General features: G+C 37.9%; 2 protein-coding genes across 2 annotated transcripts; both read right to left on the reverse strand.

Annotated features, from left to right (window-relative positions):
* Positions 1 to 28,780: 28,780 nt before the first annotated feature.
* Positions 28,781 to 30,552, reverse strand: LOC149156045 (protein DMR6-LIKE OXYGENASE 1-like). The gene is made up of 4 exons (XM_089444616.1): positions 30,430 to 30,552; positions 30,030 to 30,188; positions 29,614 to 29,856; positions 28,781 to 29,089 (listed from the first exon to the last, which is right to left on the reverse strand). Exons 1-4 carry the CDS (start codon positions 30,550 to 30,552, stop codon positions 28,781 to 28,783), a joined length of 834 nt encoding a protein of 277 aa, XP_089300742.1.
* An 889-nt stretch (positions 30,553 to 31,441) lies between these two features.
* LOC149156046 (uncharacterized) lies at positions 31,442 to 33,212 on the reverse strand. Its single transcript, XM_089444617.1, has 7 exons — positions 33,105 to 33,212; positions 32,939 to 33,006; positions 32,555 to 32,624; positions 32,384 to 32,472; positions 32,083 to 32,172; positions 31,794 to 31,973; positions 31,442 to 31,520 (listed from the first exon to the last, which is right to left on the reverse strand). The coding sequence occupies exons 1-7, from the start codon at positions 33,210 to 33,212 to the stop codon at positions 31,442 to 31,444; spliced, it is 684 nt and encodes a 227-aa protein (XP_089300743.1).
* Between the last annotated feature and the right edge of the window lie 38,877 nt (positions 33,213 to 72,089).

Genomic DNA, 72,089 nt, shown 5'->3' on the forward strand with positions numbered 1-72,089 from the left:
GTTGCCTATGCCAAAACGCTTTGGCAGGGAAGGATAGAGTTCAAAGAATTTTGTAAAGGGTTGTTATCTATTACATAGTCTATTTTTAGGCATGGACAAAGAAATTTGATTGGTGTGGAGATGTTTTTTCTTATAGCACTAGGGATAGTAAAAATGGCCTATTATAACCTCTTCCCATCATGGACCTTTCATTTTGTTGCTTGAAATTTTATGCTCTCTATGGACATGGTATTTGCTCTTTACTACTCACTTTGAGATGTCTCTCTGGAGGCACCCCTTTGTCAAGGATTTATGGAACCCTTCCCCTTCTACTAATATGGACATAAATAATTTTTCACTTCCCTTAGAATAGGAAGTTAAGATCTAGACGTTTCCATGTTGTAACTGCAACTCGTACACAACCAGCTAGTCTTTAGGATCACTTCTACTATGTATATCTTAATCAAACATAAGTTGAATCTCCAAGTGGCTGAAGATGAGATAAACAACCTTTGATTGAAAATTAGAGAACTACAACATGTTATTGAAGATGGTACCCAATCTGATATATATGTAATTTATTTTGTAAATGCTTATGGTTTTCTCATGGAAGGCCTAATTCCAACTACTCCTAACATGTAACACATTGACTCTTGTGTGTCTTAATTAATTTTAATGACTACATGGAAGCCTGATTTTCTTTGTTGTTAGGGGTATTTTGTTGTGTTTATACTACTTGGATCTATAGTTTAGTTTCATTTTTGTTTTTTATTTCTTTTGGTTTTACAATGGTTTCATTACTATTCATATTTTGAATAGTTGAATTCTAGTAAGCCTTCAATAAAAATTTTGTAATGCTGATGTAACATTGCATTAAAAGGAACATATTTTATCAATACAATGTTTTTAGTTATGGTTAAAAAAAATGAAGATAATTTCTTTTATATGTTTTTAACTATCAAAATTATCCATGACAATTTAAAATTTCCCATCAAAATTTATTCCAATATAATTGGAATAACAATTAGTATTAAGCACAAAAGTATTAAGTAGAAAAGCATTAAACTTAACTTGAATTTCGAAATTAATTTAGGGATCTTAAATCAAAATAAACGGAAAAGTGTTGATTGCCCTTTGATGCTATCGGTTATAAATATTCAGGTCTTATTTCTTGACCAATGATGTAATATTTGACAATAGTGTGAGGGTTAATTATGATTTACATTAATTGTCGGGTAATGTACAATACTCTCTATGCATGAAAACCCACATGATAAACCTCCTAATGCACCCAATTACCCAATTGTTGTTTGTGTATTTTTGTGCACATGGTAAATTTCACAAGCCACTAAATCATCCATTTAAGTCTGTAATGTATTTGTCAAGACTTCACTTACTTCTTCTCATTGTCCTTGAAAGGTGAAACTTCTTCTCACTACCACTACATCATTTTTCATTGCATTATATTTGGCCATGTACTATTTATTCTTGCATCATCTTTGTATGCTTCTTACTCAAGACTTGTCTTCAGTGCTTTTTCTTTTCCAATGTCTACAAGGATATTTCCACAATGACACCTATGGTTGTATCTCCTTCATTACTCCTTAATCTAAACCTAAAATAGAGCTATCAAAATTGCAACTCACAAATCAGTTTAGGTCCCATGAATGTTTTTTCAACATAAACGAGTAGCTATCCTACCTTTAGTAAGTTTTTCGATTAATACCATAGTACAATTATTATTATTTTTATTTTTCAATGCAAAGCACTATAAAATATTTTTTCAATCTAAGTTTTTCTTTGTCTGAATAATCTCACTTTATCTCACATTAATTTATAATGAATAACTTTTCTACTTAATTCCTTTACGTTCAATCCAATATGAATATAAATATTAAATGGCTTTGAACTTGGTCGATCTTATAATCTTTATTCATGTATGTAATTTAAGAAGAAAATTCTTTGAAGTGCTCTACTTCATACCTTATTTGTTAATTGGTGCTAAGCAACATTCGTTGATCAATTATATTCTATCCTTTTTGACCCCTTACTACAACCAAATTTATTTCTTTTAGAGCACTTAGTCAATTTTTCACATATGTGGGTTACATAAGACATTTTTACATAGTTGTTGCCTACATTATTCAATACCCAACACATCTACCATATATATTCATTTTCATCTATTCTAGTTGTAGACTCCCTTTTTCCCAAAGTCATCCTGCACCTGCATCTTGTATTCTTCAATTTGCACCTGAATTTATGTAACCTAGAATTCACATCCCCTCTCTATACTTAGCCACTTTTGTTTCTATGTAGGTCATGGGAAATATTTTCTTATTTATGTCCCTTCATAACGAAGAATACATGAATCTATTGAATATGGATCCAAACTTATTCATTTCATACTTAATCATTCCACTTAAATCGACATCCGAGAGGCCTTTCTTGACATTATCCGATAATATTATCCTACATTTAAAATTTGTTATATTCATGCCACCTTTTCTCAAGACATAATAAATTTTTAGGGCAGTGCATACTTCACATGACCAAAGATCTCTATTATATTAAATGAGGCGTGTATTCTACTAATATATTGTTATATATCCGAACTAAATTAGTATCTATTATTAATGAACCACCTTTCCTTGCATTTATTCAAATAAAATAAGTTAATAAGACAATTAAAAATACCAAAGTTTCTAACAAGCTCGATCTCTGTTAATTTATTCAGTGAACATTGCTATAAGTACCAAACAAAGATGTCAAACATAATAAGGGAGGTGTTTTCTAAATATACTATTAATATACTTGGGAGATAATATCACAATTTCCAGTGGTACATGGATTCCTGATGATATTCATAGATTTATCCAGAAGAGAAGAGTACTAATAAGGCCTAGACTTCATCCATTCTACACATTGGTTGTATTCCTTAAGTATTTTATTTTTTAGAGTTGGTTCCCTTGTGTGTTGATAAATTCAATAGTAAGAAGATACATATAGGACTCACAAGACCTCACAAGAACCCTATTTTTATAACTCTCTATTCATGAAGATGCTTCTACTTCCTAGAGATAACTAGGTTTTTAAGATAGCATAGGTTGTTGCCTTCCTCACAAACCAAAATGGACAAAAGGTTCTGCTCGAGAAATTATTAAAATGACCTACCAAGGTGTTGATTGATGGCAGAAAAATTAAGGTATGTACACTGGATAGTTTGTATAGGGAGTTTTCTTAGTTATTTGCAAGAATTCTTGGTCAAGAATCCACTTATTTTTTCTAGATATTTTATTTATATTCTACATTATCTTTTATAAGAGGGAGCTATTTTCTACTAGGCTCATACAATTTCTAACAAAATTTGGTACTAGCTTCGAAATTTCACTCAAAAAAAGTAGTTTTATATGTCTTCGTACTTAATTATGCTTTTTTGTTTTGCAATGTTTTCAGTGGCTGGCTAAGGTTATGGATTTCAAATTTCAATTTTGAGCCAACATGGTTCTATTACCCATCACTATGGAAGCATAAAACTCAGTTTCACTTTTATCCCATACATAGTTATTTCCCTGTAGAATGTAAAAAAATGTTGGTTAGTCTTGAGCTAGAAAATTATCCTTTTAATCTCAGGCTCTCTTGGAAAGAAAGCGAATTTTCAAACACTATAATAATTTTAGTTTTTACCTATTTTGATTTGAAGGGAATCCTTTGATGCTTGTAGTCTATGTTTGTGACAAGTTTCTCCAGGAAGAAGTGTAGTGATAGTACAAGTACTAGGTGCATTCCTTTAGTGAAAAAAAGAAGGAAATAATTTATAAATCTTCCCATTAGAATTGTTACTATTAATGCCAATAGTTTTCCATTGAAGAGAGTGAGACTATGTAAAAGACAGGGTTGTGGACATAGATAGTTCATAGGTGTGAGTAGACTTGGCTCAATGGGGGTTACTCAAGTAATTTAACTACCACCTAATTCAGTCACAGGAGGAGCTTCTACGATTTTCAATGAGCTCGTGGTAGGTCCATCATGGAGTGTTTGACATATAAGTGATTGACCTCCCTAGATTGGCTAGATTTGATATATATATATATATATATATATATATATATATATATATATATATATATATATATATATATATATATATATATATCTATATATATCTTTTTACTAGAATGAAGCTACAGGGACATGCGGTACCTATTGATCCACCACAATTAGTCATGATATTGAAGGAGTGAGTTGGTTAGTGGTGTACGACCCATCTTGTGGAGGGTGTGGTTGTTCAAATTTCAACAATCCAGGCTGTGGGGCTTCATGTCACCACTATCATCATTGCAAGGATATTTAAAATGACGACCGCACATAGAATTATGGGCCATTAGATAGGAGCATTAAACTAGGTGCATAGGGGAACCTTTTGTGATTGGTATCACCTATCACATGGGAGCCTATTTTCTTAGATGACTCAAACAATGGGGGGTTAGCTACGTGATTTTACTTTTGGGATGAGTTTCTTCTTTAAGCGACTTCTTCTATTTTGGCCTTGTATCAAAGAAAATTTGACACCTCCCCTTTTTCCCCTAATCATGATGTGGGGGAGAAGTAATGATCCCGTGGGATGTGGGGGGAAAGGTATGGCACTGCTAGGACAATACTATTTTTTCATGATGGATATTAATTTCACATATTTGTTTGGAGTTCCCCTATAAGGGATGGGATTTCCACGATGACCTAGATATGGGTCTTCCCTTAGGTATGAGTTTCAATATTTTATATTTGCATTATTTTTTTTTAAGATTATTTTTATATGATGATGATGATGGCAAGTTTTGTTGTGTTAGTAAACATGGGATCTCATGGTTGGGAGATATCGATAGCGTGAGATGATCCTTGCATCATAGAGCATGCATGAGAACTAGTGTGGATTGGGTGAGTATGCCATGATCAGGGGAGCTAGAGGGGCTCCAGACACGTCAAAAAAATTGTCATTTTAACCTAAGCGTTGATGCCCCCGCAAGGTTGGGGAGGCTTAGGAAAATATATATGAGGAGAAATGCATTTTGTGGGAGTGAGTGGTGGCCCCTGAGGTGAGGAACATGGATGTGCGCCAAAGGATGGTGATTTTTTCGAAGGGTGTCATCGATGATGGATGGGGCATGCTTGATGAGGGTATTATAGATGTTATTGTTATGCTGCATCATAACTGGTGGAAAGCTTTACGAATGTCAGTAGTGGTAGTGTTGACAATATGGCTAATTTTGGTCCTTGGACACGAGGGGACACGAGATCCCCCTATTGGTAGTAGTGGGAGGCAAGGTGGTTCTCTAACAATACCTCTTCTACAGTTGTTGTATATGTACCAGGGGAAGAACTCATTATTAGGATGCTCCCCATCATTTTTGTTATTATTTTTAATGGTTGATAACACCCTAATGTATTGAAATTCTCTCTCTCTCTCTCTCTCTCTCTCTCTCTCTATATATATATATATATATATATATATATATATATATATATATTTATATATATATAGATAGATGATCATGATCATTTTATTCTCATGATGTGTCACATTGTGACTTGTATGCTTATGATCCTATGTCATATTGTGATGGATATATTTATTATACCATGTATTTTTGACATGCTTCATGAAGATGCTTTCATGGTTAGTGTGATGCTTGTCAATCTAGTCTATATTTCTTTTTGGTATCGATGATGTGAATTTCTTGGTATGCTTGAAAGGGTAACATGTTCAAAACCTCATACTAACATGGCTCTTGCCAATGTATCTAGTACCTAGTTGATGAATGATAATGGGCACTGATGTGTGTGGGTGGTTTTTTCGAGTTCTTTGTAATCAACCCAAATACTGTACTTTCCATTCTTTATAGGAACAATGAAAATAGGGGAGACTCATTGACTCTTAGAAATGGGGTAAATGAAATTAGTTGAAAGTAAGTTTTGCAACTCTTTTTTGAATATGTCCCACAAAGAAAAATTCATTTCTTGTTGTAGTCTTCAGATGGGCTTGGAGACCTCCTTGATATGGATGTGGTGAGTGAACACATGCGGATGGATCCATTTCATGTTAGTATAGTCCCATGCGAAAGTATTTCTATGCTTTTCCAAAACCTTTATTATTTGTTCTTTCTAGTTTTCTTTTATTTTGAGCATGGAAACACTTGAAAATGAAATCAAAGGGATTTGTTGATGCTAACAAAATAATTGGTGATGCATTGGAAAAACCTTGAATTTCTATTTGATTACTATGAATTGACTATGGAATGTCTACAATAATGTTATATGTCTAGGAGATCTAGTGTAACAACATGGATACCATTATTGAGATTGGGAGATGTTGAGTTACCTGTCTTCCCCATTTTTCTTGAATGATGATTACATCATAAAGAGAAAGAACAAAAGGAATTTATTAGCCACCAACTCCCCTCCCATCCACAGTTTCTTTGAAATTGTAGAGTATGAAAATTTTCAGGACACAAAAAGACGAGGTTGTCATTTTGAATCATTTGTGTTTCTCCATTTCCATCAAGCATCCATAACATTGAAGAAGACACCCTGGAATCAAAGGTATTACTTCATTTCTAATGAGCGTTCATATCCCTACAAAGGTACCTACATGTACAACCTATTGAGGAAGCATTTCTCAAGCATTTAACTTCCTTTGTAGCTATAAATAATTGCTTTTATTTATTGTTTATAGGTCAAAAGGTGGATGCAGGATCATATTCATACCTTAATAGTATAGGTGGGATGATTCTTGTGTTGAGACTTAATTAGTTTCCTATGTATTGTTAATTCTCCTTTAATATCAATTTTGAGAATTTCATAAGCTTTAGGTTAGAATAAATACCATAGCTAGACCCAAAATAATTACATGTATGAAGATCAACTAACTATCTAGGTTAGATGAGATTAGATTCCACTCAGTGCTACTCACTTTCCCTATGGTGTTCCCCATGTGGTACTAGTCACAACATCCCTTGAAAGTGTGATCAAGACTTGGAATGGATGTACCTTAGTCCTAAACTTCATATGTGGATCCATGATTTCAACCCATGCCATAGTTTTTATGAAGGAGTGTGCCAAACATGAAGAGAATTTCCCGGGAAAAGATTGTTGAGGGATTCTATCAAAATAAAATGTTTTATTTGGAAAAACAAACAAAAACAAAAATTTAAGGATGAAAAAGTATGGTGCTTGAAAGAAACATAACTAAGTTAGAAAAAAAGGGGAGTAAATTTATTTATGTATAGGATAGTTGCTTATGATGTACTTAGGAAGATTACCTTTGTAGGATTTCGCCATTGACTGGAAGGGACTCTGCTACCCCCTCTAGTTGTTGCAATCTATATGTTCGAATGCCAATTTTTTTTGTGATACTATGTGGGTCGAGCTAGCATTGCTAAAATTTGTTGTTTCTACCATTTTATTCATGTACCTTATCCCATTTTAGTACAAGTTCGCCTATTTCAAAATTTTTCTCACTCGCAAACTTGTTATCAAACCATTTTTTAATAGTTTGTTGGTGTGTGGAGAACTCTTTTTTGGATTTATCTCTTTTCCTTTTTTGTTTGAGGAGACTTTTGATTTTTCTTTGCATAATTGGCAATGTTGACGTAGAGAATCCTAAAAGTAGTAAAGTGCAAAAAAGATGTTTGGTAGAAATATGGCTTCTTTTCTATAAAATATAAAGGGATGCTACTAAAAAGGATTTTGGGGTCACATGATCTACCCATAGGGTGTTCGGTAAGGAATTTTACTAGTTTCTTTATTGATAAACTATTGTTTATTTCAGGATGTAGATCATTTTTTATTACTAGATTTGGCTATTTTGTTTCCATGATGGTAGCAGTTAACATAATGTGTCAATATAATACCTTTGTCCAAAGTGAACTTGGTTAACTTTAAAGAGGAAAAATAAGTAGCATTATCAAAGAAAAAAGAGGTTGGCACTCCAAACATAGTGATGAGTTGTTGTTAGAGAAACTGGATGATGATCTAGTCATTGATTAGTGAAAAAAATTCACTCCATTGAATGAACTAGTATGTGGTATTTAGGATATATCGATGTTGTTTGAAACACTGAAAATAAACTTATTTGATTATATCCAACCCCATTATTAAAAAAGCTCTCCAATTATCATAAATTATCATAATTTATAGGGAAACTACATGTTTTCTTTCACATTAGACACATGTTTAACATACTTGACACTTGATGGCATAATAATATGAATCTTTGAACAATGTTGACTAGTATCAAGGACTTAGCCTCTTGAAGAAATGCAAGAGAACTCCATCATGATGCTTCGTAAAAAGCACTACATTGACAAGCTAAGACAATGAAGCCTTAATCCTTATGGCTCTTCTTTTCTTTGCACTGAGATGATCATTAATGATACTTCCTAGTACCATGACTATGAACCTTTTAGACAGGGTGTGTATGGGGTTTTACAATAATGCATGAATGATACTTCCTAGTACCATGACTATGAACCTTTTAGAGAACCTTTTTGTGAGGGTGTGTATGGGGTTTTACAAGAATGCATTGAGCTCATTGTTATTTTATTTCATGAAAACAAGACGGATTACATCCTTGTCATGCAGAAGTTAGGATATAATTATTTTAACTAAAAATATTGGGAGATAAATCAATACCTTGGAACTTCTATCTAAAAGAAATATTTTGTTAGAGAAAAATTCTTCGGTGAAAATCACATGGAATACCATTTGTCGATGCGTTTCGAACCAACTAGTGTGGTTCATCGTCAGGACAAGTTGAAGAAACAGATCTAGCTCATCATGTTAAATAGTCTGAGCGGAGCCTCCAACAGCTACCTTGCCTAACGACAAAAAAACCATGTGCTTTTTAATGAAAATAATGGATGGAAAGTCAAAGATATATCGATAGCTATAATTCTCGTGTAACAACAAGTACTAATAACATGAAATTTGATGAGAAATGGGTGTCAAGCGTGAACAATGGAGACACATATACATTAAAAAATTACTTAGCATGTTTCAAAATAGGTTGATTCAAATGTAGAGATGGTTTTCTTCACATTAATCACCATCTTGCTTCGATATTATGAAAGGAAAATATGCAAGATATTATGAAGGTTAAATATGGGAAGAGGGAAGCAAGATGACCTTAATGCCGCACACATAATATATTCAAAATTTATGTAAACCAGCCTGCTCAAGTATAAACCAGTGTCAGTTTCATTTGATATTAATGTCTATTTACTCTCTCTCACATTTTACAAAGGTCATCACTTTTGCATGAGACATGGTGTGAATGAATTGTGTGGATTGTCTTCAACATTTTTAGCAAAGAATTATATAATTCGGGTCGAAGTGACGAACATGAATGACCTTGCGTATAAGCAATACGTAGATCGGATAGCTGATATATTACATGAAAAATTGAACAACAATAACAAAGAAGTTACCCCGCCTAATATGTTATATAAATTTCCTATTTATTCATAATTATTTTAGCATAATTATTTAAGACAGATCTTGTAGTGTGATCTAATCATCGCGTAGCACTGGAAGGATGCCACGATGTATCTATTAAATATGTCTATATATCTCAGTAGGATCGAGTTGCATGTGATGCACCTGCATTCACTTCATTTTATTCCGCTGCGTCTCTGTCGTCCTCCTGCAATACAATAAACAAAAGTTTTGCATTAGATATACCATGTTGGAACTACTACACACCTACATGCAGACTCTTAGTTAGAGCATGGGACTGCATGCAAGATTCATTTTGCATGTTGGAACTACTACAAACCTACATGCGGACTCTTAGTTAGAGCATGAGATTGCATGCAAGATTCCTTTTGCATGATTTACTCCTTGATTTGCTCCTTCTTTAACTACACAACTGACTAGTTATCTCCGGAACATGTTGTAGGCGTTGAGTCTTCTCATTGATCACCACTATAGTGCATTACCTTGGGATCTTCACCCAGTGATGCTATATCATGAGCATTGTAACATATTTTCGAATGTATCATTCTTTTCTTCTTTCAATTTTCTTTTAGTGTTTTTGCTCTACAAAGCTGTGTGTTCAACCTTTACTAGCTAGATTCATCTGTGCAGGTTTTCTAACACATTTACATGGTATCAGAGCCCACATGTTGCTAGATAAAAGGCGCACCAATACTTTATTTTGCAAGTATTACAGCTTGGAGATCGAAGATTGATAGAAAAATGGAGTTTCCCAAAGCATCGATCCTAACACCGTACAACTATCATGAATGGAAGGACCAAATGGCTCGATAACTACGTCATAAAGGGTTGTACAGGATTACCATGGCTACAGAAGTGGAACCCACTTCAGCCATAGAGAAATCCAAGTACCTCAACCGTATCGATGAGGCCCACGGATCCATATGCATGTGCATCTCTCCAGAGTTGCAGTTTCATCTATCTGCCTGCAATACTCCCAATGAGATTTGGAAAAAGGTTGAAGATCTCTATGGGAAACAGGATGAGATGAAAGGACATCTGCTCGAAGTGGAGCTGCTATCATTAGATCCATGGAACTATGACAGAATTCAAGACTTCTTCACCAAATATAATGATCTATTGCTGCAACTCAAGGGTTGTGGAATTGACAAGTCCAAGGAGGAGAGTCGCCAAGTTCTCTCTATTATGTCAAAGCTCGGACCAGAATAGTCCGTCTTTGTGTCTACATTCCATTCAGTAAGGCTTGCAATAGGTAAATCCTACACTATGCCTTCTCTCAAAGAATTTATGGAGTCCCTTATTTTTGAGCAAGATAAACTCATTGGCATGGGGAAAATCAAACCTCCAAAAGCACATGCACTTGCTGTGCATGATGGCAACCACAATAAAAATCACAGATCTGATTCAAATAAGAAAAATCAGCAGCAAAAAGACAAAGGAAAAACACATTCCGATCCAAAGAAGGAAGGGTACACCAAGTCCTTCAATGACTCCTCGGCTCGAGAAATGAGAAACGGAAGAAAGGAAACAGATGCGCCTACTGTCAAAGAGGATTCCATCTAGAATCCTCTTGCATGAAGAAACAAATTGACCAAATGGCAGAAATCCTTCAGAAGCACAACCTTGGGGACCACATCCCTTAGGGCGCCAAGAAGAAAACTGAGGATCCGCCACACGGGAAAGGTAACAATTTTCATGCTTTAGTTGCAATTATTTCTTCTCCTAATGCAGGGATTATAGATTCTGGTGCATCACATCATATGGCTGCTGCAAAGGAAGTCTATTCCTCTTTGGATGCATGCAAAGGACCTTCCATCCTCATGGGAGATGACTCACCTATTGAGGTCATCAGAAAAGGTAGAGTGAAACTTTTACACGGAAGCTTTGAAGATGTGCTTCATGTTCCAAAACATTCGGTAAATCTGCTTTCAGTTTATCAAATCACTCATTCCAACACCAAAAAGAGAGTGGAATTCACTCCAGATGTAGTGAACATATATGATCTACATAGCAACGCCAAATTGCAAATGGTGAGGTAAACAATGGAGCCAGACTGTATACATTTTCTAAATTTATTGAATCTGAATCCTCCTTATTGCTTACACATGCTGATGATAGTAGTAGGCTTTGGCACGAGAGGTTTGGTCACTTAAATTACAGGTATATGCAACAGATAAGCAAGAATGAGATGGTCGAAGGCTTGCCAAATATCAGTTTCTCCAAAGGAGTTTGTGAAGGGTGTGTTCTTGGCAAACATCCCAAAGAAAAGTTTGACACCGGAAAGACTCACAGAGCATCCTCTCCTCTAGATCTAATCCATAGTGATCTCATGGGGCCTTTTCCTCATCCTTCCATCAACAAAGCAAGGTATGTGCTTACATTTATTGATGATTTCTCACGGTATACTTGGGTGTATCTTCTCAGGAACAAATCTGAAGTTTTTGAGCACTTTGAAGATTTCAAAGCACTAGTTGAGACACAGTCAAAGAGAAAGATCAAAGCCCTCCGTACAGACAATGGGGGGAATATGTTAACACAGCACTTCGGAACCTTTGCCTTCAGTCCGGCATACAGTTCCAGTACACAGTTCCATACACTCCGCAGCAGAACGAAGTTGCTGAGAGAAAGAACCGATCTCTCAAAGAGATGGCTTCCTGCATGTTGCATGCCAAGTCACTGCCTCATAAGCTCTGGGCCGAAGCACTTAATTGTGCTAACTACATCCAGAACAAATCTCCTCATAGGTATGTCAAGGATCAGACCCCCTTTGAGGCTTGGAGCGGCACTAAACCAGAGGTCACTCACCTCTGTGTTTTCGGCTCTCGAGCATGGGCCCAGATCCCCTCTGGAAAGAGTAAAGCTCTTGATCCACAGAGCATTGAGTGCATCTTTGTTGGATACCCTGATGGTGTGAAGGGATATCGACTCCTGATTCCCTCTACGGACAAGCTCATCATTGAGCGAAGTGTCAAATTTGAGGAAAGTCTCATGCATGCACCTCAAGCGCCGCATGCAGACACTTTTTATCTACCTCATGTTCGAGATGATGACTCAATGCCCTCAGATGCAGATACAGATCATGCAGATGCCGAGGAAGAGCATGCAGATGCAAAGACAGAGTCTTCAGATACAAATCTAGTGCATGCAAATGATGATCCACATCCAAGCCCAGATCGGGCTTCCAGCAGTGAATCATATTCCCCTGTCATAAATCAGAGAACAAGGAGCTTACGTGAGATATATTGTTGGAAATAATACTGAGAGGGGGGGTGAATCAGTATTATCTAGCAATTTAACAAATCTTCCTTATTTGATCTTTTGAATTATTCTTGCATATCAGTACCATAAAATAATGAGCATGAACAAAGAAAATAGACAGTCACACCAAAGAACACAAGATGTAAGGTGGAAACCCAATGTGGGAGAAAACCACCTGCTGCAATATGTCTCTATCTTCTTTCAATTTAGAAATTCTTTTACAATGATTTTGTACTGGTGCAGTCCTTTACCAGTACGCAGGCTGCAACCTGCAGAGAGCTACAACTCTCTCTCGTTTTCCAGTCTCTCCTGGAAGGGAGCTACAACCCCCTACTTCTTTTCATGAAGAATCAAATGATCAACAAGTATACAACAGTTACAGTCCACTAACCCAGAACACCTTATGAACAGAAAAATATAGTCAATAGATCATCTTAGGACAGGGATGCAATTTTTCTTTCTGTGGCCTGCGACTGGACGCAGTTTACCGTCTGCTGCTCTGCGTGCCGACGCACTGTTCCTTTAAACTGCTCTGCGTACCGGCGCACCCAACAATACTATCGCGCCACGTCTTTTGCTTCAGAGACGCATCCAATAATACTATCGCGCCGCGTCTTTCGCTTCAGAGACGCACCTGAGCCCTTACTGTACTGCGTCTCGGCGCACTTGCCCTTCACTGAACCTGCGTCCCTTCAGATATAAAAGATATGAAGACTTCATAACTAGCCCAAACAGTCAGATCTACAGATCTGATCATGCGCCATAGAGATCACAGTCCATTAGAAGATTCGCCCTCATAGATCTGGACTAGATCTCACCAAGAGATATTCAACCAAAGACGATGATAAATCCAAATGAACTCCTTTGCTTTATATAGGCAAGCTCCTCCACAAAATATGGAACAATACCACGAGCCGACACCATAGAAACACAAAACCGTCGGCTAGATACCACACAAGAAACCCCCACGTGCTTTTCTTTTGTCTTGAAATGTGTGCACTGGGTGGACGCACCCCCTGAACGGCCGGCCGGCGTCCCTGGACGCGGTTTCTGCATGGTATACCTGCGGGGACGCACTGTATTAACCAATTGCCTGCATCTTTCTTAATTTTATCAAACTGAGAGCCTTACCACTGGAGTTGCCATCAAGTACAACATCTGTAACATACAGTCATACCAGAAAACATAATGCCAACAATCTCCCCCTTTGGACTTGATGGCAACCTCACAAACTTCAGCTTCATTCTCCCCCTTTGACATCAAGAGCAAAGGGTATGCTCCCCCTAAGCACATGCTCCCCCTGAATATGAACCAGATCTGCAGCAACGTACCACCATGAAAGAGATAGAGACATATTGCAGCAATTTCCAAGATCTCCTTCTCCATAATGCCAACAATGCATTATGTGCTCCCCCTGAGCCTATACCACCAATAAGAAGATGTTCAACAATAAGATGATGCATCAACAACCCCCAGCTTTTGCCTGAGGTATTCAAAAGTGTCCCTGGGCAACGGTTTGGTGAAAATATCAGCAACTTGTTCCTTAGAAGGAACATACTCCAACTTGACCTTCTGTTCAAGTACTTGTTCCCGGAGAAAATGGTACTTGATTGGTATGTGCTTGGTTTTTGAATGCATAACCGGATTCTTTGAGATGCTGATTGCACTTGTGTTGTCACATAAGATAGGGATTGGAGGTGTACAAGTGATTTGATAATCCTGCAAAGTCTGCATCATCCAAAGGAGTTGGGTGCAACAAGATGCAGCAGCAACATATTCTGCTTCAGCTGTAGACAAGGCAATTGAACTCTGTTTCTTGCTGAACCAAGATACCAGTCTGGAACCCATAAAGAACGCACCACCACTTGTGCTTTTCCTGTCATCCACGCTTCCGGCCCAATCTGCATCTGTATAAGCATGAAGAGTGAGATCTGTATCTCTAGGATACCATAAGCCATAATTTTGAGTCCCTTGAAGATATTTGAAAATTCTCTTCACTGCCTGAAGATGAGTTTCCTTCGGATTTGCTTGAAATCTTCCAACTATTCCAACTGCATGCATGATGTCCGGTCGGGTACCTGTCAAATATAGTAAACTTCCAATCATAGATCTGTAGGTTGGTTGATGTACTGCTGCAGATTCATCATTTGCACTGAGACTACATCCTGTGACCATGGGTGTACATACTGGTTTTGCATCTTCCATGCCATATTTCTTCAAAATCTGCTTGAGATACTTGGTTTGAGATAAAAGGATTCCTCCTTCCTTTTGTTGGATTTGCAAACCAAGGAAGTATGTCTGTTCTCCTAGTAAGGACATTTCAAATTCTTTCTGCATGACTGAGGCAAAGCTTTGACTCATAGCTTCTTCATTGCTGCCAAAAATAATGTCATCTACATACACAACAAGTATTAGCAATTTGTCATTTTCAACTTTTATATACAGATTGCTATCTGCTGAACCTTTTGAAAAACCTTGTTGATGAAGATATTTGTCCAACCGGTAGTACCAAGCCCTTGGGGCTTGTTTGAGACCATAGAGAGCCTTTTTCAATCGGCATACAAGATTTGGATCATTTCCAAGAATGAACCCATCTGGCTGTTCAATGTACACTTCTTCTTCCAAGTCTCCATTCAGAAAGGCTGATTTTATGTCCATTTGAAATACTTTGAAGTTCTGAAAACTTGAGAGAGCAAGGAACATTCAGATGGCCTCAAGTCTTGCAACAGGAGCAAAAGTTTCTTCAAAGTCTATTCCTTCTTGTTGCGCATACCCTTTACAAACAAGTCTGGCTTTGTTTCTAATTACTTCTCCATTTTCATTCAATTTATTTTTGAAGACCCATTTTGTTCCGATAACATTCTTATCCTTTGGTCTAGGAACCAGCTCCCAAGTGTTGTTTTTTCGATTTGCTCAAGTTCTTCATCCATTGCTTTCACCCAACATTCATCTTTGCATGCCTCTTTCACATTTTGTGGTTCAATAGAGGAGAGTAATGCCAAATAGCTTGAAGCTTCTGCAACTGTTCTTCTAGTTTGTATACCTGCTTCTTTCTGTCCCATGATCTGAGATTCTGGATGGTTCTTCTGAACATATCTGGATGGAGTCTTTTCTTCTATTCTTGTTTGTTCTTCTGCGTCTTCATGAGGTTCCTCTTGAGATTCTTCTTGAGGTTCTTCTTCTTCATCATTCTGTTTTTGAGGGTAGCTTTCATCTTCTTCGATGTCTTCACGATGTATTTGCCTAGGAATGTATCCCTTCTCATCAACCACTACATCAATGCTGTCAACAATTCTGCCAAGTCTTTTATTGTAGCATTTGTATGCTTTGCTATGTGGAGAATAGCCAAGAAGAATGCCTTCATCTGCTCTAGGATCAAGTTTGCCAAGCTGCTCTTCAGTATTCTTGATATAGCATTTGCTTCCAAAGATTTTGAAGTGCTTTACCGAAGTAGTTTTACCACTCCAGAGCTCATGAGGAGTTTGAGTGCTGTTCACCCGGACATTTGTCTTATTGAGAATAATAACCGCAGCATGTGCAGCTTCACCCCAGAAAGTTGCGGGAGTTCCTGATTCATCAAGCATAGCACGAGCCATTTGTTGGATTGTTCTGTTCATTCTTTCAACAACTCCATTTTGCTGAGGAGTTCTAGCCGTAGAGAATTCTCTCCTTATCCCATGTTCATCATAGAAATCGAAAAATTCATTTGAAGTAAATTCCCCTCCTCTGTCGGATCTGAGGCACTTAATTTTGAGACCCGATTCATTTTCAACCAAGGCTTTGAAGGATTTGAATTTTTCGAATGCTTCATGTTTGTGCTTCATAAGTCCTAACCAAACAAACTTGTAGAAATCGTCAATAAATAATATCAAGTATTCCTCTCCTCTAGGTGTTCTTTTCCTGAATGGTCCACATACATCTGTATGTACTAGCTCAAGAGGCATGCTAGTTGATCCTTCTTTCTCTGGAAAGTTAGTCCTGGTTTGTTTTCCAAACTGACATGATCTGCATATGGTGTTGTCAGGAATTTTGATATCTGGAAGATCGCGAACTGCCTGATATTTGCATGCTTTCCTTATTTGTGAGAAGCTTAGATGTCCCAACCTTCGATGCCATAACCAGTGCTCTTCATACTTGCTTAGATAGCATTGTTGTTGTCCTTCTTCAAATATGTATAGATTATTTGGAGTTCTTTTCCCTTTGAGAACTGTTTTACCTGTATCAAGATCACGAACAAGACATCCATTTGATCTGAATATAACATCGGTTCTTTGATCACACATCTGGCTGACACTTAGTAGATTATGCTTCAATCCATCAACAAACAAAACATTTCCAGCCTTAGCATCTTCTTTTAAAGGAGCAATACCTTTTCCTTTTATAGTTGCAGGAGTATCATTTCCAAAAGAGACTTTCTTTCCCTTTTCTAAAATAGAATAAGACTCAAGTTTTTCTTTATCACCTGTCATATGCTTCGAACATCCACTGTCAATGTACCATAGATTTTCCTGTCCTTCTGCATAAAATGCTATCCCACATCTTTCTGTTTGAGGTTCCTTTATTCTCCATGTTTTGGTTCCTGAGGCTTGTTCCTTTTTCCGCTCTTGTTCTTTTCTTTCCTGAAACTTGCTTCTGCATTCAAAGTCTTCATGACCAAAATTATTGCAAATAGAACATTCAACTTCATTTTCAAGAGCCGAAAAGCTGTTATAGGTCTTTTTTGTAATCCCTGTCATACTTCTTTGTTTTTGAGCTTCCCTAGTCATGATTGTTTTATACGCAACACATTGAGTTGCTTTGTGACCAAAGTTATGGCAAGAAAAGCATTGTCCATTGAAGAAGCTTCTGCGGTTATTGAATCTACTAGCCAACTGATTGTAATTTCTATTTTCATCTATTCTTGAACCAAACTGGGAAGATTTTACCTGTGGCTGGTTGTGGCTTTTGTTCACCCTTAAGCTGGATTGCCCCTGATAGTTTCTGTTTGAAGTTTGTCCCTGCTTTACCTGATGATCTTCATTGTGCTTTTGCTCATTTCTTCTTGCTGCATCAAGATAACTTTTTGAAGTGGATGCTTGAGAAGTTTCTCCATTATAGCCCAGACCTGTCTTATTTAGTGGAGACCGCTGCACACTGATAATCTCATCCAAAGTTTTAGATCCTTTGACAAACTTGAGATTAATAGCTTTTGTTTTCTCAATTTCTTTTCTAAGACCAACAATTTCACCTTCTAATTTTTCAAGATGTTTTTCCTTTTCATCAATTTGAAATTGTAGAGTATCAATGATCATGTTCTTTTCTTCTATACATCTCTTGAGTCTAGTAATTTCATCATAAAGGTTATCCACATCTACAGCATCCTCATAATCATCATCTTCAAATGCCATTAACAACCTATATTTATTACCTTGTTCATCTTCATCACTGTTTGATAAGCCATCACTATCTTCATGGGTGTAGTAGCTTTTCTTATTTGCACTTTGTTTCTTGTTCCATCTAGCTGGTTCCTTTCCTTTATCCTTATAAGGACATTTTGCAGCATAATGACCTACTCTTCCACAAGCAAAGCATTTGAAAGGTAGCTTACCTCTGAACCTTCCAGAACCCCTTTGAAGATTTCTGACAAAATTTGATTCTTCTTCCTCTTCTTCTGGAACAAGGCTTGCTTCATAGTGATCTTCTTTGCCTGATGCCTTAAAAGCAGCCTCCCTTCTGTCTGATGGACCTCGCTTTCTCATTTCATAAGCAGTTAGAATTCCATGTAGCTGAGACATAGTGAGAACACGGAGATTTTCTTTTTCTTCTATTGCAGATACTTTAGATTCAAACTTGGGGGATAATGATCTTAGAATCTTTTGAACTACTATAGACTCTTTTATTTCTTCACCCAAATTTTTCATACAATTAACAATCTCATCTACCCGAAGAAAATAATTAGCCACACTTTCATCATTATACATCTTGAGAGTCTCATATTGAATCCTGAGAGTTTGAAGTTTAGCTTGTTTTACCTGTTCATCTCCTTCATAGCTTGTGAGCATTTTGTCCCATATTTCTTTTGCTGATTTGAAGTGCATCACCTTCATGAATTCTGTTTGGGATATACTTCCTAATAGAGTACTGACTGCTTTTGCATTTGTTTCATACTTCTTTTTCTCAGCTGGATCTGTAGGAGTAGCTGAAGGAAAAGCATAGCCTGTTTCTACAATGTCCCAAACTTCTGTACCAAGAGATTGAAGATATGCAGTAACTCTTACCTTCCAATAATTGAAGTTTGTCCCATCAAAAACCGGTGGCCTGATTGATGCTTCTCTCTCGTAGTTGCTCATGATGAACGATCTACCTTCAAGCGATCAAGCTTTTCTGAAGGACCTGCTCTGATACCAATTGTTGGAAATAATACTGAGAGGGGGGGTGAATCAGTATTATCTAGCAATTTAACAAATCATCCTTATTTGATCTTTTGAATTATTCTTGCATATCAGTACCATAAAATAATGAGCATGAACAAAGAAAATAGACAGTCACACCAAAGAACACAAGATGTAAGGTGGAAACCCAATGTGGGAGAAAACCACCTGCTGCAATATGTCTCTATCTTCTTTCAATTTAGAAATTCTTTTACAATGATTTTGTACTGGTGCAGTCCTTTACCAGTACGCAGGCTGCAACCTGCAGAGAGCTACAACTCTCTCTCGTTTTCCAGTCTCTCCTGGAAGGGAGCTACAACCCCCTATTTCTTTTCATGAAGAATCAAATGATCAACAAGTATACAACAGTTACAGTCCACTAACCTAGAACACCTTATGAACATAAAAATACAGTCAACAGATCATCTTAGGACAGGGACGCAATTTTTCTTTCTGTGGCCTGCGACTGGACGCAGTTTACCGTCTGCTGCTCTGCGTGCCGACGCACTGTTCCTTTAAACTGCTCTGCGTACCGGCGCACCCAACAATACTATCGCGCCGCGTCTTTTGCTTCAGAGACACATCCAATAATACTATCGCGCCGCGTCTTTCGCTTCAGAGATGCACCTGAGCCCTTACTGTACTGCGTCTCGACGCACTTGCCCTTCACTGAACCTGCGTCCCTTCAGATATAAAAGATATGAAGACTTCAGAACTAGCCCAAACAGTCAGATCTACAGATCTGATCATGCGCCATAGAGATCACAGTCCATTAGAAGATTCGCCCTCATAGATCTGGACTAGATCTCACCAAGAGATATTCAACCAAAGACGATGATAAATCCAAATGAACTCCTTTGCTTTATATAGGCAAGCTCCTCCACAAAACATGGAACAATACCACGAGCCGACACCATAGAAACACAAAATCGTCGACTAGATACCACACAAGAAACCCCCACGTGCTTTTCTTTTGTCTTGAAATGTGTGCACTGGATGGACGCACCCCCTGAGCGGCCGGCCGGCGTCCCTGGACGCGGTTTCTGCATGGTATACCTGCGGGGATGCACTGTATTAACCGATTGCCTGCGTCCTTCTTAATTTTATCAAACTGAGAGCCTTACCACTGGAGTTGCCATCAAGTACAACATCTGTAACATACAGTCATACCAGAAAACATAATGCCAACAATGCACAAGACCAACCAGCTGCTAGAAATAGTCTTGTGGGGGATAATTCTGATCTGCAGAGGACTAGCTCAGAGTTTATTGAGCCTCCTCTTGTCCTCACTGCCACTAAACCATCACCCTCCTAGCATTGTCATTTGGTTCAGTCTTCTGATCCACAGTCTTATGCTGAGGCTGCTGGGCATCCATCTTGGGAGTCCGCCATGGAGGAGGAGTATAACTCCCTCCTCGAGAACCAAACTTGGGATCTGGTCCCCCTTCCTTCAGGAAGGAAACTTGTCCAATGCAGATGGGTCTACAGGACCAAGAGTGCTGCAGATGGGAAAATCACCAGACGGAAAGCAAGGCTAGTAGCCAAAGGCTTACAACAAGTGCATGGCATTGATTATGACGAGACCTTTGCTCCAGTAGCAAAGACGGATTCCATACGCCTTACACTTGCCATTACGGCTGCCCAGCGGTGGGAAGTACATCAGATGGATGTGAAGAATGCCTTTCTTCACGGAGACCTATCTGAGGAGATCTACATGGAGCATCCACATGGTTTCATTCAAGATTCATCTTTGGTCTGCAGACTGAAGAAATCTCTCTATGGCCTTAAGCAGGCCCCGAGAGCTTGGTACGCGAAGATGGATTCTTTTCTCTTATCACAAAACTTTGAAAGATGTAAGTCTGATCCGAATGTTTACATGCTTAGGACACATGATTCTCTTCTTATCTTAGTTTTGTATGTAGATGATCTCCTAATCACTGGCAGCTCGGCTTCAGCCATTGCTACAGTCAAGAGGGCCTTGCATGATAGGTTCTTGATGACGGACATGGGTCCATTACACTTCTTTCTTGGTCTTGAGATCAGCCAGAATGCCACAGGCATCAAACTCTCTCAAGCTAAGTATGCACGGGATCTCCTCGAGAGATTTCGCATGACTGACTGCAACCCAGCACCGACTCCTTTTCTGTCTGGGGTTCGCCTTGAGGATGGAGGTGACACTCCATTAGATGAAAACACTCTCTACCGACAGCTAGTGGGGAGCTTATTTTACCTCACCCACTCCAGACCAGATCTCTCATATGCAGTAGGGGCAGTTTCCAGATACATGTAGGAGCCGCATGAGCTACACTGGAATGCTGCCAAGCACATCCTCCAATATGTGCAGGGCACCATCACCTTCGGGATTCACTATGCAGCAGGCACTACATTGAATCTCCTTGGCTTCACAGATTCTGACTGGGCGGGAGACAGCATTGATCGCAAGTCCACCTCTGGATATTCACTCAGTCTAGGATCTGGCCCTATCTGTTGGTCGAGCAAGAAGCAAGCTGCATACCGACAAATAGGGCCAGATCCTAGACTGAGTGTTGTGGCCCTCTGAGATGTTGACTACTCCTCGGTACTCAGCCTCAACATCACCATTCAGGCTCTGTGGCTACAACACTTCCTCACGGAGTTGGGCGTCCAGTTCGACCAGCCCATTGTCATCTGGTGTGACAACCAGAGCACTCTCAAATTTTGCAGGGATCCAGTATAGCGGCAGCGGACGAAGCACATAGAGATCCATATGCACTACATCAGAGACTTAGTACATGATCGGGTCATTGATTTGCAGTTCTGTCCTTTAGCAGAATAGACTGCAAACATCTTCACCAAGACATTCACTGAGTAGAAGTTTCGCTCTTTGCGCGATTGTCTTGGAGTGAAGGACACGATTGCTTAGCAAATGTATTTTTCTTCCTCTTTTCTTTTGATTACATTGTATTTTGAGGGGGGGGTTTTCCCACGAGGTTTTCCCTCTTTCCTCAATTTTAGTACAAGTTGCACTATATTTTGGTTGACCTTTGGCCTTAGTTTCCAAGGCCCATTTTCTATTTTTCCCCATAGTGGTGTTCAGGGGGGGTGTTGGAACTACTACACACCTACATCTAGACTCTTAGTTAGAGCATGGGACTGCATGCAAGATTCCTTTTGCATGTTGGAACTACTACACACCTACATGCGGACTCTTAGTTAGAGCATGGGATTGCATGCAAGATTCATTTTGCATGATTTACTCCTTGATTTGCTCCTTCTTTAACTCCGCAACTGACTAGTTATCTCCGGAACTTGTTGTAGGCATTGAGTCTTCTCATTGATCACCACTATAGTGCATTACCTTGGGATCTTCACCTAGTGTGCTATATCATGAGCATTGTAACATATTTTCAAATGTATCATTCTTTTCTTCTTTCGATTTTCTTTTAGTGTTTTTGCTCTGCAAAGCTGTGTGTTCAACCTTTACTAGCTAGATTCATCTGTGGAGGTTTTCTAACACATTTACATACCATGCAATAAAATTTGCAGAATTCCTGACAGAGATATGATTGTTGGGTGTGTAGAAGTAGAGGAGCCCAGAGAACTTATTGTATTAGTGATGAATGGGAGAAGGGGTGGTGTTGATGTCACCATGGCGAATACGAGGGGGTGGAGATTTGTACAAGTGGGGAGAGTGTGAGGGAAGTTTAATGGGATAATGGGGCTTACCCGTCCGGGAAGGGTGGCGTCCATCATGTACCGACTTGGGGGGGCTGATGCTTCTCAACTAGTGGAGGATGGGCTTTGGAAATCAGCGATGAACGGTAGGCAAAATCCAGAGGATGTGGGGACGAATAGGTAGCTTCATGTGGTGTTGCGGGGTTTTACAGATAGGGATACGAGAATGCTTGTTGTGTGACTGTGGGGGTAACGAAGGATTATGACCTGGTAAAGGCTTACCATTGTGATGAAAAGGCGGGTCAGCAGAGGGACGGTGTGGGATGTCAGAGTAAGTGCATGAGCATATTATGGAAAAATCGATGAGGAGGAAAAGAGGGAGTAGATGATAAATATCCCTTTCCATCTCTATGAAATGCATGGGATGAGAATATTGCAAGGAAGAGAGGAGCCGTGGGTTTATATAAACAGCACAACTGCTCATCAGAGTTGGGAGTTGTTGGAGATGATGAAAAAGTTATGGCTATCGGACACTACAATCCATGAGGCTGGAGATCATGTATTCTGACGTGGGCCATTGGATCCATTAGGTAGAGATGATTTTACATAAAGATAGGATTGGAAGTTGGCAGAATTTGATTGACGGTTTGTTCGCGCAAATTTCTGCTTTATCATGTGTCTAGGTTCAAGGTTTGCACTGATGAGTGCTACTATATTCATTTCCAATGTCAATGAGCCACATATATGAGCACTATGTTAACTATATTTGAGACTCCCGAGTCCCGCCAAACAAAGGTTTCCTCTTCCTTGATTTGACGTTAATGGAAGTAGAGAAATCGATTTGTGTAGGATTATATGATAAAATTTGGTAATGAAAACGACAATTTTAATAAAAAAAATTTGTAATGTGTATAATGTTAATAGTGTAGATTGATTCCTAAACCCTATTCTCATTAATTCCACATTACAAATTTTTTAGGTAATCAAAACTTATGATAGTCTGTGAAAAGCTCAGCCATATATAAAGATTGTTTACTACCTAAATGACATATTTAAATGAAAAAAAGGTGATGTTCGAAAACAGTATCGCTGTCTCTATGTTAATTTTTACACGCCGACGTGTCCAGAAAAGGTTGAGATTTTTACATAAGTCATTAGTGGGAAGAACGTGAAATTGTTCAAGAATTATAAAATTAGAGAGGCGCGCAGTCAGGTTTTTCTCTGTTATGCTAACCAAACCCAAATGGACTTTCTCGGTCCCGGAGGTCTATATAGACGGAAATTCACTTTGCGTGATTCGATTGACTTCCTCAACCACAAGAGTCTATTTGAACGGGAAATAATGGACTCCCCAATTCCGTTTCACAAACTTTGCTCAAAATGTTGAAAATTATAGTGTTTTATGAATATTGAAAAGGACAGATCTTTATTTAAAACTTACTTTTATATATATATATATATAAAATTGTTACTAAATTACATGCTAAGTTTCCTAAAATATTTTTGAAGCTTTGGTTATACAAACTTCTTCAAATTATCTTTCAGTTTAAAACAGATATGGTCTAGCGAGAGTTTTGTTTTGAGCCGAGATTCTGGGAAATTTACTGTCAAACCTTGATATTTATTATTTGAATTAGGTGAGTTTTGTTTTGAGCTGAGATTCTGGGAAATTTACTGTTAAACTTTGATATTTATTATTTCAATTGGGTTTTGTTTTTTTAACTTTATATATAGATTCAATATTTTTGAAAAACTATTAAAATATTTATATTATAGACCGTTCACAAATTTAAAACTATTAAAATATTTATATTACAGAAAATTCACAACTTAAACTTGTGATTTTAACAATTTTCTGCTCAATTTAACTGATAAACAGACAAACAAATAATTTTAAATAACCCACTTACACGGTGTTATCATCTCTTTTATATTGGTCTTTAACGTAGTATTCCATGTTTCCTCCCAACGTAGTCTTGCTTCCATGTTTCTTGCCAACCTAGTATTCCGTGTTTCCATGTTTCCTCCCAACGTATTATATTTGTCTTTAACGTAGTATTCCATATAAAGCTACAAACAAAAATATCATATAGCGAAGTGGTATTTAAGTAATGGAATTTCGGGACAGCTTGTACTACAGGGATTTTAAACTCGCAGAGTATATAGGAAACGACGTTGCAGCTATCAGTATCTTATCGATCAGACTACATAACAATAATTACGTGGGAATGCACTCTAAGAGTTATTTTTGCACAGGGTTATAATAAAACTACGATTAACTTATCTAATATTTTATGAGTTGCATGAAGTGAGTATGATACGAGGATTTATTTTACATTAATTATCTACCTATTGTTTTATTAATAAAATTATATGGCCATACATGTTAATTTTCTGTTAATATTTATTAAAATATTGATTTGTCTATTAAATTTTTTTTTTTTTTTTTGTAAGCTAGTGCGGTACTCTATTTGCCATTACTATAAAACCATTTGAAAATTACAAAACATGGACAGGTCATCGCCCGCCCTTAAGGGAAACCAGGCTTACCATCTGAAATGTTTGACAGCCATCCAAAAACAAAAAGTAACCAGTCTTTCTATCCATGCAATATAGACATCTAGTTTTACTAACAATTTAGAGTCTTTGCCCATCAGCATATATATAAACAAAACATAGAAAACCAACCATACTGAAAAAGCCGCTGCACTGCTGCTGTAACATATGACTGCTGCGCTACTGTAAGCTACTGCTTTGGGTCCTCTGGCCCCTCCTTCTCCAGCTTGACCCCCAAACCCCCCGCCTGTAACAGCTGCACAATATCGTCCATCTTCTTTTCTTGCATCATGAGAATGATTTGAATGTTTTTCAGCTCCTTTTTCATAGTGGGAATTCCCTGAATCAACTCTGCCATCTCTAGAGCAACCTGTTCCATGGCTTTAGCTAGTAAACGTTTCATCCCCCAATACACATGCAACGACTGTTTGTATAGTGACATTCGACCGCGGGTGTGTCCAGGATCAGGTAAGTATTGTTAATGAGAAGATTTTAAATAAATAATTATTTTTAAAATTAAAAATTAAGAATAAATTTTAAATAATTAACATACTCATATAAATTAAATCACTAGTAACTAGTAAATACAAATAAGTATGTAATAAATAAGTATGTAGCTATTAAAATTTATATTGTTAATGAGAAGATTTTAAATAAATAATTATTTTTAAAATTAAAAATTAAGAATAAATTTTAAATAATTAACATACTCATAGAAATTAAATCACTAGTAACTAGTAAATACAAATAAGTATGTAATAAATATTAAAACATTTTGTTTATAACAAATTTCATATTATTAAAATTAAAAAAATCATAAAAAATAATTTTAATGATAAAAAATTAAAATTAATAATAATAATAATAATTTGTAAAAGTAATTAATATGTACTATAAACATACATACATTTAAAAAAAATATAAAAACATTCTTAATCATGGAAATTTTTTATGTATAAATAGGCTTTGCCACAATACCATGGCTTACAATACCAATGCTCCAAAAGATGTAACTGACTTCATACGACTATAAATAGGTTTTTCCACAATACCATGGCTTATCAATACCAATGCTCCAAAAGTTGTAAGTGACTTCATACGACACCTATTCATACGACAAGGACTTGCAGAAATTTTGGTGGGTATTTAATGAAAATACTTGCTTAAATATATTACTTATGTGAATATAAGTTACTTTCAAGGATTTATGAAAAATCAGTTCACAAATGTCTAAAAATCATGGCATAAATATTACAACTGCATGCAAAAATTATGGCAAAAAAATTGGAAGTAATTATCCACATGACATTGTAGAGCTTCAAAATATTGTCCAATCAAATGTTTGAAAAATAATTTTTCTATAATATTGAAAAATAAATATTTATTTCTAAACATTATAAGTTGCATTGGTCAATTCTAAACTAATAGTAATCAACAAATAAATCGAGTCTTGCCTTGGTAGATACTTATAAGAAACGTATAAGTTGCATTGGTCAATGCTAAACTAATAGTAATCAACAAATAAATTGAGTCTTGCTTTGGTAGATACTAATAAGAATCGACTTAATAAGAATAAATTAAGTTATAAAGATTTTTAGTGAGGGTTTCTACCGTAGGTTCTTGTTGGGGTTCTCTCATATCACTTGGCCATTAAGTCAAGTCACTAAGGGCGAAGCAAAACAAAGTTATTTTGGTTGAGAACCCAACAACTAGCGTTCTCTGAGTTGAGGAATTGCCTCTGTTCTGCACCAGTGCTCACATTACCAAACCTGCAACAACCATTTGATATTGAGAATGATGCCTCCGACTATGCTATTGGTGCAGTTCTTAGTCAACATGGGCATCCAGTGGCTTACCACAGTGAGAAACTTTCAGACACAGTATGAAAGTACCCCACTTACAACAAAGATATTTATTCCATTATGTAGATATGTTGTCAATGGAAGCATTACATTATGGGGAAGGAAACAATCACTACTACATGTAGGGGGGTTTTAAGACAATATTTGAGTCAATTGTCTTAACTTAAGACAAAAAGAAACTCGTGTATTGTCTTAAATATTGTCTCTAAGCGGGTGTGGCAAAATATAATGTCTCAAAAATTTGTCTCTATAAAGACAATATAGAACACATATTATTATTGTCTCTATAAAGACAAGAATTATTGTCTATTAAGAGACAATTTGATTTTATCTCTCTAGAGACAATATAAAAAATTATTTAAAAAATAAATAAATAAAATCATAATTCAAACTATTGTCTCTCTAGAGACAATACAGAAAATTATTTAAAAAATAAAATAAAATCATTTTGAATGTTCTTTCAAAGTAGTTTCACATTCAAAGTTCACAAATAGTACTCGTAAATGAGAGAAACCACCACATAAATCCGTGTCTGATAGAAACTAGCGTATATGGGTTATTAATATTACCTTTGTTTAGCAAGAGGGGATTCAATTCATTACTAAATTTACACCCAAGTTTTACTACTTCAAATGGGAGTCAGAAGTTTGGATTTAAGATGCTACCTTAGCTTTGATAAGTGTTACATCTCCTAGTTTTACAATAGTTAAAGAAGGATCTGTAGACTGTTGAATGGAAACGACTTTAGATTTAGACAATGCGAATCCTTATGCAGAAATCAATCCAGAACCCAATTAATGAAATGGCGATACATTTATGTGTTCGATAGACAACATACCCACAAGAATACCTAGGCAGGCTTGATAGCTACAATTATCAATTGTACAAGATTGTAGGAATTTCGTTGGTGGCAGGTATGGGTTAGTTTTATGCTTCAATCATGTTATCAAAAATATAGCTTGATCGCTCAACTAGATTATGTAGTATTATAGAGTGAGTGTGATATATAGAACTGGATTACACAGTATTATAGAGTGAGTATTCTTTCGCTTGAACGGTCTGTAATGGAACATTTTTATGCCCGCCTAGTTTTTTGTTAAAGCAAGTATGGATCCTTCTGTTTCATAAAACCAAAAAAAAAAAATAGTGTACAATTTTACATGCAAGGAGTACAAGACCTCCAGGTCAGAACCTTATAGTTATACAAAGAAACCCGAAGCCATGGAAAAATGAACAAAAATGCAATTTGGCTTCCAGAAAGTACGTGAAATAACCGACAACACCACTTTAGGAAAAGCCCTGTTCATCTGAGACGTCCAATAAAAAGCATTAATATCGACGGTCGAGGAGGATATTGCTCCGTCAAAAAGACCAAAGTATAATAGTCCTACCCCCAAGTTGCATGAACCACTGCAACTGTGGATCGTTGTTGAATAAATCCAACGGATGATATTGATATCACACGGGATAAGAAGGGCCGACGTTAGGGAGCGGGGAAGAGCAGTTTTTGGAACCCTCTCCTTGCCATGTGTTTGAGGGTGAGTGGCATCGCTACATTTTCATCAAAACCGCTTTCCAACAGAAAGTTGTGCGATCATCCAGAAACCGCCTAGGGGGTGGTAAACCATGCCGAGACTCCAAAATCTTGAAGGACCGTCTGCCGGAAGAAACAGGGCTCTGTCTGCGCTTGTGGATCTTCCTTGTTCGAACCTGGAACCCTGAATAGATGAGGGATTTGTCACTGAATGAAGATCTGAGGGACTCGTTTCGATCCCCACAATAAACAGAGAGCATCCTCTCGTTTTCTCTAGGAATATGAGTGGCCAGACTAGGTATCCACCACGCCACAGAATCGTCTATCTGATAATGATGACACATTCAGCTGTTGAAAGCAAAGGTTGAGTCAAATTTATCCCTGGTCCCAGGCTCTATCTTTAAACTCCAGCTTATCATTTTCTGCATGTTCCTGAACAACCTCCTTTAACTTGATGTGCGGCAGCTCATGCCAATTTGATGCCACTTTAATCTCTGTGCTGATAACACCCTGGTTGGCAAGAAAATCAGCCACTTTGTTTGCCGACCTATGGACATGCTTAAGGCCAACTATAAGGAGGCTTTGAAGGTGGTGTTGGATCCATTGAAATCCTTGATCATTATTATTTTAACTTCTTTTTCAAAATATTTTTGATCATTGTTGAAAATTAATACTCTGAACAGACTCATCACAAATATTCTTTAACTGATCACTTATCAAAAGCTTATGAGGTTTCTTATGTAGCCCATGAATTATTTTGATTTTAACTGAGGAAGACTCGCTTATTACGTTTGATAACAAAGGCATTAGCAATGGGTTCTATAGCAACCCACTTCCCTTTTCTAAGTACTTGCAAACCACTGACATCGCCTTGCATTAGAACAGTGATGCCACCTGCATCTAAATGGCTTCTTAAAGCAAGGGTAACATCTGGGTTTGGGCATGGTGGATAGTAATTTACAAGTAACAGTTGTCTGTGTTCCCCAAAAATATTATTCAAGTAATCAGAATGGAGTCCTAGAGCTTCAGAAATTGCAGACAATAGCTTTAAACACAGTGCCCTCACCTCCATAGCATACTTGCCTACAATTTCCTTGTAAAAAAAGATTCAATATTATATTAAGCCAAATGAGTTATGATTCCTGCTTTAATGGTTGACATAAGGTTTAATGGCTACCTATAGGCTGTAGGTTTTTTAGGCCAAGAGTCGATGACTTCGTGTAATGGAAAACAAGGGTGTCTCAGATAGTCCCTCCAGTTAAGGACTTCATCTTTGTGAATATTGAAGCTTGTAGCAAGCTGAGCCAGTTGCTTTGGATCCTCTGAATAGAGGCATGCATGATCTTCCATCGGCATTTCGAAGAATTCTTTGGCGATTCCCATCATGTTTTTCATCACCCTCTCTGGTACCCCGTGGTTCACTATCTGATCATATCATGCAGCTTCAACCATATTAATACTGAATTTGAACATAATTTTTTTTAAGAATTAATGTTCATAATTGAGATTTTGGAAGTTTATTGAGAGATATTATGAGATTCAAAATTCAAATCTTCAAAACAGTTTATATCACAATATCATGAGATTCAAAATTCAAAGCCTCATGAATCTAGTCCCTTCCGCAAAAAAAATCATAACTTGGGACATTGGAGATTGAATGTTGTACCTGGAAAAAGCCATCCTCCTGACATGCACGTTGGATTTTTTGTATGACAGTGGTTCTGCTAGGGCCATCCAGGTGTTTCAGATCCACCACTGGAATGCTCTCGCAGAAAGATACCTGAGACATGTTGGGTTGCTCCTGGGGAGGCAAAATATATTTGTTCTACACCTCAACATTGTTTATTCCATTGCACAGTAGTTTCTCAACACCATTAGCATTGGTCTCAGTGTGAAGATCCATTCTAGAGGACATGCATCTTTCTTTCCTCTTGATGTTATTGTGAATACAATCTTTTTTCCATACGGATGTTGCACGACTTCTAATCGAAGTTAGAAATTGCAAGTTCGCATTGCAGAAATTGCAATCTGTAGAGCCCCGAATGGAAACAGAGGCTATACGTAGGGTCAACCAATAGTTTTTACCATGGAAACATTGACAGTTGCAACAGAAAGTGTCCCGGATGAAAACAATATTGCAAAGGGAGGATTTGGCCCATATACAAGGTATTAGCGCTTACTTTATAATATCATTTATTTTGATAGTCTAGCAGGTAAACTGTTCATTGTACAAGCTTTATGTAAACCAATTTCAAAGTTAAAATAAATCCTCAGACATAGCTAGAATTTTCAGAGAAAGTTTTAACAAGCCATAATATATTACAAGCAACAATCATCGCAACTAGCATTTCCCCCAACAGTACACAACGAAAGGCACTTGAGAATTCTTGAAATATTTGAAGAGTACAAAACGTTCTTGTGAAAAATGTGCAAGAGTATATACCGGAAAAAAATGTCTTAGCATATAAAAATAACTCTGTAATGGAGTTGAACTAAGATAGCTTAGCCAACTCCACCGATGAAAACATCTTCACAGTACCCAAATCACATATAGAGAGATGCGATAATGCTATTCTAAGCCCCAAATACAAATCAAAATTAAATTTCAGAACTCAAGAGAAAACTCCAATGATACAAAACTAATTGAATCCACCAATCCATAAATATGCAAAAGCATATTAACAAAGATATTCAAAAGCATCATCATCGTCATCTGGAAGGGGTTGGGCCACCGTTGCTACAAGTTCTGCCTCGTACCTGGCAACATAAAAGATTGTAAGCCAAAATTTCAATCTTTTAGAAATGGAACAAATTATTTCAATAAAAGTTAACAAAAAATAATAAGAAAATAACATTCTACTTACTGTTGCTGGGTTGCAAGGTCTATCTGAACCTCAGGAGGAGCAAGAGTAGGTGACTCCACAAATGAAGGTTTGGATCCCTATAAAAATAACCCATTATAGAATCAATGCAAATTTTTTAATATAACATTCATATTAGGGAGCATTAGAAACTAGATTAAAGGCTCACCTTGAGAGCTTCCGTGCCAAGTACAGGAATGGTTTCTCAAAGTTGTAGTTACTTTTTGCGGATATCTCATAGTACTGAAGATTCTTCTTTCTATGAAAAGTAACTTGCTTAGCTTTCACTTGCCTATTCTTCACATCAACCTTGTTTCCACAAAGAACAATAGGAATGTTCTCACACACCCTGAAATTCACAAAGATATTTAGGTAATTGGTTCAGGCAGTTGTGCCACCACACATTTAAGGAACCTTCATTTCTACTTAGAGATCCAACCCCTCTGCAAAAGAGATACCTGCAAAGATCTCTGTGCCATGTTGGGACATTCTTGTAAGTCAATCGTGCAGTAACATCAAACATGATAACTTCACATTTCCCATGAATACTACAACAAACAAAATCCCAATCAGTAAATAAGAAGGAAACAAATAAATAGAAGTGGAAAAACATGGAACCCACGCCAATTCAATCAGGAAAATGCTAACAGAAACAGGAAAAGCACACCAGTATTGATCAAAACAACCACTAACAGAGTCTGTCTATAACTTCAAAGTTAAACTAAATCCAAATTCAAATAAATATAAGTGGAATAATACAGAACCCTCGCCAATTCAACGAGGAAAATGCCAACAGAAGCAGGAAAAGCAAACCAGTATTGATCAAAACAACCAATAACATAGTCTGTCTGTAAATTCAAAATTAAATCAAATTAAAATTCAAAATAAAGAGACATAAACGAGTAAAACAGAGTGCTAATAAAAAGGAACCAAAAAGGAGCTCGTATTTGCTCCATTGTCATTGATATTGAGGTCAAAAGGTGTTGCTACTGAGCCCACACTACATACATATCAACACGGGAAAATAGAATTGATAAGTCAAATGTTCTCTTGGGATCGATCCAAGTTTAAATCCATGTAGGACCTTTTTAAACAAAAATTTGAAAAGGCACCCCAAAATCTCAAATGTACAGTGCTCCAATCAACAGGTATCTACTACACCTGCAGAGAATGACAAAAAACACTACTTTCATAAAGTCCCAAGAGACTTGATTTCAATTGAAAATCAAAATCAGTCTGGCAAAATATAGAAATGGGAAAATAATAAAACTAATTATTAACGTACCTTAACCAAAATTTTTCATTAAACCTTACCTGACTGAGCTATAAAGTTGGGTCAACATTTCATCCTTGGCTTTCTCAACTTGACGAAGCACCATAGCCTGCAAATCATCAAATCATCAATTCAATTATCATGGACTGAATAAACACTCATATTCTGTATGGTTGTATTGTGTGCTCATCCATATGGATGTCTTACTTTGGGAACATTTGCAGAAAGACTATTCAGAACAGCTTCCACATGACCATGGACTTCTTGAGCCATCATTCTGAGCTCCTCCTCTGGATCTACAGGCCTTCTTACCATGGTTTCCTAGATTAGAAACAAGAAAATCAAACTGAGGCTGAATATTAAGTTGGGAAATAATTTTTCTATTCTCATCGTTGTATATGGTCATGGTCTCCTAGGCTAAAATGTGTATTGATTCTTAAATTATTTAATAGCAAACATTTTGATTATGTACATGTGCAACTTACGATGGAACTTTATGTGCTTCATTGCCTATATTCAAGTGTTTCAATACAAGCTATAGTTGTTCACAATTACACTTTGGGTTACATAAAGTAGTCTTGGCCTCTGGCCAGCTAAATATTGCCTACCCTCTACCTTACATCTATTTAAGTTTTAACAGTGGAAACAGTTTGTCTTGAAGATCGAAGAAAACTCAAAGGATGTTAGTCCTAGGTGAAAGCAAAGACTAGCAATCTATTTTCATTTTCTGCTAAATATTTCTCTACCAAAGAAACCAATTTTTTTGGTTACCTATAATTATTCATAAGTTGAACAATTGTCCAGCAGCACAATGCCTACTTATCTGCAATATAATTGTCTAGTAGAAAATAATGTAACTAGCATGAATTTGAATGCAGTTTACTAATTTTTTAACCTTAAACAGACATGTGAGTACTCGATAACACAAATAACAAAATAAATATAACATGTCCTCCTATTGACACAAGATGTGAATTGATACTTTGTTTCAATTTCTGAGATGATAGAATTACTTATGAGAATATTTAAGATATTTGCACATTCAGACTGAGGTGGAATTCATCGAATGTTTAAGTTCCATCCCTCCCTTCAGAAAACCCAAACAACAATCATTTATCGGTCGCCTGAAGGATGAAAACATAGACCCACGGACAAAAAAGTAAAATATTAAACAATCTACCTGGCTGGTGGGTAGGTGAAGCAGATGATAATTACTACTGAAAACACTATAAGTCCCATCCATCTATTCGATTCCATGATCTCGACATGCCCATGCCCTATCCATATTTTTCTGCCGGAAAAATAAATAAATAAATAAACACCTGAAAAAATAGAAAACCATTGGAATCAGATGTATGAAATCAAATATTGTTAATGATTAACATATAGCATCACAAAATAGATACAACAATGTCAGGTTTCTTGTATAGTCCAATCATAAGGTGCTTCATAATAACAATTTAACATCTGGTAGAGTAGATGAAATTAGAATACTATGAGTAGAAATATCTGCAAACAAAATCCATGAAACATTCTTCTTTCTCATAGCATACCAAGAGCCATTCATGGATATGCTCATGATCCCATGATGTTAATCAACTACTATGATTCCTTCTGACATACATACCCCACTCTCAACACTTCTAATTAATGAATATGGTTGGTTAGAACTCTGTGAAACAAATCAGGACCAATTTCTCTAATTAATTTAGATGTAAGGTATCAATCTACACGTACCTGGTCATCTAGAAATAATATATTGATGTGCAAAGTAGCTCACAAATCATAGCATATCTATTTCATGCCGTGCAAAAACTTGTAAACTCAACCACTGAGATAAAATAATGAAATTGAATAGCATTTTGAACTGTTAAAAATAGAAGGAACGAAGGCCAAGTACTATGTAATCCACACAGTCCACCAAGTGAAAAGGCTAGCTGGCCTTAAGCTGTATCTGTGGCTCTAGGAATATCGGTCACTATCCTGAGTGAGATCACCAATACAAAAACAAAAATTATTATTTATTCAACTTATTGACCATTATCTTAAAACAACTGTAAATAACCTAGTAGAATCCAACATAGTTCCATTGAATCTAACATAAGAATGTACAAATCTATCTAATCCGTAAGAATATCAGTTCCATTTAATATAACCTAAAGATAGTATAAATCTATCTAAACCTATCAAATATCACACCTCAATGCTTAAAAGTCAGTGTTTAAAAAAACTAACAAAAAAATCTCGGTTCAAGAGTTTATCACCTTGGGTAAAAACAACTAAAAATGTAAAACAATTAAAAAAACTAAAAAACTAAAACAAAACAAATTAACCTCACAAGCTAGAAGAGACTAATCTTAACTAAACCTACAACCAAAAAAGTTTAGACCTAAAATGATTCATCTTAACTTCATGTTATCTTTAAGATGATGAGAACAAAAAAATTACTAAAACAAAAAATATTAACCTAGTAAACTAGAATACATTAATCTTCATCAAACCTATTAAAAAAGCATCTTAATCTCAAAGAATATATCAACTTAAGCAAAAGACAGGAGAAAATAAATAAATAAATCATCTTACCCTAATACAATATGATAGAATTTTCTTAACCATTAAAGTCCACAAAAATCCATGATGTATTAAAGCCATCCATGATGTATTAAAGCTAGATGAAAATTAGAGTAGATCCAACTGAACTACGATCTATCCATCAACCAGCTACAAACCTCAAAGAGATACCAAATTATAAGAAAAACTATGAATAAACTCCCATTACCAATACCAACCAACATTATATCCATCTTTATCAATCTATTTTTAAGTTGGGTTCAAAGTTCACTAAGATACCAAATTTAAAGAACTACCAGACAAAGCATAAGAAATTGATAAATGAAAAAAACGCAGGCTAACTAGAAACATTGTAAGACATTGATCTGTAAAAGCACAGCCAAATAGAAAGCAGGTACATGAGCCAGAGGTTTACTTTTTCATTTCAATCCAGAATAATAAAAAACATTTGCAAAACTGCTATGACAGAAAATAATTTTTGAACTGAATTGGACAGAAACAACACGTCTAAGGATGGCACATGCATTTTTCAGCAAATTTGCAGCAACCTCAGCTCAGCCATATATTAACAGCCAAGTTGGACACTAAATTGGTGTCTGATCCCCCCTTGTTTGTGAGACAAGGGATCTCATCCACATAGCAATTTGACTGCTAAATTCTACCATACATGTTAGGGAACCTATCTACTTTTTGTAAATTGAAGAATCAACCAAATCTGAATCTGAATCTACTGAAAAATTCAAAATATGTATCATAAAAGTAGCCTAGGGTTTATTGTCCATTATCCAAAAATTCTTCAGAATCTCAATTGCTTACTTACTATGTTTGAGGACCAGCTCACCTCAACTCAGCCAAACCTCTAAGACCAAGAAATAATACATGTCAACTTCACTTGCCAGTTTCTTATTGCACCATGGGATAGAATTTTTTAGACTAGCTGTTAGGACCAGGTAATCTACATACAACACAGATATAAGCATATCAAATTTATCATAATCAGACAAATAATAAATTTTAGGACCTGCAACAATCTTAGTGATGCCCATAATCTGTAAGTACTCATAAATCCATGAGTACCAAGCACAGGAGGCTACTTTATCCCAAAAAGGGACTTCTTCAACTTGCAAACATGGGTATCCCATCCTAAAAAATATATTATATTTGAACCCAAGCTAAAACAAAACCATGAATCACTCTTCCTGCCACCTGCGTCTCTGGCCCTGTCAAAATCCACTAAAGCATGCAGCAGCTCAAAGCACTGTGCCAGTGTGCCCTTTAAGTACCTCGCATACCTTAGACCATGGAGCATATTTGCAGCAACCTTAGCTAAACCATATATTAGCAGCCAAGCTGGGCACTAAATTGGTGTCTGAGCCCCCCTTGTTTGTGAGACAAGGGATCTCATGCACATAGCAATTTGACTGCTAAATTCTACCAGATATGTTAGGGAACTGTTGTGGTCACCAACAACCCCCCTTCTTCACTTGACATTAGCAATAGCATCAAGAAAAGAGGGGACCCTGAACAAAAATCCCAAAAAATATTTTTCTAAAGTTTTTGTATTTCTCTCCCTAAGGCCTAAATCGCATCGCAAAGAAAGGCCGAAGCATTGCTCGAGTGCGAAAAGCAAGACTGCGAAGGAGCGATGTGAAGTTCATCACGTCGCATACATCACACGCGCCCCTTTAAAAGAAGACCTTCGAGAAATTACGATCGCCAATATGCGACATCGCAAATCGCAAGCATCGCGCTATACGACATAACCATTAAACAAAATTTGCGATATCTGAGATTTGCGATCTGCGATGGCAGCGATTTGCGATCTGCGATCTGAAAAGACTTATCACACGATAAACCCAGGATTAAGTGCGCGCCTTGAAGGAATTTAATGACCGCATGCTTGAGTATCTAGGAATGATTGCATTACATTTATCGAAGAGTCAAGTCATGATGAATGTCAGGGTTATGCATTCATTAGAGATTAATACTTTCACGTCAAATCTTTTCATTTCCCTTCTTCTTTGCGTAGACTGCAAGACACGCAACTAATATAAGTTTATATGCAGGAAACATTTGAGGGAAAGAGGAAAGCGCCAATCAGATAGTGAAGAGAGAATGCCTCCGCAAACGGATGCCGCATGCAGCAGAACCGCGGATTCCAGACTATCATCCAACCGACACTCATGAAATTAGACTATTTAGGACTTAGAGTCAAAGGCGCACAAAAGCAGCGTGTTCAGAAAAGATCCTAAAGCTCAGACTTGGTAAAGCAGAGAAAGAAGCGCATGAGAAGGAAGACGCTTCAGGAAAACCTGGAACAAAGAACGGAAACAATTCTTAAAAGATGTCTATATAGCACGACTCCGAACCCACTCAGTCATTCACATGACCGGAAACCGAAAACAGCAACAGCAAAATCAGTTCGAGAAGAACTTGGGTTATGCTAAGTATACACGTGGCGAATACACCCAGCTAGAGAAAGGTTTTCGAAAATATCTTCTGGTCTGCCGGAAGGAAGTGCCAGCTCCTATTATTTCCACTTTTATCTCCAGAGCGAAAGAAGAAAGCGGCCAACCGACTCTTCCCAGGAAAATGTTGCACTGTTGACAGCACTAAAGAGAATATACAGAAACGGTCAGAAATTAGATTTTAAGTTTAGAAATAAAGTTGCTTTTAGTAAAAGGGCGGTCATTTGAAGCCGATTCCCTAATTTCATGTAATTAAGATTGATTAGTTAGTAGTATTTAACCCTTCTCATTGTTTTTGGAGAAGGGTCCGAAAATCTGTCAAAAAACTTATCCTCAGAACATGCACTTCTGCACCCTCAGAGGAGGTTTTTGATGAATAGATGGATCAAGATTTATTTATGTTTGCATTTTAATATCTGTTACTGATGTTGCACTTTTGTACTCTTAGCAGATGTTAGAACAAGTAGAAATACATCATTATTACTTGAAGTTTATTGGTGAAGTTAGTCATAAATGGTACTTTTATCTCTTGACTAGATTCTGCTAGTATCCCTAAAGTGATATGTAGCTGAGTTCTTTATATGTTATTGTATGAATGTCTGCATTACCATTTGGCACTTCTATACGGTGGGATCATTTAATCATGCTTAACATATAGAAGAATGATTATGCGATATGCTGTTCACAACTATTCTGCCTAAATTTTTATGCAGAATGGTTTATCTTTATTGGTTTATATTCTGATATCAGTTGAATGATCTTTATTACCAGCTGCTGTTAGAAATCTTTCTAGATCGCATAAACAAAATAAAAACACCCCGGGTTAGCATAGATCAGATGTATTTCTCTTCATTAGATTACATTAGCATAGAGTTAGTTTAGCAGTTAGAATCGAGACTAGTTTAGAAAAACCTCTAGATTAATATCATCAGACTCTACGCACACACACACACCCATCACATTGGGAAACTGGTCCCATTACCCCCAGTCGGACCCGCTACTCCAAACGGGCAAGGAGCCGCCAACCAGGTTCCGGACCGGGTGGGTATCCCCCTTGTCGTTGACCCGACTTCGGGCCCCTCAACATTTCTGGTGCTAGAAGGAGGGCTTGAGCTATGAATGGCGCATAATCCAAAATTCAAATACCATTCTAAGAGCAAATCACCCTCACCAACATCCCCGACTTCCCCGGTACGACTAAACGCGGAATTGGAAGTCGCTCGGACATCCATCGCTGCTATACATCCCGATACATCAGAACAACTTATTGTCGATCCCCCTGAAGTTCAAACCTTGATCCGTAAACTCCGGGGATTCTCTATTTTTATCCAGAAATCTGATAAATCTAAAGGCAGCTTGACTTCGCAATACAACCCTGCTCATCCCCTGACCCGATTGAAGAGTGAGAATTTCGGCATTCAGCCAACTCAAATCCCTCTCCCCACTAGGAAAAGAGCAAGGAAAGCACTTCAAGAGTTTGACAGAGAGACTCTTTCATCCACCTCGTCCATTTCAACTCCCTCTCCGTGAAGTCAACCACCCACATCTCCACCTCAAATCACTCATCCATCTTCCGCAACCCTTCCTCCACAATCGTCAAAAATTGTAACATCTCTATCTTCTCAACCTCGTAGATCATCTTCTGCACTTTTATTAACCAGCAACTCAGCGATGGCACAATCTCCTTGGAACAACCCTGGGCCGGTTTTAATGCCTCCACCCCTGAGTCCAATACCTGCCCATCCTGAGAAGTGGTTACCAAAGTTCAATTCAGAAACTCGAATGCTAGCTGAAGAACATATCAATAATTTCATGTTTTCTGTTAATCTCAACGGGGTCACCAACGAAGATGCCGTGGTCCGACTCTTCCCCTATACGATGCAAGGGACAACCGGGTCATGGTACTTTTCGCTACCCTCCGGATCTATCACCAGCTGGGATATTTTTCAAAATCAATTTCTCACCAAATTCGGCGATGATAGATCGACAGCGACACTGATCAACGATCTTTCCAATCCTAAAGCTAAGGCTAGGGAACCCATTAAATATTTTGACTTACGGTTCAACAAGATCCTCAATAAAATCCCCGCTGCTTCCCAGCCCAGTGAGGAAGTAAGATGCGAATGGTACATCACGGCCTTACCTTCAAACTTGGCCATCTTCGTAGATAGGGAAAGCAAGACAACCTTAGTCGAAAACTTGGCTGAGGCATTGGGAGTCGAAAGACGCGTAGTAGCCCTAGAAAAGAGATCTACAATCGAAGAGCGTAAATCTAAGAAAATCTCTTTCAAAGAAGAAACCAAGAAGAAGCAAATGAAGGATCCTTTCAACATGGAAGGATTACAAAAAGTCTTGAAAGCCATGTCTAATGAGATGATTGACATAAGAAAGCAAGTAGCAGAATCGTCCCCAAGAAAGCCTTTTAGGAATTTCAAAAGGAATCCCCCTATGGAGACGAAGCCACCCAACGTGGTCTCAAATGTGGAATCTGAAGAAGAAGAAGAAGAGAGCACCATCGAAACGCAGACCGATGACGAAGAAGTGGTGGAACTGCAAGGAATGTGGGATTTCATCCTCTCACAAGGGGAAGATCAAGAAGCACTTCCGGTTAGCACACGAAGCAGAAATCAACTTGATCCTCCCCAGACTACCCCAAAACAGAAGGGTGCAAGCCCTCCAGCGAAAGAAAAGGTCGCAACAAAGAAGACAACCCCTAAAGTGACCTCATTTAGTCCAGTCCAATCAGAGCAATCGCCTCCGTCAAAGACACTAATAGTGTCAGATGAAATGGAGTATAACATCATCGACTACATGAAGAAGACTAGGTCTAATATCACCCTGTACGAGTTGAGCAAATTAAAACACCAACAGAAGATCATGATGAAAGAGTTACACGCCGTACCTACTACACCTCTACCTACATCTATAGCTTCCCATAAGATAGGAAGACCCCCAATCAACGCGATCAATAAAATCGATCCAAATGACATTGCTTTGATTGGAGGGAGGTCTAGATCTCACACTCCTCCTTTACTCCTCACTTATGAGATCTTTAACAGAAACGTGCATAACTACTTGGTTGATTCTGGTGCTTCAACCAATATTCTACCCAAGTCAATATGTGCCAAACTTAATGTTCAACCGCAAAAATCCGCAGTGCACATAGTTCAACTTGATCGATCACAAGTCGAAGTGATAGGCGAACTTAATCAAGTGAACATAAGACTGTCGTCCAACCCCAAGGTATGCCAGGTCATCGATATTCTAGTTGCTGACATCCCTGAATTTTATGGTTTAATTCTTAGCAGGGATTGGTCCGAGAAGCTCCATGGATACTTTTCGACTGACTGGTCACACATGTGGTTACCATTCAACGGGAAGCCAAATCAAATAAAGGTTGAACGAGAACTGCACCAAAAGTACATAGTGACGGATTTGGAGGGAGAGAACGAAGCCATAGCATACAACAGCAGCATCATAGGCAACTACTCGGTAGACTCTTTCCTTGGAAATTTCAATTCTCACATATCACCATATTTAGAAAATTTAGTCGTGTCCCAAGTAGAAAACTTTTCCCAGACTAATGATTCAAAATGTGTTAGTTTCTTAGATAACCCTGTAAATACTTCTTTATTTTGGAAATTATATTTTGATGGCTCTAAGTCCAATGCGGGAGCGGGAGCAGGATCCGTCTTGATTAGCCCGGACGGAAATAAGACCATGCTCACATGCAGGCTGGAGTTCGATTGCACGAAAAACACAGCGGAATACGAAGCCTTGGTGCAAAGCCTATACAAAGCAATCGGCTCCTCCAGACTCATCCCCTTCGAAGACTTTAGTCCAGATAGGTTTTCCATAGAATTAATTTTTAAACCGTCTATCCCTGACAACATCACCAACTGGAGAGTATTCAACGACGACCCAGACATCGTAAGTTTTCTTACCTCTGAAGGATCCTACTCAAACCAGATAATCGACGAGGACTGTCATGACCACAAAATACAAAAAAATGGCACTGATAATGCTATACCCAAATCAGTGGTCAAATTGGAAGATTTGCATGAGTTAAAAAGTCGGTTCAAAAGGTCAGCTAAAGCCAAACTTTACAGTTCAAATCTGAACTACGAATCAGTGAACTTAGGAACCGAAGAGAAACCCCAAAACGTCAATCTAGGCCAAGGCCTGGCTCCTGAAGAAAAGTCAGCATACATCCGTCTTCTACGACAGTACAAAAACGTCTTTTCCTGGAACTACGATGAGCTGAAAACTTATAACACTTCTATCATTTAGCACACTATCCCTATGATTGACAACGAGAAACCCGTCCAACAGAAGCTCAGGAAAATGCACCCCAACCTGCAAAATCAGATAAAAACTGAGCTGAATAAGTTGTTGAGAGCCAGAATAATTTTCCCGGTCAGACATTCCAAATGGGTATCCAATATGGTACCTGTTAGGAAGAAAAACGGAGATAGTAGAATCTGCATCGACTTCCGGAATCTCAACAAAGCCTGTCAGAAAGACAATTTTCCCCTCCCACCTATGGAGCAAATATTACAGGCTGTAGCAAGCTCAGAATTGATGTCTTTCCTAGATGGATTTTCAGGATATAATCAAGTGCTGGTACACCCAGACGATCAGCTAAAAACCACCTTCCGAACTAAATGGGGTACCTACGCGTATCGGAAGATGCCGTTCGGTCTGATCAACGCCGGCGCTACTTTTCAAAGAGCTATGGACATTGCATTCAAAGGGTTAGTCAATAAATTAGTAGTGATTTATCTAGATGATATAACTATGTACTCCAAGAATCGAAGCGACCATCTCAAAGATTTGAAGCAAATCTTTCAAAGATGTTTAAGGTATGGAATCTCGCTTAACCCGAAGAAATCTCTTTTCGCGTTGAGTGAAGGAAAATTGCTAGGGTTCATAGTGTCCAAATTGGGCATTCACATTGAACCTGATAGAATCAAAGAAATTTCCGAGATATCCATGCCCCATAACAAAAAGACCATGCAATCTTTCCTAGGACAGATCAATTTTGTGAAAATATTTGTCCCAGATTTTTCATGTATTATTTATCCTTTACAAAAAATGATAAAAAAGAATTCAAACTTTAAATGGGGTCTAGACGAGCACGAAGCGTTTAACTTAATCAAACAAGCCATCATCAACGCTCCATCCCTAGCAACCCCAAATTTTTCAGAAGCATTCATCTTATACACGTTTGCCTCAGAAAATTCTTATGCTGCGATCTTGACCCAGGCAAACCAAGAAAAGGCAGAAGCCCAAATCGCATTCTTTAGCTCAAACTTACAAGGTGCTGAGCTGAAATATTCGGACGTAGAGAAACAGACGTATGCTGTTTTCAAAGCGGTGAAATATTTCAGACCCTTCTTGCTAAAGGCCCATACCAAGGTTATAGTACCATTCCCAGCGGTAAGAAACCTCCTGATTCAAAAAGACGTGGGTGAAAAGAGAGCGAATTGGATCACCGCCTTGCAAGAATACGACCTGGAAATCAAGCCGGCACACATCGTAAGAGGCCAAGGCTTCTGCAAGATGTTAGCTGGAGCATCGCAAATCCCCGAAGAATCGCCTAAAGAGGTACACACATATGAGGTAAGCCTAAACGACGCAGAATCATTTTATGTTGACATCATTTATTTCCTGAAAAACGGATATGCTCCATTTCACCTGGATCACATCAAAAAGAGAGCCGTGAGGTTGAAAGCTAAACAATATCAGCTCGTAGATGATGTCTTGTTTAAAAGAAACTATGATTCTATGCTTCTTAGATGTCTTGAGAAAACTGAAGCCGAAAAGGTTTTGCAGGAACTCCACGATGGACCAGCAGGTGGACACTATGCTGGAGAAGCCACCGCACACAAAATCTTACGTGCAGGATACTACTGGCCCACGCTGTTCAAAGACTCGTACAATCACGTAAGAAAATGCCAAGTCTGCCAAACGACTGCAGGGAAACAAAAGAAGTCATCCATGCCACTACAACCGATTAACATCGAACAACCGTTCAGCCAATGGGGCCTGGACATAATAGGTGAGATCGTTCCTCACTCCTCTAAACAGCATAGGTATATCCTCACTGCAACTGACTATTTTACTAAATGGGTAGAGGCAGTTCCTCTCAAGACAGCTAATTCTGAAAACATTGTTGAATTCATAGATCAGTTCATCATTACTAGGTTTGGATTGCCAACGGCCTTAATATTTGATAACGCTTCATATTTTTCTGGAAATACCATGACTGAGTTCGCACTCAAAAGAGGTTTCAAACTAAAGTATTCCGCCAACTACTATCCGCAAGGTAATGGGTTGGCTGAATCAATGAACAAGAACCTAATCAGGATCATAAAAAAGACAGTCGACCAAAACCAAAAGAATTGGCACAAAGCGCTGGTAAACGCCTTATGGGCAGACAGAATTACCCAGAAAGCCTCTATCAGGACTTCTACCTTTAATTTGGTTTACGGGAGAGAAGCAGTTCTTCCTACTCACTTACTCATTCCCTCCTTGTCCTTAGTGCAATACATTGATGAAGTACCTACTTCTCCCTTACAACTAAGGCAAATGGAAATAATCAAGTTAGAAGAACGACGAGAGCAGGCCAAGAAAATCCATGCTCACCACCAAGCGCTGATAAAATCCTCTTTTGATTCGAACATAATGACCAGAAAAAACTTTCAGATGGGTGATTTAGTTTTGAAGTGGTTTAAGGCTCACGAAGAAAAGGGCAAACATACGAAATTCTAGAAGCTATGGCTTGGTCCTTTTCAAATCGTAGAAGTCATAGGCCCATCGACTTTTGTGTTGCAGGACTTGACAGGCAGGAGAGATTCTCTGCCTCTAAACGGACAAATCCTCAAAATGTATTTCCCATAGAAGGTCATCCTTCTGTTTTTGTAGGACATATATATATATATATATATATATATTTTTTTTTTTTTTTTTTTGACGTTAGTTTTCCATTTTTTTTTCATAAATAGTGTTGGTTGTGAACGATCATAAATAGTATTCATGAATAAACATACCATTTCTCTATCAGATTTTGATTTCACTTGTATAAATAGCAAAACTTTTCGAAAAATCTGACTTTTATTATTGCCAGGTAGAGTTAACTTTAGCCTGAATGTGATGTTAGTTTCAACTTTACAAAGAAATCTGGGATGAAAGTAACTTTTAGCAAAAAATTGTTTTATGCCAATGCAATGAAAAGTATCATCGATAGCAAAATAAATATTCTCTGCAAAACTGCTGTTCTTAAACTCTATTATTATCGTCCAGAGCTTTCTTAAGGAAAAACAATGACTTCCTCCCTGCTAAGGAGAATCGCAGCATCCAGAGAAACAATCCAAGAAAACACTATATCTCAAAGAATAAGAGGTCTCATCGCGAGCCGGCTTATCATGATCACAGATATTATAACTTGCTGACTTTGCCACTACTTTCTATCAAAACAGGGCAACGACTCAAGATTGTTGCAATCGAAAGACAAGGGGTCTTATCACGAGCCAGCTTGTTCAGCAAAAGTGTAAATCAAGTGGATGACTGTGTCATAATTTGGCCACCAAACCAAGACATTGTTCTTTAGAGAATAAAAAATTAAAAAAGAAAGAAAAAGTGTCAAAAGGGTTTTTCTCTGGAATGTTGTAAATAACCTCAAGCAGGAAAAAGGATCATTGATGGATAACATGGTAACCCTGTCGAGGCTATGGACGCTTGCGGGCAGCAGAGGCTCTACCTACGACAAAGGAGCATACTTTACAAAGCCAGTACGCAGAGAAGACCTTATTTTGTCTTTGAAAAGACTGAGTAATGACTAGGTATGAATACAAGAAATAACCTAGAGGAAACAAAAAATCAGAATGAAATAAGAAGTTGTGACGAAGCATCATTGACAGGATAAAAGGTAATACTCTATCTGTCCATAACAAAATTTAGGCATAAGAAAACTTTTCTGTTTTGGAAGTGAAAATGCAATAGAACAAGCAGAGATAACTGGTTCTTCACAGTGAATCACCATTGTTGTGGTCTCCAACAACCCCCCTTCTTCACTTGACATTAGCAATAACGTCAAGCAAAGAGGGGACCCTGAACAAAAATCCCAAAAAATATTTTTCTAAAGTTTTTGTATTTCTCTCCCTAAGGCTTAAATCGCATCGCAAATAAAGGCCGAAGCATTGCTCGAGCGCGAAAAGCAAGATTGCGAAGGAGCGATGCGAAGTTCATCGCGTCGCATACATCACACGTGCCCCTTTAAAAGAAGACCTTTGAGAAATGTCGATCGCCGATATGCGACATCGCAAATCGCAAGCATCGCGCTATACGGCATAACCATTAAACAAAATTTGCGATATCTGCGATTTGCTATCCGCGATGGCAGCGATTTGCGATCTAAAAAGACTTATCACACGATAAACCCAGGATTAAGTGCGTGCCTTGAAGGAATTTAATGACCGCATGCTTGAGTATCTAGGAATGATTGCATTACATTTATCCAAGAGTCAAGTCATGATGAATGTCAAGGTTATGCATTCATTAGAGATTAATAGTTTCACGTCAAATCTTTTCATTTCCCTTCTTCTTTGCGTAGACTGCAAGACACGCAACTAATATAAGTTTATATGCAGGAAACATTTGAGGGAAAGAGGAAAGCACCAATCAGATAGTAAAGAGAGAATGCCTCCGCAAACGGATGCCGCATGCAGCAGAACCGCGGATTCCAGACTATCAGCCAACCGGCACTGATGAAATTAGACTATTCAGGACTCAGAGTCAAAGGCGCACAAAAGCAGCGTGTTCAGAAAAGATCCTGAAGCTCAGACTTGGTAAAGTAGAGAAAGAAGCGCATGAGAAGGAAGACGCTTCAGGAAAACTTGGAACAAAGAACGAAAACAATTCTTAAAACAAGGGGATGTCCATACAGCACGACTCCTAACCCACTTAAACATTCGCACGACCGGAAACCAAAAACAGCAACAACAAAATCAGTTCGAGAAGAACCTGGGTTATGCTAAGTATACACGTGGCGAATACACCCAGCTAGAGAAAGGTTTTTGAAAATATCTTCTGGTCTGCCGGAAGGAAGTGCCAGCTCCTGTTATTTTCACTTTTATCTCCAGAGCGAAAGAAGAAAGCGGCCAGCCGACTCTCCCCAGGAAAACGTTGCACTGTTGACAGCACTAAAGAGAATATACAGAAACGGTCAGAAATTAGATTTTAAGTTTAGAAATAAAGTTGCTTTTAGTAAAAGGGCGGTCATTTGAAGCCGATTCCCTAATTTCATGTAATTAAGATTGATTAGTTAGTAGTATTTAACCCTTCTCATGGTTTTTGGAGAAGGGTCCAGAAATCTGTCAAAAAACTTATCCTCAGAACATGCACTTCTGCACCCTCAGAGGAGGTTTTTGATGAATAGATGGATCAAGATTTATTTATGTTTGCATTTTAATATCTGTTAATGATGTTGCACTTCTGTACTCTTAGCAGATGTTAGAACAAGTAGAAATAAATCATTATTACTTGAAGTTTATTGGTGAAGTTAGTCATAAATGGTACTTTTATCTCTTGACTAGATTCGGCTAGTATCCCTAAAGTGATATGTAGCTGAGTTCTTTATATGTTATTGTATGAATGTCTGCATTACCATTTGGCACTTCTGTACGGTGGGATCATTTAATCATGCTTAACATATAGAAGACTGATTATGCGATATGTTGTTCACAACTATTCTGCCTAACTTTTTATGCAGAATGGTTTATCTTTATTGGTTTATATTCTGATATCAGTTGAATGATCTTTATTACCAGCTGCTGTTAGAAATCTTTCTAGATCGCATAAACAAAAGAAAAACACCCCGGGTTAGCATAGATCAGATGTATTTCTCTTCACTAGATTACATTAGCATAGAGTTAGTTTAGCAGTTAGAATCGAGACTAGTTTAGAAAAACCTCTAGATTAATATCATCAGACTCTACGCACACACACACACACCCATCACATTGGGAAACTGGTCCCATTACCCCCAGTCGGACCCGCTACTCGAAACGGGCAAGGAGCCGCCAACCAGGTTCTGGACCGGGTGGGTATCCCCCTTGTTGTTGACCCGACTTCGGGCCCCTCAATAGGAACCTATATACTTTTTGTACGCTGACGAATCAACCAAATTTGAATCTTAATCTACTGAAACTTCAAAATATGTATCATAAAAGTAGCCTATGGTTTATTGTCCATTATTCGAAACTTCTTCAGAATCTCAATTTCTTACTTACCCCTATTCGAGGACCACCTCACCTCAACTCAGCCAAACCTCCAAGACCAAGAAATAACACATGAGGTGTATGTCCTTCATGTGAACTTCACTTGCCAGTTTCTTCTTGCACCATGGGTTAGAGTTTGTTTAACTAACTTTTAGGACCAGGTCATCTACATACAACACAAATATAAGCATATCAAATTAATTATAATCAAACAAATAATACAATTTGGGACCTGCAACATTATTAGTGATGCCCATAATATGTAAGTACTCATCAAAAAGACAAAGTATCTTCAAAATTTCTTTTGTTGCACACATAATTAGTTTATGTTTGGACCCTCACAACCTAGTGTGCTCCTTAGAAGCTAGAGTGATGCACGTTCAAAATATTAAAATTTAACACATATCAATCCTTTTTGTCCTCTTTTTGGGAGGCGCTACATTAATTGTGGGCGTGGAATGCTCATCACATTGAATACCCTCCTCATTATTTCTGTCTCCCATTTGCTGAAATTCAGCAATGGTTTCCTGTGAAGGTTCAGGAATGACTATTGGATGATTTCGTGCAACAAACAAATCATCATGTGCTTGTATCTCCTCCCCATGCTCACTCCTAGATGTTTCACCTGATTCCTATACACAACACACTTTAACTTGTTATAATAACATTAAAACCTCCAATTGATCTATTGCATTATTCATATAATATTACAAACAACTAACCTCGGATCCATAAGCATTAATTAATTTTTCCCCTCGATTTATCATGTGTTGGCGAAGACCTTGGGAACCATGTAATAAAGCATATTTTAGGTCTTCTACTGAATCTTCCTTTTGAAAATGGTGAGCCTACATTAACAAAGATAATCATATCTATAAGGTAAAATAACTAATAAGATACAATTAAGTCAACGTGACCATGGTTACTTTACCTAAACTAGAAAATATAATAGATGGAAATATCACTTACCATACCACCATGAATACTATTATATCCACTAGAGCCTAATTTGTGAGATCCAATTTTTGACACCCTAGTTTGGGTTGCTTTTCTTGTATCTCGTAGGAATCTCTTAGCTCCTCCTTGTGCAGATGGCGTATAGTTTGGATTTTTGAGGACTTTCCTCTTAAACTTGGCATCTTTCATAAGTTCATCCCATGTCACTTGGTTTGTGATCCAAGCTGGACATGGATACATCAAGTTTTTGTCAACTTTGTCCTTAAATTGGACCTCTTTGAGTGCATGTATTTACTTGCAATCCGTAAAATAAGTTCCTTATCAAATCCAGGATTACCAAATGCTATTACTACATCTTTAAATAGTTCCTCTTTTTTAGCATTGGTTTGTTTCCTCCAATCCATTTGGATGGTATTTCCAAATAATTGTTCCGCATGACGAAAAATAAAGTGATAAAATCTCAACCCTGTTTCATCCTTCAAGAGATTTCCTTCTGAAGTGAGCAAGATTGTAACTTTTTTCATTCCTTTTATGGTCACCGATGATATTGTTGCAGTCTTGGGGATTGAGGAAGGTTCCCTTATAGATACGTTAGGCAGTGTGTCACTTACTTCCTCCATTTACAATGAAATTGTGGAACTATTAAGAACCCAACCAAATTATGAAACTATTTTTCATTTCTAAAATAATGATCCTAAACATAACAAATGAAATTATAAAAAAAATAAAATAATTTTACCTACTGATCTCTTGCAGGAGCTACACTCTCCAACAATGAAATTTCCCATAACTAAATTTGTTCAATTATTTCTTGTCTGATTTGAACATTTGTAGGAATATCCGGTAGGAGCCTTAACATTCTTGTTTGTGAGTCTATAAGACTCCTCAAAGAAACTTGTTCTGGTCCTGGTGGGAGAATGCTGACTAGACCCACATTTGATGTAGAGGGCATGTTATGGGGTTCTGGTCTAGGTGTAGATGGCATAACATGACCCTCTATGCCAACAGATTGTGTAAAGCGCATGTTATGGGATTCTGTTCTAGGTGTAGATGGCATAACATGACCCTCTATATGAACAGATTGTATACTTGTTGGAGTCACCCTAGAAACATCCTGCAAGGCACAAATATAAATAATAAGATGGAATAACAAATGAATAATGTTGAAATATGTAACTAGGTTCGGTCTTCATAATGACATATCTAATCACAATTCTATTGAATTTATGTAAAAAACGGAAAAAGAAGATTATTTTTGTTATGACTCAGGCATGGGTTTCATGAACACATGAAGAAGCAAGTCCCATTATAGAATGACAATATCTCATAAGACTCATTAAAAGAAGGTCATGAAGGTGGCAAATGATCAATGAAACGTATAGTAAAGTTGCAAATAATCATGGCAACCAAAATACTAATCAGTACAGATAGGTGTCCATGAGGTATGTATAATAATTTTCTTTTAAAGGGTCCATCATAAGATGTAGTAGGGTTGAATTTATGGGTTTATATTTTAAGAAATACCCTAGTATTTAGAAACCTTAACCTTAAGGTATTTGTTCCCTATGATTTGATTTCTAGGGCATGGGATAAACTCTAGAATGACAGAAAGGGAAAAGAGTATGATCTAAGGTTTGAATTTAAGAAACCCTAAAAAGGCCTCTTGATTACATAAAAACCCTAAAAAAGTAACTTGGCATCATGTTTTGGAATAATATATTGCTTGGATTACTTGTTAAAATAGTATTGTATGTACAAGAAGAAGAAAAAGGATGGGGTGATCCATTTGAAGGCATGATGTAGCTCTTCGTAACACCTCATAAATCATGGAGTCGTTGTGCAAAAAATTTATTAAATATATGCCCTAGAATTCTCAATAAATAACATAATCAAACTCACATAAACAAATGGTTGAATCTTACATCTTGCATAACATTACATGTATATGGGGGCATTAATGATCCCTTCATGCCAACATTGGTTGTATTGAGGGGCATAAATGAATCCTGCATGCCAACAAAATGCATGCTTAGTAAAAACACAAACATTAAAAAATATATATAGTGAAATAAGTTAACTAAATGAACAAAAATATTGATCAAGTTTTACCACTATCATTACCTTAGATGTTTTATAGGGTGTTATAGGGGTTGGAATGACTTTCGCAATTTCTTGCATTCCACAAACATAAATTACCATAATATAATAAGGAATATAAGATAATTGAACATATAAAAGACAATATTCAAGCTTACCTCATGCATCATCATAGCAACGTCTTGTCCTCGTGCATTTGTTAACATTTCCATAAAAGTAGTGAATATCATTGAATCCCCCATAGTAGCATTGGTAACACCCATGGTACATTCTTAAAAAAACACATAATAACATAAAAATAAGAAAACATTGATAAAAAAACCGATAAGAAAATAGAATCGGTAACACCAAATATGTGTTGAGTGAGCATTGAAGATCTATCCAACACCTTGAGGCAAGCTTATCAGAGTGTTCCAACAAGCATTTGACTAGTCATAAACAAAGTTTTGAAGTATCATTTTAAACTTATTTCTAAAAACAAATCCAACCTCTAACTAAATCAACAACATAAATAATACAAATACCAAAAGCAACATAAATACCTGGTCTGCCATTTTGTATAAAATAATGTAATAGAAATCTACGAAGAAAAGTTTGTGGACACTAGTTAGGATCATTACATAAATAAATTTTGAAATATATGACAACATGTGAAACCATAAAATTATTCTAAAATATGTTGGTTTAAACTTGTATGCATGTAAGACTAATTTCATTGAGGAGTTCTCTGGATTATATTACAAAGGGTAATGCACTGTCTTAAATTGTTGTCACATAATGCAAATTAATCTCTGTAGAATATCTCCTTGCTACCTATAAACATTACTTCACTATCTCATTGCAGCCACAATCAACTCCAAACCAGACCTTGCTTGCCTTAAAACCCCAGACCATACCTCAAGATGATTTGCTGCCACATAAAAACCTTAGGGGTGATTCGTTGCCACAAAAAATCCCTTATAGGTGGTTCGCTACCACATTTGATACCTCAGGGATGATCTGTTGTCATCAACAATGCCTCATAGGTATCTTTCTATCTCAGAATTGCTTCATAGACATATTTATGCCACAATGAAGCCTCAAATTTAATGTGCTGCTATAGATAATGACTTAGAGATAGGCCAATGCCTCAGATAATGTCTCAGGGATGATTCACTGCCCAGATAATGCCTCAAGATAGTTTGCTGCCACAGTTAGTGTCTGTTCGATCATTTATATAACAACATTTAGAATTTTGATTAAAGTGAGAGATTTTAGAAAATTAATAGAAGGTCTGGTTGGTTGACTCTCTACAATTATGGATTGAAACCAACGAGGTTCCATATATGGTGCTCAAAAAATAAACAGTGCTCCTAACAAACAAGCATCATTTTGTATATAAAATATTTAAATAAATTATCACCAGTTTATATTAAACTATGAAATCAACATTTGAAAAGCAATGCATATGAAGCATATTAAGCATACATGGAAACTACTAATCAGAGTCCAAAGAATGATTATGGTAGATGAAGCAAGATGGTGTGCTACCTTAGAAGAGCACCAATATGCAATAAAGAACCCTGAAATATGCTTGGAAAATGAAAAGACATAAAATAATGAAGAACACTGGTGGCAGAGAGGGTATAAAAACTAAGAATTATGTTTAACCCTCCAGTATAGTTAACCACACATGGAATAAGTGAATTCAAATGAATGACAATGTAATGAATGCCCATGAGCTCTGGTTTCATCAATTCATGAGTAAATGTTGGTGTGGGATTAAACCAAATAATGCCAATTTCATGCCTCATACTTCTCAAAGACCCAAGCTACAAATATCATGTCTTGGTATTATACTTATGCACAGATTTGTGGAGATTTGAGATGTTTAGAGGAGAATCAATCATATTTGCATAACACCCCTCCAGAACCTATTCATGCTAATGAATTAGAGTCTAGTGCCAAAAACGTGATCACATATCCAAGCAAATGATCATCCCAGTGCATCTCCTAGAATGGAGGATATCAAGTGACTCAATGTGGCACAAAAGTTGAAATATATAACAATAAGCCAATGGGGTGTGCATTTTCATAAAAGGATGAACTCATTTCTCAAAAAACACCCAAAGGAACTAGGATTGTTACAATGTTGTATGTTGGGTTAGGGTGCAACATTATCATGTTATAAGACACAATTGCATATAAAAGGTTGTACTCCATGGGATACATAAAGAAAATTCCTTTTCTTGTCTTAATTAGAAAGGAGAGAGTTTTTCATTGACAAGAAAGAATTGTTACTTATAAAGGAGGCATCATCCAATGAAGTTCGAGATGGTGAAGAATGCACCATATAGTAAATTTCAGCTACTTCTGTTCAGGAAAATCCCATCTCACCTGTTAATAATGAAACTCATGAATATGGGTTTAAGAATTCAGATGCAATTGAAATATATCAAGATCATGTAGTTGAAAAAGAGGAGAAAATTGAACAGGTTTACAAAAGTGAAACTCACGATGATGAAGAACAAAAATCACATAAGAATTATAACAGTAGCCAAAATGATGTTTGTCCCATGTTGTCTAATGCAGTTTCTTCGAAATTTGGAGATCATCAACTGATTATTTCATCATACGATGAACCTCAAGAAGCTTATGAGAATATTTGAGTTTCAGATGTTGGTCTGCAACCTCATAACTCAGTTATTGAGGATGAAGTTCATGAAGACAAATTTCATTATTCAGAGTCTAGACAGTGACAAACAGTTTTATGGCCTTGATGAATTGTATGGTTCGAAAGTGGATAGTGTCTCTAGTATGTATGATCCAATCCCTAGTGTTTCCCAGCATGCAGGTGAGTTATCTCATTACAAGGTTGATTGGATTCATGTCTACACACAAATAGAGAGAGATACTTCAAAGCAAAAATTAAGTTGTTCATGTAATTATAAAGAAACAGAACCAGACACGGCTCAGGAAATTGTTGATAATAATCCCCAATGCCTACATCTATACCATGAAAATAATCCCAATTCCTACAACTATACCAATGAATACAGCTACGCAAGGAAAATAATACCAATGCCAACATCTTTGCAAGGGAAATACATCAAATTTAAAGGAAAATACTTGTGGAAAATAAACCCTTTTCTATCTTCCTTGAAACTTCTAGCTCAACTTCGAGTTCCTTTGAAAAATAACAGTGAAAGCTACCCCAGCATATAAAAACTAAAACAATTTAGTGCCAAAAAGATTTTCGGCCTCTACACCAAAAACGTTTTGGTCGTTTCAGCTGTCTTGTTTCCATTTTAAGATGGCCTAGCCCACTGTTGCCTGTTGTTTCTCGCCCATGTCTCCCACTTTTCATAAGAATGAGGGTCTTAATATCTATCTCCTACCACCCAGGAATAAATGAGTATGTACTCTACTACCATTGGGTGTCATGCCCTTAATGCCCATCACAGAAACCCTAGTCTCGTGGTTCTCAAACATTGTTGTTTGCTTGTCTCTCCATTTTCTTGACAAACCCTCCATTGCAATGGGGCAAACGAGGAGGAAGGTTTGGTTGATGACGAGGAGGAAGGTTTGGTTGTAGAATCAAAGGTGTTGCTTCAATGTAGTGTGGAGGAAGGTTTGGTTGATGAACATGTAGCGCCATTTTCCAATGGATTCATAATGGAAAGTCGTGGCAGGAATCAGGCAGGGAATGGAGTAATTCCACCAGACCCATCGCTGGATTCCATTCCATAAATTCCTCCCAAAAGCCCAATTTCTCGTGCCGTCTAGAGAATCCCTCTGGAAAAAATCTAGGTGATTCTCTACCCATCTCTTAGCACAACAAAAACAAAATGACATTGGTGTGGCACTGTCACCATCTTCGTGAATCTGCAAACATTTCTCAATCTTTTTCGTTCCTCTGTTCCTTGCAGAAACCCTCTATGTTACTGCAATTGTGAGGCCATAACTAGTATGCGAGGCACCAAAAAAGATCTAACCAATTTAGAATCATACCACGCACTAGGAAAAATAGAAAGGGAAAGGCCATACGCCAGTCTAAAGATGGCCACGCGCAGCTACAAGGATAAAAACTGAGATCCACTCATCTAGGCAGGAAACGTTAATGGTAGACTAAGACCAAAATGATGTTATGAATCATGAAGACATCTTACCTGAAAAGCAAAAGACACGCGTAGGGTAGCTGGACATAGGGAATGCCATGCGTAGAGACGTGGGTTGTAGCCATAAATCAAATGCAAAGAGATATTCCGCATTCAAAGCCACGCGCCGAGAGATGGTTCAAGGCATAAGGCCTTGCACATAGCAGCAGAGTTCTCATGTACTTGTGCTTCAACTTCCATTTTCACTCAAACAACTTTATCCATCACTGCGAGCCACTAAAATCCTAAAATTTGGCTATGTACACATGTTCTCTAAGATAGAATTAACCGATAAACACTTAATTAAATAAGTTTATTTAACAACTATAGAATAGTAAATAAATAAATTAAATAAATAAATAAATAGGAATAAATAAATAAAAATTTAACCAATATTATAATAAAACCCCTTTACCTTTTCCTAATGATTTATTAAGTTAATTTATCAACCATAGAATAATATTTAATAAAAATAAAATAGAATAACATTCTTAGTATCAAATAAATTAATTTAATAACTGAAGTAAATCTTTACTTATCCCTAGTATATAAATCAATAAAGAATTAAATATATTAATAACCATAGAATAATATATGAATACATTTTTTTCTTTAATTTAACATATTTTTATTTTGGAGTCAAGAGTGTTCTGAAACACGTGCTCTGCTCCCGTCGCCACCTGCAAACATTAGGTGTGAACCGATCTTCGGCCGCTCGGGATGGCCCCTTCGGAGGCTTTGCTGGAGGAGGCAGCTCACCAACATGCCTTCTCTGCCTTGATCAAGTCCATGCATCCTTAGCGAGCTTGCCCTTCAATATCAAAGTTTGTGAAAAAACTTGATGGGTTACAGGAAGTTTCTCTCCCTCCAACTTTTCCCAGAATGGCTGCTCTTGCCTTGGAAAAAAAGGACTTATTGGGCAATTTCGAGGACTTTGGCCCTCTCCAAAAATAGTCCAGAGGTGGGTGGAAAGGAATTGGACAGACAAAATACAAGGGAAAAACTCTATCAGATTTTGTGGAAAGGGATATTTTACATTTCATTTTGAGGCAAAGGAAGACAAGGATTTAATCTTCCATAATGGGCCTTATTTCATGGATTCCAGAGGTTTATATTTAAACAATTAGACTCCAGATTTTGACCTAGAGGTTGATATTCCTAATGCAGTCCCTGTTTGGGTTCAACTTCCTCACCTCCCCTTGCATTATTGGGGAGACGAATCTATGTGTGCTATTGGGAATGTCGTTGGGAAATACATTGATTGGAGTGAACTGAAAGATAACATGCAGGCATGTACCCGCATCTGTGTAGAAGTTGATTTGGGTAAAGGCCTGCCAGAAGCCATCAAGCTCAAGGTTGATGCCTGGATGCACATTCAGCAGCTTGATTATGAACAGATCCCCTTCAAGTGCAAGGTATGTCACAAGTACAGTCACTTTGCTAAGCATTGCACTAAACATTCTAATGTAGAAAATAATCCACAAGAAGAGCAATGGGAAACCGTTAAAAAGAAAAAGACAACCCCTAATCCTAAACCATCCCATGAAGCTGGTCATTCCTCTTCTCCCCTGCCTTAATTTCCTCCCCCTTCTTCCCCACAACCTCCCCTATCTTCTGATCGCTAGCCGGATCCCCTTACCTCTTCTCCCTCTTCCAATCCCTTTCACATCATGTCTCTTCCCGAAGAATCCCCTCCCTTGATTCAATTTGATCCTATCTCTTCTCCCCTTCCCCAGGTCATTTCCTCTTCCCTCCTGTCTGATCCTCCCCTCCTTAGAATCACCAGAAGCAATTCCAAAGAGAATGGATCCATTCTAGACAATCAAAAGAAGCCTGGAAGAAAATCTTCCAAATAGCACAGGGATGAAAATGCGCAAAAAGACATAGCATTGGGGCTCCAAAACCCCATTGAATCATATATTCAAGGACCAATAGACAAAGACATAGCAAACAAAGACAAGGGAGGGAGAGCAAGTCCTCACACCTCTCACCTGAAATGATTAAAATCCTCTCATGAAACAGCAGGGGACTAGGGCGCCCCTCCAAATCAAATTCCTTAAATGATCTTATTAACCAAGAGAAACCAACCATTGTTTTACTCCAAGAAACAAAGCAGAGACAGCCAGAGATGAACAAGATTATTGAACAACATAAGCGCTACAAAGGATGTATATGTGATTCCAGAGGAGCCTCAGGAGGAATTGCTACACTTTGGCTTCAAGATGAATGGAACAACACAACAGAAATAGTAGAATAGCATTGGGTCAAGATTGTATTATAGAATATTATCAGCAGTCAACAGATAGTAATTTACAATGTTTATGTCCCGAATCATTACAGGGATAAAGAAGTTTGTTGGGACTCTCTCAGCAATAATATAGCAGAAGAAAACAACAGCAACATCATTTTAGGAGGTGACTTAAACCTCATTTTACATGCTAATGAAAAACGTGGAGGCAGCTTCAACCCAGATCCTTTTAGAAATTAGTTGGAAAATGTTATGCAACATGGTGATCTTGTCGATATCATTCCAAAGAATCGTAAATACACCTGAAGTAATCACAAATTGGGGAGAAATAATATTATGGAAAGGCTCGACCGAATCCTAGTAAATGTATCCCTTCTCTCCACCTTTTCAGCTGTCAACGCTTCCATCCTTCCTTTTGCTACTTCAGACCATTATCCCACTCCTTTAACCCTTGAATCTCTCTGCCCTGTGGGCCCTCTCCCTTTTAAATACAGTCCTTTATGGAATAACATTGAAGCAGCCAAAGTGTTGGTCCAGTAAACTTGGTGCCAACATGTCGAAGGATCTCCAAGTTTTATTTGTGAAAGCAAACTTAGAAATGTAAAGATTGCTCTCAAGAATTGGGAAAAAACCCAATATAAAGAGCTAGAAGGAAGGAAAAGAGAAGTGAAAGCCAAACTTGAAGAACTTCACTATGCACTAGAAAAGAAAGAATATTATCAGGCTGAAAAAAATAAAGAAGAAAATCTTTACAGTAAGCTATACAGTATCAGAAGAGAAGAGGAAGAAAAATGGTGAATTAAATCAAGGTAGACTTGGTTGAAGAGTAGAGACAGGAACACAACTTTTTTCCATAAGCAAGCCACTATTCGGCAAATCAGAAATAATATAACAGCTATCACAGATAATGTAGGCACTCAAGACAATGATCAAACTTCCATAAAAAATGTTGCCTCAGAACATTTTAAAGAGCTGCTAACTGAATCAAGGGAGGACGAAAACTACGCTGACTTCCTACAACATTTTCCAAAAAATGTTGTCGCAGAAGCAAATGAAAGGTTGACAGAGGAAATAAAAGAAGAAGAAATCAAGGAAGCAATTTGGGGCCTCCAGCCAGACAAGGCACTAGGGTTGTACGACTTTCCTATTTGTTTTTATAGGGAGTATTAGGAAATGATAAAAAAGGACCTCATCAAATACTTTAAATGGATTCAGAGGAAAAATAAATTAGAAGACTACACAAATTCAACACATCTGGACCTCATTCCAAAGGAGAACCGGCCTTCAAATTTCTCCTGTTTCCAACCCATATCCTTATTTAATTCTTCCTACAAAATTTTCACAAAAATTCTTGCTTCCCGTCTCAAACCTCTATTGCCTATGTTAATCTCTGAAAACCAAGGTGCCTTTATGACAAATTGGAATATCTCAGATTCTATGGAAGCCATTCACTCAAGCCATTCTAGAAATGAAAAAGGCTTCATCCTGAAATTGGACTTGGCAAATGATTTTGACAGGGTTAAACACTCCTTTCAATTTGTTGTTCTTCAAAAAATGGGCTTCTCATCCTTCCTTATTGATCTCATAAGAGCATGTATATCTGGCCCTTGGATAGCTCCCCTTATCAATGGCAGACCTAGCATGCCCTTCAATCTTCAAGAGGATTAAGGCAAGGCTGTCTTCTGTCCCCCTACCTTTTCCTTTTAATGGTTGAGTCCTTCAGTTGTGCCCTTGACCATAAGCCGCAGACAGGCCTCATCACTGGAATCAAATTTGAAGATGGAGTGAAAAACATCAATCACTCCCAATTTGCTGATGATACCCTACTGATTGGAGGGGCGTCCACAATCATAGTTCGAAGATTCAAATATTTACTAGACAAATTCATGAGATATTCAGGGGGAATGATTAATCACTTCAAAAGTTGTATTTATGGATGGAACACCTCAGCTCAAATGCTTCAAAACATAGCCAACATCTTCGGTGTGCCTTGCAAGCTAAATTGGCACCATTTCAGCTATTTGGGAATGCTAGTGAATATATGAAATGCAAGAGTTGACGTTTGGGAAACAAATTTAGATAAAATGAAAAGAAAAGTTCAAAAGTGGGGAGCCACATGGCTCAACCCAACTGGAGGATTGGTACTTCTCAAATCGGGCCTTTCCTCTCTTCCTCTTTACCAATTCTCCGTTGCCCAGGTTCCAACCTCTTTTCTTCACAAAATCGATAGTATTCTCGGGTTTTTCCTTTGGTAGGGAGGGAAAAATGAAAAGAGAAAATATAACTTGGTTGGATGGAAACAAGTAATTCAAAACTAAGAAAAATGAGGTCTTGGAATTAGATCCCCATATCTCACCAATTTAGCCTTTGGCGACAAGATAGTTTGGAGGCTTATTGAAGACCAATCATCTTGGTGGAAAAAGGTTTTAGAGGCCAAATATCTCAGCCACCCAAGGCAGCATCTACTTACAATTGAAATACCCAACAGGAACAACACAAGGATTTGGAAACTCTGTAAAAAAGCCATCTCCTTTATGGCTCAAAATGTCTCCAAGGTTCCCAAAGGCAACAACAATATCAACATTGGCACTGTTAAAATTATGGGGAATCAGCCAATTAGCAGTCTTCTATGTATGGCTCCAATAATTCTCTTTCTTCGAACTAAAGGAATATACAGTTTAGATCAAATTTCACAATGGGACACAAATACCCAAGCTTGGAAGAGATGGAGCCTTCCTCCCATCCCTCAACGACTTAAAGAGAATCTTGGCAACTTTCAAATACACCTCCACAACATTGCTCCTACAATAAAAAATGGCAAGAATGGATTCTGATGGGACCCCATTGGAACCAGCTACTCAATACATGCAAGCTACAATTATCTTTGCAACAAGGACTACCCGTCACCAACATGGACACATTGGAAAACAATGTGGAAATAAGAAGCCATCCCTAAGGTGAAATGTTTTATGTGGACCCTCTTAAAAGAAAAAACTCTCACTGCAGAAAATCCTTAAAAAAAGGCATTGCTGGACCCTCCAGATGCCCTAATTTCCAAGAAGCGGAGGAGTCCATCCAACACCTCTTCATTTCGTTTCCTTTTGCTTTTTCCTATTGGAACAGTACTACCCCAATCATTCCCTTTACCTGGAACTCTCAGCAATCCATTGGGGAAGTGCTTAACAACTGGAAAAAAAACTACCCCTGGCAATCCATGAAAAACAACATTGCCAAGAAAGTGTGGGAATCCCTCCCATTTGCCCTCTTATGGAGGATCTGGATTGCTAGGAACGACAAGATATTTAAAGATAAAGAGACCACAATCAGGCATCTTTGCAGCAAGGCTAAAAGCCTTGCGATAGAAACCATCACCTCTAAGAGCACAAAAAAAATGGACATGACAAGTATTTGGGTTGAAGAAAAATATTTCATAAGGAGTCTGAAAGATAAGATTAGTATTTGGCTGTGATCCAGCTGTGCAAAGCTTTCTCTGTTGGCCAAAGGCCTATGAACTTTCCTATCAAAGAATGATCCCTCATAAACTGGATCTGAGTGTTGATGCGCTGACTTGGGAGCTCGATTTTGGGTCTGTCAACTGCTACCGGCTTGCAGGTGTTTGACGTCACTCGTGGTTCTTCATTTGTATTGTTCTTCGTTGGCATATTTTCATTCTCTGTTGTTGTATCTTTTGGATGGTCCATCTTGACATTTTCAGTTTGTCGCAGGCCATTTTCCGTATCAGCGGGGGGAGGCATCATGTCCTCCCCCTGAGGGGGTTCCATTGCACGATAGTTGTTTCTTATTTTGTTGTAGCTGCCTTATGGTTGAAGGTTAATGGGAGAACGACGCAGTCTATGAAGGTCTGCCAGTTGCAGAGTAGCGTCAAACCCTAAGTGATCCACTCTCCATTTTCTTTTTTTTGACATAATCTGTTAGTTTTTATTTAAAATTCGGCAAATCAGCTGCCGAGGACTTTAACACTGAAACACTGTATTTCCTTGTTACAGTCAGCAAGAAAAGAAGATTTTTCTTTTGAATATTCCGTTGAATGAGTTGCACAATGAATGGAGATAGAGGCTTGAAAAAGAACTTGATTTGGTTTTAAAATGGTGCCTTGAAATTCTACTACTTTTTCTTTTCGTGATGTAGCTATGCTTCCTAGCTTGCAGAGAGGAGATCCAACACGCCGGAGTGCCGGATCATCCCAAGAATCACCGCATTTTCTTTTTGAAATGTCTGGCAGAGTGTTATATAGTGTTCAAGAATGCCAATAACGGTAAATTGGCCTTGAAGAGGCCTCGCGAACTCCCCAGCACCTACCCAGACGCAGCAGTGAGTTTTAATGACGAACAGAGATCGAAAATGCCATGGTTGCATTCTAAATTTTCCCTTGTGGATGAGTGCACGTTTCCTAACAGCAGCCAGCTCAAAATTATTCGGTCCCAAATTATGGATAATCTGAATCAACAAAATGCTCAAAGGAATAGAGGCCCAGACAACTCCAGAATTAAGGAATGCTGCAGTCCGATTCAACATCATTTAGTTAACAGAGATTTCCTGCTCCTGAGAGAGCCTAGGTTGGTTACCAAGTTTGCCTATGAGTTTAACTTCCTCAAAACATGATAGAAGGAGATTTTGTGGAACTTGGGCAACCGTAGTCTGATTTTTTTGAGGATGGGGGATAACTACACCTAAGAAGGGATATTTTGAGAGTTCATAGCTTGTATAATTAGTTTGGAGTCTCCAAATACTGAGATGGAGAGGAAATTCCTCTTGATAGCCATATTTAGACCCTGCCATAGAGCAAGAGCCTCTACTCTGTTGTTTGTTTCATGTGCCAGACCCCAAGCAAAGCACAGCTCAGTTGAGCCACCTGGGCTTAAAATAACTCCCCCACTACCCGCCTTTCCTGGGATACCTTTAGAGGCCCCATTGAAGAATAGGCAGTGATCATCCAAAGAACATCTCCATTTGATGAATTCTTGTTCTTCCAGATGAATTTCCCAATGAGAGGGGGATCCACATCCAGCGAGTCTTGAGAAGGATTTTTTTGGAGAGACAAAACGTGGATAACTTGGCCTAGTTTCTTAGCAGGTCCTGAATATTTCCTGGAAGCTCTATTTTGTCAGGTCGTAGCATCAGGACACCCTTCCAAACTTCTTGAGCAAAGGGGCACAATAAGAATAGGTGGTTAGACGTTTCTCATCCGATGCACAAAGAGGGCACCTGGAGGGACCTTCCATTCCACGCTTCCTCAGGTTATCTCTAGTGAGGATACTTTTATGCACCAGAGTCTAGCAAAAGAAGTCAATTTTGGGGAGAGTAGGAAAAGACCAAATAAATTTCCATTGAGTTGGCTCTGGGGGGACACTAGGGAAAGCCATCATACTTTTGTAACCTTTTGCTGCTGAGTAAGAGCCTGAAAGAGAACCCCACCCTATTTTGTCCTTAGAAGAGGCCTTTAAGGAAGATTTTCCTTGGAGCAAATCCAACAATAGATTGGCTTCAACATCCAGCCAATGAGAGACCTCCCCTAAATTACAACCATCCCATAGACTTTCTGCATCATTTGTCCAATTGGAGATGTCCCAAAGGGTTTCTAGATTGCTACCCTGAGGCCAAGCTCTGATATTTTCCAGTTCTGCCATCTGATTCAAGGGCTGATCTCCAAGAATTGAATCTTCCTAAATTTTTATTTTTTTCCCATTACCTGGGATCCAATAAAGCTTATGACTGAAAAGTTTCAAAGATGTGAGACAGAGTTTGAAAACTGGTGATCCTTTGGAAATTCAAGGAGGCTGGTCAAAGCACCTCAAATGCTACCCATGAAAATATTTTTCCACAAAACTCTCTTGCTCCAACTAGGATTCCTAGAAGTAATGTTCCAAAGGAGCTTGGAGCCCAGAGCAAGATTTTGGGCTACCAGATCTCGCATTTGGAGATCTCCTTCCATGAATGGCTTCTTAATAGTGTCCCAATTAACTAAATGGATCCTTATTTCATTATTTTTCCCTCCCTCCCACAGAAATGTTCTCAGGAGACCATCCACTTTACTAATAAGGGTTTTAGGGTCTAGTAGAATGGAGTTCTGATAAGCTGGGATACTTATGAGAACAAATTTCATAAGGATTACCTTCCCAGCATTATTCAACCATGAGGCTCCCCAAGTTTGTATTATGAGTTTTAGCTTGTCTAGCAGGGGCATCCAATGAGCTACCTTAGGATTTGATTTGAAGATTGGGATCCCAATATACTTAAATGAATCCAAGGTTAGGGTTCTTTCCATTTCTAATAGTCTTGCTATGTTTGTCAAATATTTAATCAAGCAATTCCAGCTATAGATCGTGCTTTTTAGATAGTTAATCTTGCTGCCCGAAACCTCCCTATAAATGTATAGCTCCTTCCTGAAGGTTCTAGCAGAATTTATGCTAGCTCCTCCAAGCAATAATGTATCATCAGAAAACTGGGCATGATTTATGTCTTTAACATTGTGAGCCATTCTCAGGCCTGGCAAATTTTGGATCTGTTGACAGTACTCTAGCTGGAAGCTAAGCACCGAAGCTTGAATGGCGTAAAGAAGCAGGGACAAAGGGCAACCTTGTCTTAGACCCCTCGAGGCCTGGAAAAATTTCATTGAACTACCATTAACCAAAGGTGCTATCCAAGGGGAGGCAACACATGCTTTCACCCAAGTTATGAGAACTTTTAAGAAGCCAAATTTATCCATCATAGAAAACAAGAAATCTTGTTGTCAAAGGCATTTGTCAAATCTAGCTTAATTACCATGCCTTTCTCTTTTCGATGATAGCTTGAATGAATTGCTTCTTGCACCAACACAATATTGTCAAGAATATTTCTCCCTTTTATGAATCCTCCTTGGTTTTCAGGGATGATGACCGGCAGAATTTTCTTAATACGGTTGGCTATTATTTTTGTAATTAGCTTATAACTTGTATTACACAAAGAGATGGGCCTGAATCTACTGAAATCGGTGGCACATTTGTCTTTCAGAATCAAGGCAAGGAAGTCCGAGTTGGTACTGCCTCCAATCTTGGTGTAGGTATGAGATTTACAGATCATTCTCAGAAGGTCTTTTTTAATTGTAGGCCAACAAGTCAGGTAGAACCTTACAGTGAACCCATCCGGATCCATGCAATCCAAAGCTTCTTTAATCTCATTCATACTGATCAGAGCAGTTAGCATAAGATTGTCAGAATCTTGAACACAATGAGGAATATGATCAATCGGATAGGCTTGAAAATCGATAGGAGGGTCTTCCGGGGTAGAGTAAAGATCTTTGAAGGAGTGGGCTACTCACTTTATGCCTTCAGAATCTTTAACCACAGTGTTTTGATAGTGAATTTCATTTACTATTTTGAAGTGCTTGCGTGCTTCAGCTTGCTTATGGAAGTAGCTTGTATTTTTGTCTCTGGCATATAAGCAAAGATTTCTAGACCTCTATCTCTAGAACTCTTCTTCATCCCTACTTGCTCTATGGAGATCTTTTTGCAGCTATACTTCTTTTTGAAGAAGGATTTGAGTTACATCAAAATTCTCCATTGTTAATTGATGGCCTGCTAAGCTGTCATGCATCTCCTTTCTTTTGGCGGTGGGCGTTTTCAACCTTTTAGCCCACTCCTTGAGCTCCCTTTTAAGTCTACTCATTTTTTCTTCCCACACAAAGAAAGGGGATCCTTGAACTTGCTGGTTCCAGGCCTCGAAGATCACCTCCTGGAATCCTTCGTGATGAATCCATAGAGAAATGAATGTAAAGGGATGGAGCCAAGATTTCCATCTAAGGAGAGCTCAAGAAGAATGGGTTTATGGTCAGAGGTGTAGTTCGGTAGAATTTTAGAGGTGGCCATTAGACCACAAGTCAAGAAGGAGGATTGGACTAGAAATATGTCCAAACGAGCAACAATGTGGCTGGGGCCTATCCTTTTGTTTCACCAGGTGAATTTCCCAAATGTGGACTTGATATCCTCCAATTCCCAATCTAAAATGAGGTCTTCAACCCATTCTCTAGCTGTGTCCCTAACTAGAGAGCCCCCTTTTTTCTCTTCTACAGCTAGCATAACATTCAGATCACCTACAATAATAATATTTTCTTGGTTGTGCAAGAAAAGATAGGACTTGAGTGAGTCCCAGCAAATTTTTTTCTCAGATGGTAAGACCGGAGCATAAAGATTGAACATACTTACTTGGTGGCCAGATTCTTTATGGAGGAGCTTAGTGAGTAGCCAATGGGGGCAACATTCTTCGTGAATCAGATCATATTAGGAGCTTTCCCAAAAGGAGGCAATCCCTCCAAAGGTGCCTCTGGCGCTAACTGCTCTCCCTTGGCCTTTATGCCAGAATGCTTTGCTTGCTTGGAGGAGTAGAAGGTCCTCCAGTTTTGTCTCTTGGATAAGAAGGATTTCAAGCAAGTACATCCTTACAATGTATTTCAGAGCTTCTTCTTTCAACCTACTGCATAACCCTCTGCAATTCCAAGAGACGTATTTCATTGTTTACTATATTGGAAGGTTGTGGCTCCTTTTGGAGCCTGACCATGCTTGCGCCTAGATCTAGTATTCATAATTCCTTTGAGAGTTTTATGAGAGCCTTGGAGAAAATCCAGATAAGTTTGTTCCTCTCTCTGTTTCTTCTTGGACTTTCGACCCTTGGCCGACTTGATAGGAGTGACTTGCGAGCTGTCTGAATCTGAGACTCCATCTTCTAAATCTCCCTCATAATCGGAGCCCAGACTGATGCACTCCTCGTTTTCTTCTTTTTCCCCTTGTTCATCCTCTAACGGAGGAAGAGTTGACTTTCCCTCTGCTTCTTTCACTTTCTTCGATGTGTCTTCTGGTTCCTCTTGGGTTCCAATGGCATCTGTCTTTATCCCAGAGGAAGAACCCTCTTTTGGAACTTCTTTGGCTTTTGGTTTAGGCCGAGGCTTCGCCAATGGCCCTGAATTTTTCTTCTCAGTTGGTTTTGGGACTACCTTGCCATTTTTTATTTCTTTCCATCCTTCTTCATCCACTTTGTCCCTGGTTGGAGCTTTTGGGCAATTTCGTTGGAAGTGTCCATGTTCATGACAGGTTCTACATTTGAAAGGTAGTTGCTCGTAATCCAATTTTTGATAGTGATGCCATTTTCCGACTGTAAGTTTTACCGCTTTGGGCAACCCAGCTTCCATATTGACTTCCACACAAATTCTTGCATAGGTATATTGTCCCTTGTTATCTGCTTTGTCAATGAAATGACCTAGGCCATTTCCAATCTTCTGCAAGGTGTGACAGCTCCAACAAGGGATCAAAAGATTGGGAAGCCAGAACTAGAATGGGACCTCTTTAGGGATATCGATTGAGGGATCGAAGTTGGGGGTCCACTTATTAGGATACAGACCCTGATTTCCCATAAAATATGGACCATTTCTGAAAACCAAATCTCGATCTTCTTTGGAGGTGAACTGGAAAATGAAATACCCTCTTCCGACAACATAGCAGGTCACATTGTTTTCCATTTGGGGCCTCCAGTTGCGTTGGATCCAGTCATCTGTTGTTTTTGTAGAGGGCCAGCGTCCCATAAATTTCCCTACCAACCCTCTATCAGTCAGGGCTAGGGCGATTTTTATCGGTTGGTCTTTTAGTAGGGTGATCTCAGGAATTTCCTCCAGTTTTTTGATGAATTTCGGGACTTCTGGAATCAAACGTGTCTTCCCTTTCTATGAGAGAAATATTCTAAATGCTTCTTCTGAAGGGATTGGTGGGGTGGGAGAAGGCTCCCCACCCCTAGGCGCACTCATGGCGATCGCTACGCTCCTCTGCGATCGCAAAACCCAGATGCGGACGTTGTGCCAGCAGCAGCACTGAGCGGAGGAGGGAGGCAGAGCCCAATTGCAGGGATGCTGGGAAGGATTTAGAGCCTAGCAGCAGGGGCTGCCAGGCAGGCGGCCTGTGGAGTGCCACAGGGGCCAAGGAAGTAGGGGCATGAGAGCTCTAGTTCAGAACGTGCACGCAGATCACCCTGAAACTCAGCGCTGCCCTCCATTTTCATTCAAAGTGAAATATCGTATTAAACATAGGTTTGATCTAAAGTGGTCATTGTATTAAATATAAAGTTTTGTCTTAAAATATTTTTGTCTCAAAATGCTTTTCTCTTAAATATAAAGTTTTTTATTAAAATAATTTTGTCTTAAATTGTTTTTGTCTTGAAATAATTTTGTCTTAAACTATTTTTTTCTTAAATATAAAGTTTTTTCTTTAAATTTTTGTCTCAAACTACTTTTGTCTTAAAATATTTTTGTCTCAAACTACTTTTGTCTTAAAATATTTTTGCCTTAAACTATTTTTGTCTTAAATATAAAGTTTTGTCTTAAAATACTTTTGTCTCAACCTATTTTTTTCTTAAAGTTTATATGTAAGACAAATCAATTGATATTAATTTTTAATGTAAAATAACTAAAATAAAAAATGAGTTTTTGAGACAAAATATTTCTTTTGTCTTAGAAAAATGTCTCAAAAGTGCCCTTGGTGTAGTAGTGAATCATCCACACAAACCACCAGCCTCTACACTTCATACAGACACAAGGGAAGTTGCAGAATGATCACCATTAGAAATGGTCCATCTATCTACAACTGTTCCATTTGAACAATAAACATAAGAAGCGCAACACCAATAATGTAGCTTATTTCCTCAGTCGACCACCGGTCATAGCCCTAATCATTGTTCTCAATTCCTGTGGGCACAAGACATCAGGGTGCACACATCTTTACAAGGGTGATCCAAAAATTGGCAACATATACCAGACACTCCTAGAAGGGAAGAAAGTTCCAAATTTTCGCCTTTAACATGCACTGTTATGCCACTTGGGACACATATTTGTTCCTTCCACTGAGAATTCCAAGATTATTTGGGAGGCGCACGACAGTTGGGTCATTGGAAATTTCAGAGTAGAGAAAATAGTGGTGGTATTGCAGAAGTATTTTTATTGGCCGAAAATGCATCAAGATCTTGCGAAGTATATTAGATCCCACGCTGCCTTCGCCATTGCCAAACCAACCATCAAGAAGCAAGAACTGTATACTCCTCTACCTACTCCTAGTCGGCCTTGGGAATTTGTCTCCAAGGATTATTTGTTGGGCCTTCCTTCTACTAAGTACGACAACGATTTCATTTTCATGGTCGTCAAAATATTCTCTAAGATGGCTATCATGGTGGCCTGCAAGAAGAGTATCCCAATAGAGACCACTGCTAAGCTCTTATTTGAGCGAGTGTGGGTACACTTTGGGATCCCGTAGTCCATTATCTCAGATCGGGACAACAGATTCCTGAGTGCATTTTGGTCAAGTCTCTAATCGATGCTAGATACAAAACTTACTAAGTCCAAAACTTTCCTTCCCCTAACTGATGGGCAAACAACGGTTGTCAACAAGATGATCGTACACAGTCTACGTATGTAGAACTTGAATCATCCACACACATGGGATGAAAGTCTCCCCTATGTCCAACATAGCTACAACAGATCTCTCCACAAATCAATGTACTGTAACCCATTTCAGGTAGCGTTAGGATTTTTAGCCATTATTCCCCATTGATGTGGCCATACCATTTGCAGTCACTCAGGTAGATTCGGCTCACGTGCAGTTTGAAGTTCAAAGGGCTAACAACTTCATCGAACGCATGCAACATATCCGCCAACATGTCTATGATATATTGGACAGAGCCAACGCTAAGTACAAGCAACACCATGATCAACATCGAGTGCCACATAAGTTCCAGGTGGGTGACAAAGTTTGACTTCATTTGCAGAAGGAGCACCTTGTTGGACACCACCACAAGCTTCACTCTCTTCGATATGGGTCATACACCATCACCAAGGTCGTTGGTGACAATGCCTTCAAGCTCAATATCCCACTGTTCCTTGGTATGCACCGAGTGTTCACTGTATATTTCCTTCGACTATACTTTCCACAATTGTTGGACACATTTGATATTGCAGAACAACTCACACCAACATAACTGAACCTGGACTGCATGGAACAGGCCACAACTGATCAAATCATGGACACACAAATCAAGAACACTTTGCAATAGAGGATACAACTATATCGAGTTGTCAAAGCAGGCCAACTCCTTCACTAGGGCAAGTGGTTCATCAGGGAGGCCCTGCACGCAATGGGGACCATTGCTTCTTAAGGGCAGTAGAATGATCCAGGTGGATATTGGTGGCCAACCACCTATTCCACCAATAACCCCAAATTAGTTTCATTTATTTCCTTAATTGTAGCACAATTTACTATTTTTGGTAGTTTTTTATGGTCTTGAACTTACAAAGCCATTTTGAGGCCCTAAACGACCTTGTTTTGGAAAAATTTCCCAGAAAATCCATCTGGAAATTGCATCAGCAGCTATAATCCTCAGAGAGATATTTCCAACGAGGTATCATACACGTAAAACGAAGATAATATGACCAAGTTATGACCCCGAGAAGTTGGCTGCCCAACTAATCTCAATCGGGCCCATAAACTCTTGGCGTTACATCTCCTCGAGTTATGGTTTTGCTTGTTTAGGGTTTTCTCTTATTGTTCAATAATAAAAAGGCCTTTGAGCCTCTTTGTAACCTAGTTCAGAAGCATGTAGCCACGCTACCATTGCCCGATGTATCTTATTTCCATTCTGTTTGTAAGCATAGTTCAATATTTTTCTATTAATGAAATGAAGTTTTCTTCTATTTCATCTCTGTGCTTATGATTATATCTGTAATTTGTTACATTCCTATTTAAGTTTGGATCAAGTTAGAAATATTATCTTTAAAGGATTTGGCCATTGACTGGGAGGGACTCTGTTACCCCCTCTAGTTGTTGCAATATATATGTGCCAAGGGCGATTTTTGTTGTGATAATATATGGATCGAGCTAGCATTTCTAAAATTTGGCATGTCTATATTTTTATTCATGTAGTTATCCCATTTAAGTATAAGTTTTCCTATTTCAAAATTTTTCTCACTCACAAACTTGTTATCAAACAATTTTTAAATAGTTTGATGGTGTGCGGAGAACTGTCTTTTGGCTTATCTCTTTTCTTTTTTGGTTCTAGAAGAGATTTGATTTGTCTTTTCATAATTGGAAATGTTTACCTAGAGAATCCTAAGAGTAATAAAGAGAAAAAAAATCTTTGGCAGAAATATGGCTTCTTTTCTATCAGATATAAAGGGATGTTGCTAAGTAGGATTTTGGGGCCACATGATCTACCCATAGGGTGTTGAGTAATGAATTGTGCTAGTTTCCTTTTTGATAAACTTTAGTTTATTTCAGGATGTAGATCATGTTTTTATTACTAGATTCGACTATTTTGTTGCCATGAGGGCAGATGTTAACATAGTGTCTCAATATAATACCTTTGTCCAAAGTGACCTTTGTTAACTTTAAAGAGGAAAAATAAGTAGCATTATAAAAAAAGAGAGGTTGACACTCCAAACATAGTGAAAATTTGTTGTTACAGAAAGTGGATGATGATCTAGTCATTGATTAGTGGAAAAAATTCATTCGATTGAATGAATTAGTGTGTGGTAGTTAGGATATATTGATGTTGTTTGAAAGAGTGAAGATAAATTTCATTGATTATGTCCAATCCCCATTGTTTAAAAGGTTCTTCGATTATCATAGGTTCTTTGATTATTATGCACACCTTTAATATACTTAACACCTGGCATAATAAAATGAATCTTTGAACAATGTTGACTAATAATATCTAGCTTTTAAGTTTTTTTGTGTGGTCAACTCTCTCACTATGTGTCCACCTATTGGTCCATTGTGTAGTTCCAATAAAAATTTATCTAATACTTAGCCTCTTAAGAAAATGTAGAATAACTCCATCACGATGCTTCATAAAAGACACTACATTGACCCAATGGATTAATATTATATACCCAACAAATTAGTAAACCAAAGTGATACATAATTTAAAACCAAATAATTAATAAACCCAACGAATTATTAGTATTATAAACCCAAGGGATCAATAAACCCAATGGATTAATATTAAAAACTCAATGGATTAAGAAACCCAAGGGATTAATAAGGCCAAGTGTTTATTAATATTATAACTCGAAAGGATTAATAAACCCAAGGGTTTAAAGACCCAAGAAATTAATATTAAACACTATGATGAAACCTAATATTATAAATGAGAATATTAAAGGCTAATTTATTCAATGTCACAACGTGCAATCAAATAAATTATATTGTGATGAATCATTCTCACAATGATTGTGACACTACTTGTCACATTGCAACGATACTTATCGATGATCAAGCATACATGATTAATAAACCTAAGGGATTATTAATATTTTAAACAAAAAGAGTTAATAAACCGTAGGGATGATCAATAATATAATCCCAAAGAATTAATAAACCTATGGAATTAATATTATAAACCCAAAGGAT

The sequence above is a fragment of the Pinus tabuliformis genome, chromosome 9 (assembly GCF_031772625.1).
Source record: "Pinus tabuliformis cultivar Carrire ecotype Pingquan chromosome 9, CPIR1, whole genome shotgun sequence".
Taxonomy (NCBI): Eukaryota; Viridiplantae; Streptophyta; class Pinopsida; order Pinales; family Pinaceae; genus Pinus; species Pinus tabuliformis.

Bases quoted from the DNA above. Each gene is read 5' to 3' on its own strand.
- LOC149156046 (XM_089444617.1), bottom strand. From the start codon at position 33,212: ATGGTAAGAAGGCCTGTAGATCCAGAGGAGGAGCTCAGAATGATGGCT. The intron at 32,473-32,554 runs GTTCCTTTTTAT...TTGAATTTACAG, and splicing joins CAAATACGAGCTCCTTTTTG to ACAGACTATGTTATTGGTTG. The intron at 32,173-32,383 runs GTATTATTCCAC...TGTTTGTTGTAG, and splicing joins GTTGAATTGGCGAGGGTTCT to TATTCATGGGAAATGTGAAG.
- LOC149156045 (XM_089444616.1), bottom strand. From the start codon at position 30,552: ATGTCTCAGGTATCTTTCTGCGAGAGCATTCCAGTGGTGGATCTGAAA. The intron at 30,189-30,429 runs GTACAACATTCA...TGATATGATCAG, and splicing joins AGGAGGATGGCTTTTTCCAG to ATAGTGAACCACGGGGTACC. The intron at 29,090-29,613 runs GTACTTAGAAAA...CATCATTATCAG, and splicing joins GCGATGTCAGTGGTTTGCAA to ATAGACGATTCTGTGGCGTG.